General features: G+C 46.2%; 1 pseudogene; it reads left to right on the top strand.

Annotated features, from left to right (window-relative positions):
- Window positions 1–47024: 47024 nt before the first annotated feature.
- LOC120839990 lies at window positions 47025–67536 on the top strand (annotated as a pseudogene).
- The last annotated feature ends 4553 nt before the right edge of the window (window positions 67537–72089 follow it).

Raw genomic sequence — 72089 nt, 5'->3', positions numbered from 1 at the left:
CTCTGTGCGCCGCCTCTGATGCGCCTTATGGCGGCGCACGTGATGTGTGCGTGGCTGGCGTGACGTCGCCGCCAAGCGGGAAAAGTTCGGCACCCTTGCCTCGCAGTCGGGCAACTGGGCTGGGAAGCCGCCAGGGTGGCTTCCCTGGCGTGAGATAGGAGGCATTATCGCTTACAAGCTCTGCAGGAAAGCCAAACCTAGCGAATGCTTCGAGTAGACACTCCCAGATTTTTTGCGAATCTAGCTTCCGCAATGGAAATAACTCAACCCACTTCGTGAAGTGGCCGGTTACCACGAACAAGTACTGATTACCGCGGGTACTACGTGGGAAGGGGCCCATGACGTCACAGCAACAAATCTGCCAAGGGCTCTGACTCGCGATTGGTTGCATGAGACTGGGGGGCTGGCCACCACGTGGCTTTGCCTTCTGGCACACCGAGCAGCTACGAGCATATCGGAGCACATCTTGCCTCAGGCCTGGCCAGGTAGCAATTTGGGATAACTTTTCGTAAGTCTTGCTGCCACTGCTGTGTGCTGCCAAGGCAGAGTCATGCATGTATCGGATGAAAAGCTTACGTGGCTTGCGGGGTATCACGGCCTGGAACGCCGACAGGCAAGACGCCTGGCACCGTGGTGAAGTGGGCTGCAGTGGTCGGGTTAGGGATGCAGTCCCCCCATTTGGGAAACGGAGTCAGCTCCGGTTGTTGTCCCAACCGGTATCCACCACCAGAAAAGTCGAGCGTCATGCTTTCGCCTGTAATGAAATCTCGGCCCAAGATCGCAGGTACCACGAGTCGTGGCAGACAAAGAAATTGCTGACGCCGCTTCTTTCTATTAAACCGAATCTGCAGCCTCACGGCTCCTCCAGCTGTTATCGCTGTACCAGAAGCTAGCTGCAATGCTGCTGGGCTGCGGGTTTGCGACCGCATCGTGCCAGCTTTTGCCAGCACTTGCAGAAGCAGACTGATGAAGATGGTTCGCTTGGGTAGTGATCTCCGTTGGGCCCCAGCTTACGATAGGGCACGGCCAACGACCTCCCACCTGTCGTGGCGACCCCCGCCCGAAACCCTCACGGGCCTCGCTGTGACCTCCGAGGACCTCTCGGGGAGAGTTAGGCGAACATACGCTTATCCCGCACGGGAGATCACCATGCATGCCACGCCAACTCTCCAGGTTGACGTGGTGGGGAAGGGAGGTCTAGCTCGTTCGGACAGTCCACTTGCGTGGAGGTCTCGTTCGGACAGTCCACTTGCGTGGAGGCCTCGGGGCCCCGCCATGCGCATGCCGGTTCGAGCGCGTACTTGGCTGGTGGCGGCGGCACGTAGTTCCGCTCGACATGAAGAGCTTCCTAGATGAGGCGGGCGCCCCGGGCTAGCTCTTCAAGGGTCTCAAAGGTACGGTGGATCAGGTAGACGTGGTACCTGGGGTGACACTGTCTTCTGACCCGAGCTACTCTGTCCGACTCCGGTGACTTCGGGTCCGTCCTCTTGAAGAGCTCTTGCATGACCCGAACGTACCGGACCAGACTTTCATCCGGGTGCTGCGTCCTGCAAGCATTCCTGCAGCACAAAAAAAGAAACGCCCCCAAAAGCCCAACACAAGCCCGCAAAACGATTGCCGCAGTTACAAAGACACAGTCACAAACACGCCAATACAACAAACGTGGACGTGACGGATGCACGAAACAACGATAGGAAACACGGGGTATGGGAAAAAAAAACTTACCGAAAGAAGAAACCAAGCCCCGTGAAATTCCTGCGAGTGGGTAGCATATCACGGTTGGGCGCCATTGTGGTCGGTTTGCCTTGCTGCATACCCGACCCGGAGGAATAACATGGAGCCAACGGTTTCAACAACCAGAAACTACATTTAATGGGACATGGACGAGACAATTAACATTGCTACCGGCGCTGCCGAAGTCCAGGCAGCGACTCTGTGAGCGCCGCCTCTGATGCGCCTTATCATGGCGGCGCACGCAATGTGCGCGTGGCTGGCGTGACGTCGCCACGACGCGGGAAACGTTCGGCACCCTTGCCTCGCAGTCGGGCAACTGGGCTGGGAAGCCGCAAGGGTGCCCACAGTATCGAGACCGAAAAGTCACCGCAGAAGGTAATGCTGCGCTTGCGTGATACATCAACACTCGGGTAGCTTTCGCAGGCCACAACACTCTTAAAAACGCGCAAGAAAACTGAGAGAAAACCCGCGATCGGAAAGCTAAGTTCGACACCTAATCAACCGTCCTCGCGATTTCTTTTTGTTTGCTGTCTTGTACCGACAATGTTGAAAAAAAAAAGGTCGCCATTAGAACATTGAAGGCCCAGAATTTATGTCTTGTCACTTGGCAAGCTCCAGAAGCCTCGGTATCCGACCGGGGATCCGGACATTTCGGTGTAGGACGTTTCGGTATAGGGCGTTTCGGTGCGGTCTTTTCGGTGCACGGACTATTCGGTGCCCGAACGTTCCGGTGCACGGACTTTTCGGTGCACGGAATCTTCCGTGCATGGTCTTTTTGGTATAAGACGATTCAGTGTACGGACGTTTCGGTGCACGGACATTTCGCCGTAAATATGTGCCTTGAATTATTTTTTTCGTATTACAATTTAATTTTCATATATGTAACTGTTCCTCAATTTTTCAAACAGCTTTGCAAGCTCTTAAATGAGAGGAACTCTCAAATTTAAAGCAATGTTATCGGCTCACTCTTTTTTTCTTCTTCTGGCAACACGTATTTTTTTTATTACCAATAGAATTGCGTACTTGAAACAATGGCTGAGTTGAGCACAAGACAGTGAGCAGTGATAAAGTTTTTACGATAAAAAATCAGAGTTACTCGCCAAATGTTTCGTGCCAGTAATTCGATAAAATTATGTTGTAAATATGGTTCTCTAGAGTTAATTCTCTAAAACGCAACACCAGCCAAACTCACACAACTTCGGTCTCTACATAAACCATATATGAACCTAATTTAGCATGTCCTTGTCGGGGACCCGGTCAACTCACTGAAAGATTCGCCATTAGTGAGTAGAAAACGGCATTTTTCTTAGTCGCAAGCTTCGAAGCACCATTGCAATTGAGACTCACGAAAATCTGAATGACGAGACCAGAGGTCGGCATTTTAGGTCGCCCTCACTCACCCTCACCCTCACAGCCACACTCACCTAAGCCCCCCACTCACCCTCACCCTCACAGCTACACTCACCTTCAGCCCCTCACTCACCCTCACCCTCACAGTCACACTCACCTTCAGCCCTTCACTCACCCTCACTGAACCTCACGGCCCTCACGCACTCACCGCCCTCACCGCCCTCACGCCACTCACCACCCTCACGGCCCTCACCGCCCTCACGGCCCTCACGCCACTCACCGCCCTCACGCCACTCACCGCCCTCACGCCACTCACCGCCCTCACGCCACTCACCGCCCTCACGCCACTCACCGCCCTCACGCCACTCACGCACTCATGGCCCTCACGCCACTCAGGCCAGCTTCAGATGGGGCAATTTCGCCCAGAAACTTTACGTCGCAACACCAGCAACACGCGCCGTCCGCGATCACACGCAGCGACCAATTGCTGCAATTTGCCATCGTCATCATAGAATTTTATTTTACTTGCACTATTTAGACACAATTACACGTTATAAACGTGTTTTATGCATGTAAATCTCGTTAAGAATACTAATGAACTTTTCTGAAACAGTTTATTTCCAAAAAACGATCGATTTCAAACGAGAACCAAGTCTTTCGGTGTCATCATCACCGGCACGAGGTATCACGTGAAAATTTTACGTGCCTGATTAGATGCAGCCGCTTCAAACGTATTCGAATTGCTCCGAGTTGCTTGCTTATTTCGAGGCGAACCCGATCTCAGCAATCCGTGTCGATCTAGGGAAAGCTAAAGAACAACCTGCCATTAACACCAAAATTGCTGAGAAAGATGCTCGATCTGAAGGGGGCCTCACGCACTCACCGCCCTCACGGCCCTCACACCACCTCATGCACTCACAGCCCTCACGGCCCTCACGCCTCTCATGCCACTCACTGCCCTCACGGACTCATGGCCCTCACACCCCTCACGCACTCACCGCCCTCATACCACTCACGCACTCATGGCCCTCACGCCCCTCACCGCCCTCACGCCCTTCACGCACTCATGGCCCTCATACCCCTTACCGCCCTCACCGCCCTCATGGCCCTCACGGCCCTCACCGCCCTCACGGCCCTCACGGCCCTCACCGCCCTCACGGCCCTCACCGCCCTCACAGCCCTCACGGCCCTCACGGCCCTCACGGCCCTCACCACCCTCACAGCCCTCACGGCCCTCACTCACCCTCACACTCATGAATTTTCCTGGTTCAGAAACTCACTCACCCTCACCACACCTGTGAAGATGAGGGTGAGTGAGGGTGAGTGATGGCCCTCATGAGTGAGGTTTGCCGAGGTATGGACGAGACAACAACCACGAAAAATTAATAAGGGGTGAACTTCTCATTCATTTATTTGTGCTTCTGCCCCCAAAGTTTGCAATAAAAAATTGGAATTAATTGATTACTTCCGCATAATTTCTATGTATTTTGTGAAGTCACGTTTTTAGTGGTCCACAAGACTTTGGAGAAAGAAAACCGTATTTTGATTGTCTATGCACCGAAAAGTCCGTACACCGAAAATTCCGCGCACCGAAATGTCCGTGCACGGAAAAGTCCGTGCCGAAATGTCCTACACCGAAACAGACTACACCGAAAAGTCCTAGACCCCTACGACCGAATCGGTGGTGGTAAGTACTATAACACTGGGTCTTGTTCCGTAGGCAGTGACGTCACTGTTGTCGCGCTGCTTGAGTTTATATTTGATGAGATGTACAACGAAACGATTTAGTTATAGGCAACCCTAAAATCTCGTTCTAAATAGCAAATAAACGTGAATTGCGAACGACATAAACGTCCTTGCGCAGGGGCGGTAACGTATTACTTATCCCTACGTCACAGCGAGGAGCCGTCAGGTTGATCCACTCCATGCGGCAAAACTAATCTAAGAAAAAAGAAAATTAAACTGTCACATTGGGAACTAAATTGGTCAGACTGGTCGAACTAGCCTAATGAGGAATTAATGTGGTCAGGTTATTCCAGGCAATCAAACAGGCCCATATGAGGAAATGAACCAGTCTCACAGACTGGTGTTGGTCAGTCTCCAGAAAATTCACGATAAATTTGACAAGCAACTAACCTTTAAACGCCTTCCTCCCAATACTCCTAAAACATTTCTCGTATGGCATAGCATCAGGATGTTCCAAACACAATGGTATTGAATATCTCACAATTAGGATTATTTTAGACACACAAAATGAATGTATATTGCCTCCTATGATAACACGTTTTAGAAAAAGTCTTAGGAAAAAAGCACTTCACCCTTGTTCAACAGCCACGATTTTATTGGGTCATGGGTATAAAAACATTAATGCGCACCTTTTCGATCTGTGAGTGGTGTAAAGGACCATTTATTTGCTATTTTTGTAATTTCTTGTAAAGATATCGCCTGGAGTGACAAAATACAGATACGTTCTTGCGATGATAAAAAAATATTAAATTCGAGCTGTGATTTGTTTTCATATAAAAATAAATTTGTCCAAATCGTCAAGTCATGTAACGCTCAGTCCTAGAACGGTCATGCGTATAACGGTACGCTGAAAATGCTTCGGTGCGTGGAAAATGTTTAGTCAAACATTTTGCTTAATAAAATAATTTTTCTGTCCGTGTAGAAATACTAAAATGTTAAAAAAAGGCCCACTAAAATATTTTCAAGTTTTCATTGATGACAAGCTGCTTGCGATTGTTCACGAGGGTGATTCCACGCGAGATCGAACCTGCAGGTCCACTCAACATTTTTATTTTTTCTGTTTCGTTTTATATGTGATGTACACACAAATGAATCGTACGAAACTAAAATTTTTCTCGAACGATAAAAAAAATGTTCCAAGATTGCGCGACGGTCCTGCTCCCACCGCGGACTGCCACCTTTGCGATCCTGTGGAAGGCATGCAAATAGCGGTAGGCAGAAATGTTTCCTGTTTCATGTAGTACACCAAAGTTTAAGTCAACTGCGTGCAAATATTGTCACGAATGAAGGTGACGAAAAGCCGAACAGTGAACTGAAAATAAAGATTTAATGGGCGAACTTGTGCCAACCAAAAATTAGTAAAGAGCGTCGAGGTAGCAGAAAAGCAGGCGGCGATTTGGCGGCGAATCCGAGAGCGCGAGCGAGACTGACTCGACAAGTTCGCGGGTAGCTGCTTATCTACCGTGCGTCACTATCTCGAAAATTCGGCAAAGAAGGCTCGAGCGTGGCGCGCTCGGGGCGAGGATGAACTGGCACTTTCGAGAATAAGAAAGCAGAGGGAAAGTTACGTCTGGTGCGAGAATGAACGGGAATCTTCTAGAAGACCGTGACCAAGTGTTGCTTTCTCGGCTCTGCGGGCGGCATCATCCCCCCCCCCCCCCCTTTTTAAAAGTGCATCGCCCCGATGCAAAGCAAAAGGAAAACGGTAATGGCTAAAACATTTACAGTGAAATGAAATAAGCATGCAGTCCCTTACGAAGATGGCAGATCTGGACTTATATAAAAAAAAAAACAAATATGGATATATAAAAAATTGGGCAGATCTGGCCATATCATGCACATCAGTTTATATAATAAGCCTTATATAACCAGATCTGTCAAATTTTTATATATCCATATCTGGGTCTGCCAAATAGGAGTATATCTGCCTGCCATATCAGGGTGCTTTTTTTTATTCTTGCAGATTTGTTTTTAAAAAAAGTCATGAAAGCCACACTTATGCGGTTTCTGCGAGTGAGTTATACGCCCAGGGGGACATTACGTGGGCGCTAAGCTTTGCGATTACTCGGCTAATTAATTAAAATTCCCTAATGAACTTTTCAATTATTGAAAATAGACACACGGTTCCAATAAGCAGCTAGCGGGGCGTCGTACAAAATCCCTAAGTCAGTCATTTTCAGAAAGTCTTTCAGCGCGTGAGAAGCGCACTAAAGCCACCACTCGTGGAGCAGGTACAAGGCTAGCGGTTTCGGTAAGGCGCCCGCGCAATTTTTTTGTCTCTTATCTAGCCCCAGCCTTGTACCTGGTCTACAAGTGGTAACTTCATTGCACTACTGCGTTTCACACGCGCTCTGTCTTTCTAAACATTACTGGTATAGGGATTTTGGACGACACTCAGCAAGTTTCTAATTGAAACCATATGTCTATTTTCACTAATTAAAAGTTAATTAATGAATTTTATTTAATTAGCCGACTTATCGCAAAGATTAGCAGACTACATAACGTCCCCCTGGGCGTATCACTCTCGCACATACCGCATAAGTGTAGCGTTCACGGCTTCTTTTAAAAAAAATCTGCAAGAATAAAAAAAAAACAAAAAAAAAACGGTATTTACCGTGCTGGTAGTTGACTCTTTGACCTTTCACAGCGGGAGCAATGGTAAATTGTGCCGCGCTCGGCTGTAGCAATTACCCGGTATCCCAACAATCGTTTCGTCAGCATGAACCGCGAGAAAGAGTGTCCGTCAAGCTGGAGAAAGTACAAGCCGGCGGAGAGGGATACGCCTGCGGATGACCTAGCATCAGGGATGGGCAGTATTTCAAATACAAGTATTTAAAATACGTATTTCAAATACTTTGTGTATTTTGCATTTGTATTTAATTACAAATTAGGTAATGTATTTGACGTGTGTATTTAAATACTAAAATGTGGGTATTTGAAATACAATTGTAATTAAATACAATTTTGTGGGCAAAAATACATCCCTCAAATTTATTGTCACTGTCCTGAGCAGGAAGAAAACTACGTTCTTCACTGAATGCAGTGTCTCTCAATCAAGCACAAGCGTTCAGCAACTTTGTGATTACGGTGCTAGTCCAAAGCAAAAATAGTGACGAAATCGACGTTCACAGGCAGACTGCCTAAATAATTAAGTGCCTTTGACAATTGTGATGCTTTACAGCTTGATTTCCATCCATATTTTTGCCTGGAACATTCTAAATGCGCGGCAGGTCCAGATTTTCGTAACTGGTGCGAGTTGCAACAATAAAATATTCTCTAGCTAGTGCTGCGCGTCTTGGTCGTCTCGTTTCTTTGTTGGTCTATACCAAAATGTAACTGACAAAAAAAAGCTGATTGAAGCTCTGTACTTTTTTCACCTATTACGTCCAAGCTGATTACATTTTTTTGTGATTATATTTCAGTTACGTTACTAGAGCCTCGCACACTAACTCCCGAGTGTGGGATGCAAAATTAAAATTAGATACCCAGAAACCCGTTGCCGGTGCCCTGAAGTCGCTGACGCAAATTTTGAGGAATGTATTTGGAAAAGTATTGGGAGGAGACGAACTACATTTGGTTGTATTTGTATCTTGTATTTAAATGCTTTTTTGGAAATGTAATTAGATTTGTAATTAAATACCTTTTTAACGAAGTATTTTGTATTTGTATTTCGATACATATCTGCATGTATTTTCCCATCCCTGCCTAGCATTGTTTACCAGTATTTCGCAAAATCGTAACAATCTTTCTACAAGCGACCCGTAAAGCCGCTCGTCAAATTTTGGAACGCGTAATTAAGAGTCTGTGCTGCTGTTGTTTTTTGGCGACACGTCAAAACTTTCTCGGCGGCATGTCGAAAGTTTCTGCTTGTAGCGCGATCGCTCCAATGCCGAAACATTCTGCACAATGATTCTCGAGGCTGCCAGGAGATAGACACGGCCTAAATCTAGAGGTAATCTGGAAGAATACATTTAGGAAAAACGATCAATTGTCACGAAGTAGGTTGGAGCGCACTTACGTTGACGAGACGCGACTTGAAAGGTGTTGTACGAGGGAGATGTCGACACGGCCACGGCAAAACCATCACTCGAACACAGAAACGAGAAGGTGCCCATGAAGATTCAACACGATGTAGCACAAGCTGTCGTTTGTAGAACCGAACACTAAACGGATCATAAAAAATTCTTGGGCTTCTTTGAAGAAATCGCTTGCAGAAGCAGACATACGCATCTGCCACAGAGGGAGAATTCACACGCCAAACTAGGTCCGGCTGAACGCATTCCGAAATCGGCAACGGCTAATGCGTCATCCGTCAAACCACGTGACCACTCACCATTTACAACGCTTTAAGCTTAGGGAGAGAGAAAAGGATCGAAGGAGCGGCCAAAACGGGGTTTCACGAACAAAAGGCATCTCTTTGGGCCACAACCAGATGTGTCACTTGTAACAGTGCTGGTCGACAGTGCTGTGAACGCTATGCGTGGCCTTGGGCGCCAGGCAGGTGCGATGTCTTGCTTTGTCACCAGACTCTAGACTGTAGCCACGTGACCCTAACCGGAGACACGATTGGCCTAAAACACGCGTAGGGTCTACCTTGCTGTCAATACCGAGTGAACATACAGCTCTATGAAGTCTAGCTTTTGAACTCAAAACGATGCGAGTTTCAAGATACTATGTTTTACGCTGTATAAACCACATAATTTTAAATGAAAAAATTAACGCATCTATTTTTTGAGCATGATGTCGGCAAATAAATAGATAACTAAATATATATATATATATATATATGTATTTTTACCAATAAATTTAAAATCACGTGTACACTGTTTAAAATTTTTTTACGAACGAGTTATACATAAAAGACACCACGGACAGCACATCTTCCGACTTTCAACACACGATGAATCGCCGTCCCTCGCAAAAGAACGGATGCGATGCTGCGCGAACGGTTTTGAAAGAGCGCAACGGCTTCCGTTCGAAGGGATTACCTCCAAATTACCAGATCCTGGTAGCATGCAGCGTCCGCTGTAATTCATCATCTAAACGCTTGAGAGTGTGAAAATATTTGTTGGAAGGTATCTTCTTCTTGTGAACGCGGAGGTAATCGGTGCAAAAAACTCTGAGTGATGTGCTGCGTGCCTTGAGTGGACAACGGCGACGTCTGTCGCCTCTCCCGTTGCTTCGTCTGCGCCACCAAATCAACTGAAGCCCGAAGGTTTCGCAATGCTGTTGCGACCAAGCAGATCTCCCGCTGACGACCAACGCCAGTGGCCACGAACCAGGCAGAGTCAAAGTTCACGTGCAGTGAACCTCTGCCACTGTGCCTTTCCTGGGCGTACACGCACAGACACACAAACATCCAGATGACATCGATGACGCGCCGACACCAACTCTGCCGCCGCTCATTCGCAAAGAGTCTAGCTGAACTGTCGCAGTAATCCACGTTGACGCGCCTATAGTTGTGGATTCTCCAAATATTCTTCAAGGGTCGTCATATTTAATCGTTGTTTAAAGCGACCAGACGTTCCGATTTAGGTGGGACAGGTTCCGGTTTCCCGGCCGTGGTCCCATGAACTGTCCCAGCAACGTGCTTGTGGGACGGCGCTTTGTCCCGCTTCGGCTCCCCCAGACGGCGAATAAATAAAAGTTGGTGTTAAACGAATGTATCGCATCAGTGAGAGGGTGCTTTTTCTGATCAAGGAACAAGATATGCTCGACAGAGAGGATACTGAAGGTTAGTTTGCGTATGACATGTGAACAGAACTAGGGATATACTATACAAAAATAAATACATTATTACTAAAGAAATATTCCAACCAAATGTATTAGATGTGCATGCCAAACAGTATGCAAATCGCAAGGAAAAGAAATGCGCACGGTGAATCGAAAAAAATGAAAAGGTGTGATCCCACCCCGATACGCGTCTCGCATTGGGTCCCGAGGAATATGTTCCCTTTATCGTTGTTACGTTTTTAGACCCAAGGAAAGAGGCCCAAGGAGTAGGCTAAAGTCTACTCCAGTTTCGTTTATTCGTTTATTAGAACTATAGAGAGCAGTGTCGCGACGCCTCGGGTACAAGGGTACGGGGCGATTATGCTACGGCGGAGCCAAGGGGGGTGTCTAAGTTTGCCCTACGGCAAACGGGAGCTCAAGTATCTTATTAGCTCCTGACACCAACGGTGACCGCGGATAAACGTAAATGAACCTCCTCCTTGGCTTCGCCGTAACATAAGTGCCCCGTAGCCTTGTACCCGAAGCGTCGTTATTTTATTCCTTACAGTTTTAATAAATGAGCCATGCGAAGTCCAAGTGCGCTTAAACAACCACAAAAAAATCTGTAAATATGTCTTTTATTATAGCAAGCTACAACACATAAATATTTTATTTGTGGCGAAAAAATTACTTCTCCTATAAAAAGAAGAAAAAAAACTCAGCGGGGTGAAGCGAGAAACGCCGGAGTCAAGACGCCTCGCAACCGCCACTTTGACCACTCAGAACCTTTGTACCAAGCAAATGATGCAACATGTTTTTGTACATTCTTTTTTCCTGGCCTAAGGAGAGTTGTACGCCAGAGTGTTAATAAAATCGAGACCGAGTTTTTTTATTTTGTTTTTTCAATATGGGTATTTTCTTGAAAATGTGTGTTTTTCAAAATATATTTTTCTATGTTTCTATTTTTATTGGAAGCTCATAGTTTGCAGGTATAATTTAGATGCCCTGGCCTATATTATGTATAGTTCTCAAGGCCAGTAATGCCATACATATTGAGGTAGAAGGCTTGAAATTTGGTGTATTTGTTCCGCCTGGTCTAAAGCTCTGACTTTCTTATATATTTCTTTAATTCATAAAAAACATAATATTCGCATGCAGTTGTCTTAAACTTTGGTGTACTACATGAAACAGGAAACATGTTTTGCCTACCGCTTTTTGCCTGCCTTCCACAGGATCGCAAAGGTGGCACCTAATGCAGTCCGCAGTGAGAGCAGGACTGACGCGCAATTTTGAAAAAAAAATTTTTTCTCGAGGTGAAAACGTGTTTTCGAGAAAAAGGGTCAGTTTTGCACGATTCATTTGTGTGTATTTCACATATAAAAAACCAGAAAAAAATAAAATGTTGAGTGGACCTGCAGGTTCGATCTCTCGTGGAATCATCCACAAGATAAATCTCTCTTCTGTGCATCAAGTTGCAGCGTATCGGTGAACATTTCTTAAGCTGTGTCAGCACGCTTACTATTGGCAGATCGAAGTCGACGAACGGGACCGAGAGAAGACAGATTTCGTCACGCCAGATGGACTGTACAAGTTCAAGGTGACGCCCTTCGGACTATGCACAGCGCCAGCAACTCTCCAGCGTGTCATCTCTAGTGGAAAATACACCAGGTTGAGAACTGGTGTGACTTGATGTGACATCAAACTTTTTCACAGATGTGATTTGGGACACTTTCGCAACGGCAATCTGGTGTTCTGGTGTGACTCCAGAAATCTGGTGGGCTGATGTGACACCAGCAATCTGGTGTTCTGGTGTGACACAGCCATCTGGTGTTCCGGTGAGACATCAGGTTTGGTTGTGGTGTGATACCAGAGCACCTGTTGTGTTGCTTTACTCACAAAAAAGGCTACAATGATACCTTTGACATTAATGCTGATGTCATCATTACTTTATTCACAAAAAGCACAACAGCAACTCGTCTCTTCGGAAGCTTTACTCTTGTGGGGAGTTAGCCGTGATCAACTGGAGCTTGTCCAAAGCTTTTACCCTACATAGAAGCGGACATCCTGTCATTCCGCAATTTTTGGCCTTTCAGGTTGCGGTTCACTCGCGTTTTAGTTACACTGATCCATTCCGCGTACCCCTCCGCGGCAGTTATCTCCTCTTCTAAGGCATCGTATTTGGCAGATGGCTCAGTTTCCTTGTTTAGCTCTTTCAGCGAAACCTGCTTAAATAGAAGAATATCAAAACTGTGTTCGAGCTCACCGATGTCGGTTGGGCCTGTGGACAGCAGGACTCCAATCTGATTAACAATTTTTGTTATGTCAATTCGCAGGGTAGTCCTTTTTCGCTTCAGGCAGTCGATGTCCTCCTGGCTCGTGTAGGCATGATCTGGCCGTCAATTTCCCGGTTTCGGCACCAAAAAACTGAAATAATTAATATATTTTTTTGTTGTTTTGCTACCATGTATGTATCTTAAGCTTGTCGGAAGTATACTGGCGGAAAGGAAAAGAGAAACCCCGAACAGGCGAGCGCCCCAAGCTGCTCAAGGCCGCCCGGGAAATAGCTGTGGACAAGGTGGACACTTCTTGAGCACGAAGGAGCCCGCCACAGGGTCTCCAGCGACCACCAAGGCGAGAGAACCCGATGCACCACGTCGGGGGAAGGGCCGTCACACAATCCAATCAAAAACACGCTCGCTGACTAGAGGAAAAGTCAACAAAAATACAACACTCGTGTCACAGCAAAACTGCGTGGTATGCACACCAGGCTGCCTGGTGGGCACATGAGCCCGTGTGGTGTTACACCGGACTCTCTTGCTGTGCCCACCAGGCTGGTGTGCGGGTACACCATCATTGCTGGTGTGCACAACAGGCTTGTGTGCTCGATACACCAGCATTGCTGGTGGGCACGCCAGATCTTCTGGTTGCATACCAGAATTTTCTGATGTCACACCAGGATTGCCTGGAGTATTTTTGAAGAGGGATGGACCTCGTACTGCCAGAACTGAAGTAACAGATCTGTCTCGTCTACCTGGACGACGTCGCAGTGTTTTCCGGCGACTTTGACGAGCACTTGCAATGAGTCCGAGCTGTTCTCCAAGGCATACAAACCGCCGGACTCATCCTCAAGCCGTCAAACTGTCGGTTCGCATATGACGAACTGAGGCTCTCAGGTCACGCGGTCAGTAGCGAAGGCATTCGCCCAGAAACAGAGCAGATTCGCGCCGTCGCAGCATTTCCAGCGCCGCAAACAAGAAGGCCGTGCAGAGGTTCCTTGGACTACGTGCCTACTATCGGCGCGTCGTTTGGGATTTCGCAAGGATTCCAGCGCAGCTCACAAACCTCACGAGGGACGCTGAGAAGTACAAATGGGCCGAGGAGCAGCAACAGGCATTCGACGAGCTGAAGCGACTACTCCAGACTCCTCTTGTTCTTGGACATTTCGATCAGGATGCGGAAACCGAGATTCACACGGACGTAAGTAATCCAGGACTTGGCGCGGTACTGGTTTAAGTGCAAGGGGGTGCCGAGCGAGCCATCGCCTACGCAAGTCGGACACCGTCCAAGGCAGAGAACCAATACTCCACGACTGAGAAAGAATGCCGTGCGGTCGTCTGGGCAATCACGAAGTTTCGTCCGTACTTGCATGAGAGCCCCTTCCGTGTGGTCACGTACCATCACTCGCTCTGCTGGCTTGCGAACCTCAAGGATCTTTAAGGACGCCTTGCCCGATGGAGTCTTCGACTACAGGAGTTCAACATGACTGTGGTCTACAAGTCACGCCGCGAGCACATTGACGCCGACTACCTGTCCAGCGCCCGTCGAAACAACTTCCGGCAACAGCGAACGACAATGACAACGACGGCTTCCTAGGCGCAGTGAACACCGATGACACATGGCACGACGTAAACAAGATGATCCTGAGCTTCGCGAACTAACAGACCACCTGGAAGGGCACGGGAGTACCATGCCTCGTGTTTTCTCATGAGCCCTGCCGACCTTCGCCATTCGACAAGGTGTACTCTACAAAGAAAACTTTGGCGACAACAAGTCGTCATGGCTGCTGGTAATCCTGACGGACCTTCGAGAGAAGTTCCTTCAAGCCTGCCACGACGACCCGACGTCCGGACACCTTATTTACAACCGCACGCTGGCCCATATTCGTAAAAGGAATTACTGGCCCAAGCTCTGAAACCGTCCATCTATGCACACGATCATGCCACGAGTGCCAGCGACACAAGAGACCTCTGAAGAGGCATGTAGGCCTCCTGCAGCCAATTTCTCCTCCAACTGCATAATTATCCAGCCGTTTCCCGCCGTCCACGTCGGGAAACTGCTGGATAATCGTCGTTACAGATTATCTCATACGGTGCGTCGAAACGAAAGCCTTTCTTCAGAGACAGCTGTAGAAGTCGCAAAGTTTTTCATCGAGTCTATCGTCCTCCAGCACGGCGCTTCTGAAGTTCTGAACTCAGAACGTGGATAATCGTTCATGGCCCAGATGACGCAAGAAATATTTCGTCTCAGCCATACCCAGAGTGTCAAACCGATATTTTTATCGGTTCGATTCGGGTTCGGGTTCACGGCTTTCGGTTCAGTTCCGGTTCAGTTCCGGGGCGCAAAAATAACGGTTCAAACCGGTTCGAACCGGTTCGAACCGGTTTGAACCGCTAAATTGAGAATATATTTTCTGCGTTGTTCTGTCAATAGGCACTATTTAGGCCATGAAACTAATTGCTGTAAACAATCTGATTTTTGCGAGGACCTATTTTTGAGAATTTCGCGAATCGCCTACAATTCGCGAAAAATGGGTACCGCGAACAATTTCGGTAAAATGTAAACAGATTGAAATTTATAGTGAGATTCCACCGCGTCGAGAAAATTACAACCCACGAATTATTCCAAAACTTCAGCTTTGACCTAAATCGCGAAATATTGAGCCCACGAAAAATAAGTCGTTTACAGTGTATAGTTTTCTTTTTTTTTTATCGTTTGTTCAATCCAGTTTTATTTTCAGGTACAAAAATTATAAAATTCTGTTATTTATACCTACACAACAAGAAAGGAAAATCTCTATTAACATACCAAACGTCGTGTTTATACGACTCAACCTCCCTTCGTTTACCAGAGTCACATACATTGTACCTGAATCGAAATGTTTTCGCGAAGTGAAGTAGGTTGCCTAAAATACCCGTGACAGGTACAACTTTGTATTGCAGTATTAGATGTTGAATCGTGGTTTTGCCCTTGAACTAAGAAATTAATTACAGTGAATAAAATCATGAAATGGGCACCTCGTCGCCATATATACCATAAAATGTGTTTTACGGAATACATTTCACAATATATATATGACGACGAGACGACTGATCTTAAGGCAATATAATGTTAAAAATGTCACGAAAGTCACGGGACAAGTCCTTCCACTCTATATTTTATAAAAACACTAAGCGACAATTGCAATGCTTGGTTTTTCTAACTAGCATTGTTTGCTCTCAGCACCATGATGCGGGCGACGAATCGTGCGAAAAGGAGTGGTTGAAATTGTTCACTCTAACCTATGAGCACCTTAGTACTGAGATCGAATCTGACCTAAAACAGTGCTTACCAATGCGAACATTTTCTATATTGGATAAACTGGCATAGCCTGGTTCTGAGGTTTGCTCTTGACAAAATGCCGGTCAATTTAATTTGCAAATAAGCATCACCCTTTCTAATTGATGATTTTTGTCAAATAGAACAAAGTGGGATTTCATGTTCTACTCAATTCGGAAGCTACTTAATTGGACACTTTCTGAGAGTTTAAGTGTGCAATCGTCATTGTTCCATCATTCGTTCCAGTAAAAAAAGGCGATAATAAAAACACATAAAAAACGCAATAATAAACTTCTATATATTTGAGAAGTTATATATGCGTGAGGAACACATATACGCGTAGTTATTTAAATTAGCTTCAAAATAAAAAAACAACAACATTATTTAAAGCTTTTCCAAATCACCTATAACGTGTCTATAGAGGATAAAAGCGCCGAAAAAGATTTGCAGAACATCTTTCAGATAATTTAAAAGTGCATTTACATATATATCTTTGAGGTGAGGATCTTCTATTTATGCTGCCAAATCTTCAGACAGGAATTAAGTATATTTGTATTATCATCGATAAATTTGACTTTATGCAGTTCACATAACCGCCTGAGACCGACACGGAAGGACGATACTCGAAAATGCGCCAGCTGTTGAGACTTCGGCAACGTGCTTTTGTTAGCTGTTTTGCAGTGTAAAATACTGGGTTGCAGGGTATGCCAAAAAACACTGTGGTCACATGATATATCGCAAGGCAAATACACGAAATGTGCAGAAATAAGGAGATGACACGCAATTTTTTCTAAATAATCCCTTACACAACGCTTTACTGCAAAAAGAGATGCATAGAAATGCATAAAATGATATTCCTAATTAAACATAGATTCCTCGCAGGGCAAATGAAGATTTTTAGAATCCTAATATAAGTCACTTTTGGGCATCAGCTTGCCTCAGCTCGAAACGTCGCGAGATACTAATGTTATCTTAGGTTTTACGTGCACTTGTTTTGGGACCTTACTTCACGACTCTGTTCTTTATCAGTCATGTGCTGCAACATTTCATTAGGCTGCCGTATATCATCGCGAGACTGCTATAAATACTACACAACTTTACACCTTGGACGTCTACTGCTAGTGTTGCGAACGTCGCACTTCACCAGAAAGCTGAAGTATTTAACATGGTTTGCACGTGACGTAATCGCACTAGATACTGGTTGTCATTGCGAGTTGTTCTTGCTGAGAATATCAAATCCGATGGGGCAAAATGCACGCTACAAAATTTTCGCGCTCAGTGCAAGCTATGTATTTGAGAGGCACGCATTTTTCTTGTTGGTGCATCGTCGTTAGACACGGCGCGAGTATCTGGCGCGGCGAAAACGTTCTTTCTGGCAAGAGTGTTTTTACAAATAAAAGTTGTACCAACTACCCATCTGTCAGTATCGTTTCCAGGCCACGCTTTCTAGTCTGCGCCGAAAGTGCGCGGTAGAGGAATCTTTACGACACAGTATGCTTTAAAACTACCCCCCTCCCCACTCCCTTTTTTTTAGTTGCTCCTCAAGATACTTTTTATTCCTCAGGGATTGCCTGCTCCGTATTGAGTGGTGTTCACTCGACAATTATATTTGTGTCACTCGTTAACAGTAATCCTTCCTTGCTTTTACTTTGCACCAAACTGTGAAGGTTAAAGAAAATACAGGGCGGTCGAAACTTGGAGAACTTGAGAACGACACTCCTGTGAGACTTAGAGCGGCTGCCAACGTTTGGCTATCCCCGTGAGACCACTAGGATCTTTCTTTTCAGCTATCCCTCACGTACACACTAATAGTTCCATGTAACGTCGGACTAATACGTCACATTTAGACCCTTTAACACTTCTATTCTCGGTACAACTTTCTGAGCCAGTTCAGCAATAACGAAAACATGTTTGGGAGCCTCAATGGTGTGCATACATGTAAAATGGGCCGTGCAGCATTTTTTTACCTTCAGTTCAATAAATACCGCCAAATTATAATCCCTGACGTTGATAACTTGCAAAAGCATCCATCAGTTTGTTCCTCCGAGAAATGAGAGACAGTCAAAAGAAAGAAATGAAACAGCTTTCCCCTCCTCAACTCGCAATTAGAACTATCAGCCACGTGATCTGATCCTAATATATGCAGCGTCAGTGTTTATCATAGTCCTAAGCAGGGTTGGCAAAGCGAAGCATGGGCTAATCTTCAGATATAGTTTTAGTCGGGCTATAATGGGGCCCGAGCCCCACTAAAGCGACAAACAGAAACAAACGACAGCGGCCAGCCTTAAACCAGAGTATTTCGCGATTTGACAGGCTTTGTAGAATAAAGAAAGCTCTGCTTAAACACGAGTATCATGCACACGATGGTATCATTTGCAGGCTTGTATACACTCCTGCTAACTTCGCGAGCACCGAACAACTCAAAGTCGTATAAAGGTACCATCGCGAATATGCTGCATGTGCATGTCTGAGGCTTGTCGCTTTCGTTTGCTTCTGCTTCTAGCTCTAGTGGGACTCGGGCCCATCATAATCTTTGAGTTGAACACGAGCCGTTACCCGAATGTTTGGCGATACTGGTTGTCATGAACCAGAGCATTCGACTCGGGATCATGACAATCGGGTACATCATGGTGTCATGGGACTCTCAGTGCGAAGTTGTGATGTCATGTGACGTCACGGTATCAACAACGTTAATAGATCTAGCGACGTCCTCAATTTGAATCGACTTTACGCGGTGAGTCACGTGACGTCACGGGGTCACGTGATGTGACATTACTTGACAGCATGTCTTGACATTATGACGTCACGTGACGATGTGACACATGGCTATTCATAGTGCCGATAAGAAAGCGCCGCAAAAAACCAGGATTTATTATACATTGGAATTCTGTATATGACGATTTGATCAATACTTAGAGGAATTAAAGTGCCAATTTTTTATTCCCAAATAATAAATTTGTAATACTAACAAAAAAATTACCGTGAACCGTTTTGAACCGGTTACCGTTATATTTTTTTTCGGTTCCGTTCCGGTTCAGTTCCAAGATGGCGGCGAAGATTTCGGTTCGGTTCAGTTCCGGTTCGGCTAAAAATAACGGTTCTGTTCCGGTTTTCGGTTCGGTTCGGTTCCGGTTCGACACCCTGGCCATACCAGCCATCGTCTCAACAGAGCATACTACCCGCAGGCCAACGGGATGACGGCGAGACTCAACAAAACCATCGCCGGCATTATTTTTTGTACGTCGACGTGGAGCACAAGACATGGGACGGATTGTTGCCGTACGTCACATTTGCCTACAATACGGCCGTGCAAAATACCACATGGGTGACATCCTTTCAAGTGGTTTTTGGTCGCAAAGTAACGGCAATTCTGGACGCGATGTTACCTCGCTAACCGGCTGTCGACGGAGCGACGACGCCCAGATGGTTTCCCAAATGGGCAAAAGTACGTCAGCTTACGTCAGCTTCGGATTAAAGTCGAACCCACACCATGTCTCAGGGCTGGAAATGGACGTCACGACGACAAAGGTTTTAGCAGCCAGTCTCGGCTGCTAAAACCTTTGTCGTCGTGACGTCCATTTCCAGCCCTGAGACATGGTGTGGGTCTGGACACCTATTCGCCACCGTGTTCTTAGCGAGAAACTCCTGAAACGGTGTTTTGGACCCCACAGGGTAGTCCGTCGACTTGAAGACCTGAACAACGAGGTGATGCCCGACGGAACAAGAACATCATCACGCCGCCCACCACGACTCGAATTCGTCCACGTCGTGCGCCTGAGGTGGTAGTAAGCTCGATAGGACTGTGGACCTTATGAGTTCCAAAGGACTCTTTAGTTAACCGTTATTTTAATTTTCGTTGTTTTGTTGTGTGTTTCATCGGGGTGATACATTTTAAAGGGGAGGGCAATGCCGCCCGCGCAGCTGGCTGAGTTAGCAGCACACAATAAATAAAAAAAAAAAAGCTGAGTTAGCAGCGCGGGTTATTGTGCTTGCCTCCCACGCAAACCGCCCGGGTTCGATTCCTGGAAGCGACGCGTGTTTTACTTATTGTTGAAATTTAGTGTTCTGGTGAATTCAATAATCCAATAATAGGTCTGAATGTTCTACGTATCGAACCTTCTACGCCGATGGTTCCAGAAGCGCACGCGCGCGTGCCATGCCGCAAGCAGTCACGCTTCAGCGCTCTTTCATGCTGCTTCGCCGACATCCGACTCCTGCGACGCTGAGTTACTTCTATTTGGTTTTGGGCACAAGTTCGCTCCATTAAACACTTAGTTCGGTCAGTTCTTATTGGCCTTATCATTTGTCATTCGTGACAATATACTTGCCTTAAAATTAAAAAAAAAATTCTTGGAGAAAAAGAAAGGTGCGAAAGCCGCACTATATTTATAGCATCGTACACGGAGGAGGTGGTCATTGAGAAATATACCTATTTCAAATGATCAGCATAACAGATGCATCCGTAGCCATTGGTGTCAGTGATTGGCTTAGCCTGTCCTCGCGTGTGATTTTGAGCGTGCGCGTGCGGGTGTGCAAAATGTTCGGGTTAGTGTGTAAGAGTGACACAGTGGAAGCAATAATAATTTCTAAAAATTGGCAGTGGCATTTACCTTCAAACTAACGTTCTCACCATTGGACATTTGCTTACATTCCTGCGTGAGACACCGCGGTCTGCGTATGTCTCACGAACAAAAGTCAGGCGGGTTTGAATGCAAGCAAACTATATCTAAAACTCGCAAGGCGAATCAGACTGCAGACCCCTGAGTGGTTGGCGCCGACTGAGCCATCCCGTCATACACTCTGCAAGACGCGGTCTCACGTTGCCGTCCTATCATGTCCCCTAACACGCGGGTCAGTAAGACTACACGAATGTAAATGGTGCCAGTCAGAATAACCGCGTCCTCCCGGCCCGAAACGCAAGTTCCGATTCTCTCAACAGAAAACGCGCGTTCCAAGCCTTACGTAGTAAAGTACGCCTGTCCCCCAGGTCGCCCACCAAGGGAAGTGTTTACGCCGCGCTTTCCTACCAGCAAAGCCCCTTCAGTGCTAACGGCCCACCCGCGGAGACCTCGTCGATCCTTACAATGACCATTTGACCTCTGGCAATGACATAACGGTTAGTATTTCTTTTGTAAGCCTGCTCATTCTCTCTCGCTCTCTCCCTCTCTGTCGTATTTCTTTTTTCTTTTTCTTTTTAAAATTGGGTATTTCGCTATAAGCAGGCATAGTAGCTTGGAAAACAAATTGCGGGCAGTGCCCTCTCATCGGGTGGCTGCACCTCTGGTGCATGCTGTCCTTTTAATCTCCCATCGTCGATTTTATTTTTGCGGATGTTTCAAGTGCTAGCAGCTGTGCCCAGCTCGTGTGCGCTGTTATTATTCCACTCACGCTAGGGAAGCATTGCCGCGGTGATAGGTATCTACTAAGTTGAGTCAATTCTGCCAAAATAAAAAGTTTTTTTTTCGATTTAGCTCAAAGAACAACAAGCGAGTTTAAAAGTGAACAATGACATCAGCGTTTCGCCTTGATTTCACGGAAGTCATACATGTACAGAGTTACTACTAACAAGTTACTTCTTCCCACTTACTTTTTCGGTAACGCTTAGAGTATTTAGTTAACTTTAAGGCCAATTAATGAGTAACGGTGTTTCGTTAATTTTGAGGAGTAACGTGTACAATACCGTTTGAGCATCATCGTTTCAACTTCAATCTGAGTACGCGTTTATTGTGAAAATCAGATGGGCAAGTCGTAAAACAGTATAATATCATAGCAACGTTTATCACTGAACAAGTTAGTCGACCTCTACAGATGGAAATGTCCTTCACCCAACGAACATAATAAGGTTCGTTGGTTGAAACTTCTAGAATCAAGTGCAGACCGAATGTAAACCCAGAAGTTGCCAACACGGGAAGGCACAGAACCTCTTGTGAACTTCGAACTTTCGATGCGTAGAGAAGAACAGAAACAGGAGAATCCCAGATTCACCATCTCTGCCTGAAGCCCAACACTGCCGTTCCTTCGAGCGAATCAAAAGAAAATACCTAGTGTCGGTGGAAATTTATCTTGAAGGTGGCGGGGAAACAACTGAATTTAGAGAGGTAGCTTGCTTAAGTGCAACAACTACTGAAAACAATAAACCATGAAACAAAAGCAGTTTTGTATTTGGTCGTCAAAGTAACGAGAAACGTGACTCGCTTCTTTTGAGATAAAGTAACGCGTTCCTTTTGGGAATCGGTACTGAGTAATGCAATTAGTTCCTTTATGAGTGGGTAACGACTAGCGGTATTCAGTTACTTTTGGAGGTGACGTGTACATGTCGGTTTCGCGGTCTACGCGGTCGGTTACGGATGCCATCGCAGAACAGTGAACGCAAAGGTGAAGCACAATATTTATAGCATATTATTACATGCTCTAAAAACTAAAAGAAATAAGAAAAACACATTTGGGTGGCGAGAATCACGGACTGCATACTCCCGGCGTGCAACCAGCCAATGAGGGGGCTCTTCTAGCAATTCGTTTTTCAGCCATTATACCGGCTGCCGGCCCAGTATTCACGTTTATTTTGTTATAGCTTTTGATACCTACAATGGCTAACGATATAATCTGGAATGCGGAAGCGGCAACAAAGCAGTACAACCCACGCAGCCTCGTGAGGAGCGAGCTAAATAGCCAAGCGGCAGCGGCGGTTTTTAGATTCGTGGAAGCACCCCCCTTCACGACATATTCCTCCTTCTCCTCCGCAGCCGCACGGATGATAGCGACAATTACTTTTGATGGCGATGAGCGCGTGATCAAATTCGCGCTCGTCAACGCGGCCGCGACGCATAGACTAACGTGATTATGGCGAGCGCACATCTGACGCGCACGCCATGCGCGCGGCGAGGGAGGAAAGCGACATCGCGCGCGGGGGTTGCGTCCAAAAACCTGAAGACCGCCGCTGCCGCACCGCCACTTGGCCGACGTTGGTTTGCTGGCCGCTAGACAGCGTGGGCTGCACGGTTTGGTCGCCGCTCGCACATTCCCATGGTTTGGTCAGTTATTGAAACAACACTATCAGAAATGTCGAGAACAAACAGTATCGAAGCGTCGCACTGGGAACTGCATGTAAGAACTGACCTCATACTCTAAGGACTTAAAAGTTTTCTGCAAGGTGTTTTTGCATTTGTGGCTCTAACTTTAGTACGGTGACCAGTACAAAGCCTTTCTTTTCTGAGAGTGAGTTTTTTTTATTTTGTTTTTAAGTTATAGCAATGTGGGTTGCGGTTCTCCGAAAATCTGGGCGTTTCTGGGCTGAGTCGAGAGAGAAAGAGAGAGAGCAATTATTGAAAGGGAGGAAGCCGGTTCAAGCAGAGGGCGGCACGACATCTTCGAGGGTGTCGAAGAAGCATGATGACTGCAACCAGCGTCTTCAAATAATTGTCAGCCACTACGATGGTCGCAATCGTCTTAAAAGCTTGAGGGCGACACCTCGAAATATCGCTCTTAATGCGGAAGCATCAACAATCTCGGGGAGCGACCGGCGTTATTCGTTTTTGAAGCCTCGCCACACGGCCCCTCAGCTCCCCTGTCCGATGGAGCGAAGCCTGTATTCTGTGCAGCGAATTTGTGGATACCTTCCCGTTGGGCTGGCGCGCCTCAGGTTCAAGGAACTCCACCCGATGGCGCTGCGGCCCCGCGCCGGTGAAAGGAACGCGTTTAACACGGCGCCGCGTGCTCGCTCAAAGCCCCAAGGTCTGAGGGTGATAGGGGGGGGGGGGGGGGGGGGGGGGGAGAGGGGGGTTGTGCTTTTCTAGGTGGCGACGAACCTGGCAGGGCCGCAAACCTCGAAAAAGCACTCAGCGGCGTTCTATCCGACATTCATGCTTTCGCATTCACAACCCGTAAGAAGTACATAGGTGTCCTCACAAGCCTTACTTTTGCTTTTATTTCGCTCAATACACCTGTTGTTTTCTAAGCACAAGGTTGACTCGTTTGGATATTCGCTTTCTTCAGTTTAAAAAGTTCAAGTGAAATATAACGTACTAATCTTTCAGTGCTGGCCACAATACTTCGAAAAAGTATCTTCGATACCTATACCCGATACCCTGAAAAATTATATTTTCGATACTGATATAAAATACCGTACCGAAATTGATTTCTGATACAGATATTCGATACTGTATTGTCGATACTTAAAAACATCACTAGAATCGCCGATATTATTAAAGCTCATAATAAATTTAGCTACGTTAGGAAATTTATCCGTGGATTCTGGAATGTGTAGTGTGTTCGATATTTAGGACTGTTTTTGAAAGGCCTCAAACGCATCCAGCTACACGGATTTTATTAGGCTCCGCTTTCGACGCAGATGGTTTCCTTAGAACTTTATGATTGGACTGAAGCTATGGTGACCTTTAAAGGATCAATACCATAAGCAGCGTAGCATTTTCTTTTACTAACGTTCTTGATTCCCCCGAGCCGGTCTCTGAGCATTTGACTATACAAAGGAATAAACTTTGAACCTTTTCTAGTGTTTTTCGTTTGTTACTGCATTCTTTGCCGGGTTGCCTCTGCCTTTTCCCTGTGCTAAAAAGTTCAAGCACTCTGCTCTTAAGAAAACTGGACAGTTATTTCCCCAGCACTGCATTTAACAGATGTTAGAATTTTAACATTATCCATCAAAAGCTGGAAGAAAAACTACAAAACTAAAAGGGCTGAAATATTTTATTGTGCAGAACATATCTTGCTAATCTATTTTACTGATATGTTACCTTCACTTGAAGAACTTAAGTAAACGCATCTGCTCAAAACGCCGCTCGCAAAGAGCAATGCAATGCGGCCGTGCTGTAACCGAAGCGAACAAATAAAACGCCTCTCTACAGGTGCTCACGAGCACGTTGTCGTGTTGTATTTGATGAAAGCGGGTTGTATCCACGGAAAATGAATAAAACAAAATCAACGGATCTCTTTTTTATTTTTTTTTTAGTGTGGGAGTGTTGGGAAAGTAGACCATACACTAAAAATGTATTCTCGAAACCGATACACCATTGGTTTCATTTCTGGAATGCGACATTTATTACCAATATAATTAAAGGGGAGCAGCGCCAAAAATAAACGAGGGGCGAGTAGAAGAGGTAACAACAGGCACTCGTCCCTTGTTTATTTTCGCGCTGTTCCCCTTTCACGATGTCAAACCAACTCGCCCAACTTTATGCGTTCTTAATATGATGCACAAAATGTATTGAAAGATAGTATCGAACATAGGTGAATCTTCGATACTGCCCTTGCCTGTAATTTTCATTGCATGCTAAACAAAGTAATTATCAGTTGCCCGAATTCGAATTATACAGTTTGACCAGTGACGAACTTTCCTAGTGTCACATTCCAGTTCAACGGACATTCCGTTTTGACGAACGGGCCTACTAGCTGTTGGACTATGATAAATCCGAACAAGACAAATGAGCCTACACCCATCCTTCAAAAGCTGTATGACATAAAAAGCACGTGACAATTGGTGGTCGTTTTGCTGAGATGGCACTTGTCTTGGAGCAGCGACATGAATAGCGTTGTTCCTTTACGTTCAAATGCAGGATGTGCAGCAGGGAGGACACCAATAGACGATATGAGAAACTCTGTGTAACTATCATCATCATAATCATCATAATAGGGAAAGACGCACCTCAATGTTCGGGGGCTGTTGTCATCTTGTGTCGTGCTCTTTGCTGTGTGGTCCCGCCCTCTTCTATTAAACTCATTATAGTTGTTAGTTCTTGCGATGGCATCGGACTGGACTCAGGACCTTTCCGAGGTGCTAGAGCTTCGGAGATGGGATTCTGGATTCGTACTACGAGTCGAAGATGACCTCCAGCAGTCACAAGCATCGGACCGGTAGCGATGGCTCCCTAATCTTTGTATTTTCGATACCGTTCCGGACACGCGCGGAAATTCTATCGAAGAGGTAGCGCGAAGCGCCAACCCTTACGCTGCTATTGCCAAAACGATATTTTATGCATGCACTCCCGCCTTCGATATTCTTGCTTTCAGCGCGAGCGCACTGACGTTCTTGGTGCAGTGGCCGCGCGTGCACGAGAAACAGAAATGTACGGGTGCAGTCGTTCTGCTGTGAGAAGCAACTTGCACGAGTAGCGTCCAACAAAGCGCGAAACAGCTCTAAACGGTTGTAACAAATCGCGATGGCCGGATGGTCGTTCACTATGGGCGACGTGCGTGATCAAAAGCGTCGCTGTGGTCGGTCTTGCACGATTGGCCGAATAGTGACTACGACGTTCAACAAAGGTTTTCTCGTCAACAGAAATAAGAGTAACGTAAGAACTTCAGTTTTGACAGTGCTGGTAGTGTTTGTTTGAGAGAGCAATGATCTCAAGCTTCCACCATGCTAATTAGAAAAAACCGTCAGACTTTGTTGTTCGTAAGGTAATGACGTCACGAGAGGAAACCATTGGAGGGCGCCACTAAAACATCTCGCCGCTAATAGCAAAATAACGCGCGTATCAAGCTCACCTTGTTTCCAAAGGAATCTTTGTAGCCAGTTTGCGTGCATTGCAGAACACAGCAGTTCCGAGGCATACTTCTGGACCCTGCACCTTCCGCTTCAGCAACGTATACGCAGCCAATGCGGCTAGGACTCGTGGACCCAAGGTTGGGCACTCGGGTGAGTACGAACAGTACGGCAGAGCACCCCAAAACATGGCGGACATATGAAGTTCGCGCACGGCAAACCAAAGGGCGCTATTCATTTTCTCATATGGCCTATTGGGTCGGAGCCAAGCCTTAAAAAGGGCTCGCGTGTAATGGACGTCATCACTGCTGTTGTTTTTGGTATCATGTCACTTGGAGTTAGATTTTCAAACCTCTCGGAATTGTTGACGGCCTTGGACATATCGTGTGTGATGATTGCTAGTACCGCCACGGCGAAGGAGAAGAAGCGCGCTCTGGGAGTGCGCGCGACAAAAATGCTAACAGATAAAAAAATGGTAGCCTAAGATCGAACGCTGTCGCTTCTTGGCCATTACGTTACAATTGGTGGCAGCAGTCTTGTTGCCTGCCAGGACGTTATCACACGTCACAGAAAACAAAGATAACGACCCGACTCCTGCGACCTTTCAACGGTTGATGCAAATAATCATGGGAAAATTTGGCTTCTGTCTTTGCTATCTCGACGATCTTATCATCTTCAGCAAAACGGAAGCCGAACATCTCATGCATCTTCGACAAGTTCTCAAGGCGTTTAGAGATGCAGGTCTCAAGTTGAAACTTTCAAAGTGCCGCTTCTTCAGCAACAGCGTTTTGTACTTGGGCCAGAAAATTTCGGCCACAGGAATCGGAACCGACGAGACGGAAACAGAAAAGGTCTCGAAGTGGCCACAGCCTCTAAGCGTCGAGGATCTCCGCTCGTTCTTAGGACTTGCCTCGTACTACCGGAAATTTGTTGCAAACTTTGCCGGCATCGCGGCCCCGCTTCACAAATTGTTGGAGAAGCAAGTTCAATTCGTCTGGACACAACAGTGCCAAGACTCCTTTGAAGAGCTCAAACAGCGCCTCACAAACACTCCAGTTCTGGCGTTTCCAAATTTCGACCTACCGTTTATCCTCGACACGGACGCAAGTGAAAACGGTATCGGCGCGGTACTATCCCAAGTACAGGATGGGAAGGAGAGGGTAATCGCCTACGGCAGTCGTACCCTCACGAAGCCTGAACGCCGCTACAGTGTGACCAGGAAAGAAATGCTGGCCCTGGTTTATTTCGTCCGTTACTTTAGGCACTACCTGCTGGGACGGCGATTCACATGCAGGACGGATCACAGCGCGCTTCAATGGCTACACAGCTTCAAAGAACCGGAAGGCCAAGTAGCCCGCTGGATTGACCAACTCAGCGAGTGTGACTTTATCGTTTCGCATCGGCCGGGAAAACAACATGGAAATGCAGATTCGCTCTCCAGACGGCCTTCCCCGGCGAATGAAGGCCAACATGTCGCGCTCATGACAGTTGCACAGTCTTCATTCACCATGACAGACCTTCGAGAAGAACAACGACGTGACCCGCAGCTTTCGCCCATCATCGACGCCCTGCTTGCAGGCACGCCGGCAGGAGATATTCGTCGATGCAGCGCGGGAGTGCTCTTCCGCAACCGGCAGAAGCTAAGGCTAGTCGACGGCTGCCTCATGTGGAAAAAAACACCGGAGTCAACCCCCGTTCCCGTGATCCCCGAGACATGGATACCGCTGGCCCTAGACTCCGTTCATGATGCACCGGGGGGCGGACATCTTGGGCGCGCCAAGACACTAAAGAAGGCCGCAGAAAGGTTTTTCTGGATTCGAATGGCACCCAGTGTAGCCGACTGGTGCTCGAGATGTGTTAAGTGCTCCGCTCGTAAGGCACCAAATTCCAGACCACGAGCACCACTGATTCAGGAAGCGGCCACCTTCCCTTTTGAGCAAGTGGCTATTGACATCACTGGTCCGTTTCCAACGACGGAAAGAGGCCACAAGTACATCTTGGTGGTGAGCGACTATTTTACTCGATGGGTTGAAGCGTTCCCTCTGAAGACTCAAGAAAGCAAGGAGGTCGCCAATAGCCTCGTCCATAACTTCTTCAGTCGCTACGGGATACCGTCAGCACTACACTCTGACCAAGGCAGAACTTTCGAGAGCAACGTCTTTCAAGAAATGTGCTCAATTTTGGGCATCCGAAAAACAAGGACCTCCCCTTACCACCCCCAGTCGGACGGATTGGTTGAGCGATTCAATCGCACGCTGATGAACAGCTTGAGTGCGTACGTCAATGACACACAGACTGACTAGGACATCAAGCTCCCTCTCGTCATGATGTCCTATCGCTCGAGCGTGCATGAATCGACTGGTTACAGTCCTTATTATCTGCTTTTCGGTAGACACATGAATATACCAGCTGACATGCTGCTCGACGTGCACGTCCATACCAACATGGCGTCGACGTCCAGTTATGAGCAACACGCATCGCGCCTACTGACAACATTACAAAGGGCTCGCGACCACGCAATTGTAAACGACATGAAAGCAAAGGATGCGCAGAAGCGCCACTACGACAGCACGGCCAGGGAAGAAGACTACGAACCTGGTGACAGAGTTCTTCTACATTCTCCCGCTGTGCCGCGAGGACAGTCCTCGAAGTTATATTTGCCATGGTTGGGTCTTTATGTAGTCCTCAAGAAGCTTCCTAACAACGTGTACAGAATCCAGGAAGAAACTGGAAAAAGAAAGCGGCGGGTTATGCACCACAACCGTTTAAAGCGGGTAGCCGATGGGAAGGAGCCAGTCTTGTTGCCTGCCAGGACGTTATCACACGTCACAGAAAACAAAGATAACGACCCGACTCCTACACGCCCAGCAGTCCCAGACTACCCAGACATAATAGACACTGAAGGCGATGATCTGTACGTCGATGCGGTCGAAAGTCTACCGCCGGTACAAGCAGCTGAGGATCCGAACCTGGTCGACGCTCATGAGAACCCACCGCTGTTAGACATCCTCGACAACGAGCTTCACGTTGAAGACCAAGTAGAAGAAAACGGGGACCAAGGCACTGACGGAGGCCAGCACAATACGCCACCAGCGAACGGTGCCGAACTCCTGGACGACGATCAACATCCAGTTGTTCTTTTGCCCCCTGATGACGTCACTTCAACGGACTTGCCTGTAGACGTGCCACAGCAGGCAAAGCCAGCAGAGCGATACCTCCTTTGGCCACGAGAAACATTGAGTCGACCCGCGCGGTATCGCGATTGAGTGCTTCTAGCATGAGAAGCCTAGTGCCGGGTCGGCAACTTCCTCGTGAAGGGGGATGGTGTGATGATCGCTAGTACCGCCACGGCGAAGGAGAAGAAGCGCGCTCTGGGAGTGCGCGCGACAAAAATGCGAACAGATAAAAAAATGGTAGCCTAAGATCGAACGCTGTCGCTTCTTGGCCATCACGTTACACGGGCATGGCCAATGGCACTTTCACAAGCAAGGACAGTCCACAAATTGATGTAATTAAACAAGCTGCATGAAAGTCGAGGAAGGAACAGGCATGAAGACGAGTAAAACTGCGAGGGAATGTGGAGAACTCGATGGGGAAGGTGGCTTGTTAGTCACAGTGATCGCTGATGGTACCTGGTTCAAAAAGTGCTACAAGGACCACTACGACGCTTCTTCAGGGGCAATTTCAATTTTAACTGTGTCGGCACATTTCATCGAACGCCGTTTCATGGAACGGACGCCATTCACCATTTCATTGGACACCGTATAAGTGAACAATATAAGGAATGTGGTTCTTGCAAATAGTTTTTTTTTCTTCACTTCAGTGTATTACTCTTAAAAATGACTTTGTATATTTCCTCAAAGCTCTCACTTAGAATTGAATTACACTTTGGTTCATTTAACATCAAGGGCACAGTACTATAATTATATTTACAAACTTTTTTTTTCTCAACAAAAAAATAATTAGTCGTGTAAAATTTAAATTTCTCGGCTGCTTCATGCGTTATTTTATATATAATATTGCGTGAAGTGATAAGGATACGTCCCTTCAAGGGGGTATCTTGCTTCGAGAACAATGGCGTCCATGAAGCAATGACTTGCCTTCATATCCCACGAAAAAAGAGAAAAAAAGAAAAGCTCTCGCCCATCTCTGCTGATATTTAGCAATCCACAAAGCCGTGAACTGCAACCCTTCGATCCTTATTTTTCAGGTAGTTAGCCATTCCTCATTGCTCAAACGATAATCAAATACAAAAATAAAACAAAAATAGAAAAGTTGAACCGGGAAATGGTTACTTTCCTGGAAGTATGTTTCATGCCTGAACAAAAAGATCCCTGAAGAGAAAAGAAAGTACACGGTGGAGAACCGCAGATTATTGTACCAGAAAGCATAGTCACTTGACCGAGGACACTGAAAATGAAAGGAAGCGAAAACTGCATGTTGAGCTCCAGGTAACTAAAATAGTTTGCAAATATCTTCAGACAAAAAGGCGCCGCCTTCATGTGCGTTTTTTAGAAGAAACTACACAAGATAAGGCAAACCTATATCCTCTTCGTAATTCACAACTTAGGACGCCGTATCCGTAAGCCGCAAATTCCGTGCTCCTTGTTCCCTATAATGGCGCACCCGGTAAGAATTCGCAGTCTCGACATGGAGATGCGGGAGACCACGCGCGACAAGCCAAACCTCTTTCTTGACTGGTATGCATACGTTGTTGACACGCGTGTTAACAGCCAGCATTATTCGAAATGAAAACAGTACGGCGAATGTCGGAGTCGTGTTGTTAAGGTGGGTGATCCATAAAACGGCGAGCACGAGTGCGTAGCATCTAAGCCGCATGAGAGTCAAATTCCGCACTTTACGAGAACTGATGTGCTCGAAGTAGTGAGCATCATCATAAAAAAGCCCTCCGCACCGAACGTGCCTTAATTTGAATTCTGCAGGCACGTCAATTGCAATGTGGCGACGAGGCTACTTCTGCAAACTTTTAACCCTAAGATATTAAGAAATACATAAAACAAGGTGTACAGAGTGCTGGTACAGTGCTAATCACACTTGTCTATAACGCGCGAGCGTGCAGCTTTCTCCGGGGAGCGCTAGATTGGTGGCATTCGCGAAAGCTAAGCTAGCCACGTGGCGCAACATGGAACGGCCCACTCGAGGGGTGTCCTGCCCGATCTATCAGCTTGATAAGCGATAAAAGTAAAGTGCTTTATAATATATTATTGTTTTTTTATGACGACATCGTTTATACGCCGTCATGCCTTAGTTTGTATATTTTTCGAGCAATGATGTTTGTAAAAAGCGTGCGAGCAGCCTTCCGCGTTCGCCGCCAGCTGATAGAGTGGGCAGGACACCCCTCGAGCGGGCTGTTCCATGTTGTGCCACGTGACTACATTAGTTTCCGCGAATGCCACCAGTCTAGCGCTCCCCGGAGGAAGCCGCACGCTCGCGCGTTATAGACAAGTGTGATTAGCACTGTACATTCAAGTGTTCTCTGTTCTAGGCATATCGTATATAAACATACCCGAAATACAGATTTTATTTAACCCTTTTTTATCTTGTGTTTCCCTCAGCAAGTTAGTGGGGTTATGAACCCTGAGACATGCCAATCACTTCCAGCTGCAGACGAGGAATCGTTCGCAAAAGCGACAAAATATAAGCATCTAGGGGTATTACTGTATCTGAATCCTACATGAAACCTTCAAGTCAATGAAATACACTGAAAAACCAGGCAACGGCTTCGGACTTTAAGAGACGCTTCTCTGCAAGTAAAACTAACTGCCGTAGAAGCCTAGTTCAACCAGTCATATGCCAGCCCCCCCAGTTTAAAAACCCTACACACATAAAAACACAAAAAACTGCAAAGGGTACATAACAAGGCCCTTTGCTTTATATTTAATAATTACGGAACAACCACATCGGTTACCAAATTGCGAAAAAGTTCTGGATTTTATACTACCGAAGCGCACCTGAAAATTGATCGCCTTAGAAAGTTATTTTCAATTGTTAACGATTCCCAGAAAATGGACAAACAAAAATGTATACAATTGTCAATTCCGAGCATTATTAGACATAAACATAACCAGCATATTGATCCTTATCTCTGCTCTTAAAATGTTCTTTTTTTTTGTTTTAATTTTTGTTCTTTGTGAAATTTATTGACGACTGGAAGCGTTTGCCAGAAAGAATTCGGAATGGTTCAGGCGCATCTCTGTTCGAGAAAAACATGTTCTTGTATTTTGTGTTCTAATGAAGTATTGCAAGGCGAGAGCGATGGGCTGAAGATCATTCTTAAAATAATTGACATAATCTAGAGTTCTTAATATAGCGCGACAGTTCGGCTGCATAAACCGTAACTAAGTCATCAATAAAAGGTCTGTGCATATGTAAATATTTAAATAAAAAAGTGAAAGCCGTTTACAACTCCCTGTAACACCGAATTAGAGCGCAGTTCTTGAGGAGGAGGGAAGGGTACTGGGGAGGTGAAGTGACCTGGGGGGGGGTCACGTGACCTTGGGGGTCACGTGACGATGCCGATGATATCATCAGTGACGTCACTGATGACATCATCAGTGACGATGACGATGCGGACTCCGATGACGTCATCAACGACGATGATGATGACGATGCGGATGCCGGTGACGTCATCAGTGACGTCACTGACGACGTCATCAGCGATGATGACGATGCGGATGCCGGTGAGGTAATCAGTGACGTCACTGATGACGATGACGATGCGGATGCCGGTGAGGTAATCAGTGACGTCACTGATGACGTTATCAGTGATGATGACGATGACGATGCGGATGCCGGTGACGTCATCAGTGACGATGACGTCATCGGGGAGGTCACGTGACCTCGACGGGGGGTCACGTGACCCTGGGGGTGGTCACGTGACCTCGGGGGGGGGGGGGGGGCGTGTCACGTGACTTCAGGGGGCGTGTCACGTGACTTCAGGGGGGGTCACGTGACCTTGGGGGTCACGTGACCCTGGGACGGTCACGTGACCTCTGGGGGTCACACCTTGGGAGTCACGTGACCTTGCGGTGACCTTGGGGGTCGCGTGACCTTGGGATGACCTTGAGGGTCGCGTGACCTTGGGGTGACCTTGGTTACGCCGATGGCGACGCCGACGGCGACGGCGACGCCGCTCAAGCCGGGAACGAGCCCCTAAGAGCTGCGCTCTAAAAACTTGCAAAATAAGTAAAACTATAGAGCCATCACAAAGTACGTAGAAAACATCAGGATAATAATTTGGGAGGAACTACCGGCTTATTTTTTTTAGGTTTACCGGAAGGTGTCTCATACTCTATTCTGTCCTGGTCGGACCCAGGGGTGGACACATTGTCAGCATCTGTCGACATCTCCACCTCCTGAGATGTATCCATGACTTTTAAAACTGCTCTGGTCCGGTCAGGTGGGCCGGGCAGAGAGGTAAAAACCCCAAATATGACCGGCGGGAAGGGAAGCAGACGAACTGGACAAAGGGTTGCCCGAGCTTCTCTGGTCCCCTCCTTTCACAGGAGCTGCATGGGTGCCATGCTGCTTTTTTGGTAGGGGGGCCCTCTTCAGCGAGCAAGAGCGAGAAACTCGCTTCTTCTCACCTAAGAGGGGACTTAGGAGAGGGGGAGGGCCCGGCTGCTGCTGGCCTGTCTTTGGAGGGAGGAGCAGCACGCGTACCAACAACAAGGCCTGGAAGAAGCTGCTGCGGAAAACATCGGCAAAACTTCCCTTTGGCATAAGAAGGGTCGCTTTTTCGCTTCCGGGTATAATTTTTCGTTAGTTTGATGGTAATGATGTCCTTTTCTTGCTTTGAAGACGCACATGCAGGATAATAAGCCCGGTATGCTCCACAGCAATAAGCGCAGTGGGCCACAGCCGCCTCAACAATACCAGAATCGTGACCCTGACTACCAAACTTTGCACACGTCTCCTCCCTTCGGCAGCTGCTTGTTCTGGGAGCAAAGCGCTGGCAACTGAAACACTGCTTGCTGCGGGGAACGTAAAGACCAACGTGGCAGTTTACGTATCCAGACCTGATTGTCTCTGGGAGAGAGTGCCTCTCAAAAGTCAAGATAACATGCTTCGGAGGGATTTGTTCGCCATTCCTCCGAAGCATGATCCACTTGACAGCGACTACACCAGATTTTCTGAGCCCCTCGAGGATTTCTTTCTCACTTGTGTGCAAAAAGTCGTCCTCGGATGGACTCCACGAATAGTATTCGCTGTGAGATAAGGGCTGACCTACACCTTCACGTCAAGGATGGTAGTCAGCTTAAGGAGCGCGACGCTTTTTCTTTTTTTGTTTACTGCCACTAAAAGGTTTCCAGAGTGCTATTTTTTGCCGTGTAGGAGAACCCTACAAGGTTTCCTAGCACCTTCGCTTCATGAAGCCAATGACTGACGAAATACTTCGATAATGTTTCTACTTGGTATTCTTTCTCGATGTTTTTTTTGTTCAAGGCAGCGCCTTTTAAGGGCGTGCCCTGAGCGGGCATTGGAGGGGTGGGGCGCCATAAGAGAGCAAAGAGTGTTTGGAATCTGCGGCGCCCCGCCCATCACCGAGCCCAACAATCGGTTAGGTAACGCACCATAACACAAACGGCTTTGCTGGAGACGTTACTCTAAAAGTGTTTACGTGAAACTCTACCCAACTGTGGGACGAGAAAAAGGTCCATCGCCACCCAGGGTTAGCCCTTGCCGCCAAAAAGGGTGAAATAGGAAAAAGGGGGAGAAGGAAAGAAAATACAGAGAGGAAAGGGGAATAGCGGCGACTGACTGAATGATTATGGTCGGGCCTTGTCTACTGAAGCAGGGTGAATTGGTGTGTTTCCTAGCCTGGAGGGGGGTGGGGGGGCCGAAGTGTCCAAACCGACCCCGGGCTCGACTCAACCACCAGGATGCCCTTTTACCCGAACGCGGGAAAGCCACGCAGAGCCAGACGTGTGTGAGCGAACCCACATGGCACGGGTCTGTGGTGACGCCTCTCCCCAAATACCTACAACTCGCGATTCGCATGTCAAGGACGCCACCCAGCTTCTCAGGGAGATATTAAATATACATATACCGAAAGAATCATATCTTGTAACCGTGGACGCGTCTTTATTGTACACAAACGTCCCACACGATGACAGAATAGCTTTGTTAATAAACATGTACGAATCCCAAAGGAAACCGGATAGCCCAGAAAGTCATGTCATTGAGACACAACGCGGGTTGTTTTAGAACTAAAGGACTTTGAATTTAACAGTGACTATTTTAAACAGGTTAGCGGTAAAGCATGGGGCACCAAGATGGCACCCAGCTATGCCCAAAGTTTATCAGGGAGTTGGAGCCAAACTTTTTGTGCCATTACCCATTAATGGCCCATTACCACTAATGTACAAAAGGTTCATAAATGATATATTCTTCATCTGGACACACTGCGAGGCGGACCTGCAAGATTTCATAGTTAATTACAACGCTGTCCTCCCAAAGATCCATGTCACTCACACTTACACTCAAACCGGCATTAACTTTTTGGACGTGACCCTTACCATAAGGGCGCGGGCGGCCGGTTGACTGTTCTCGAGGCGCCGCCGGCGCTGCGCTGGGGCTTGGAGCGCGCCGGGCTGGGGTTGAACACATTCGAGTAGGATGTGTTCGGCCCTAGCTTGGCGGGTCCCGGGCTTCGGCGTGGCGCTGGGGCCGTCGGCCTGCTGTTCGCGTTTGTTTCCGTTTCCTACTGTGCATAGTTTTATTGTTATTAGTGTTTATTGTTTATCTACCCCGCTTTCCCCCTCTCCCCTTCGTTTTTAGTTCTGGTGTAGCAGGCCATCTGGCATGTGCCTCCGGCCTATCTGCCGCACCCCCGTCTCTCCTGAGCCGAAATAAATGGAATGAAATGAAATTAACAACAATGCTTTATCGCAAGCCAACAAATCAATAACATTCCCGGTTTATAGATTCACATGTCAGGGATACTAACCGCTTCCTTAGGAATACATAATATATACCTATACTTAACGGATCATGTCTTGTAAACTTGGGCGTGTCTTTGTTGTACGCGAACAATCTACACACCGAAAAGTCGTGTGGGACCAGACTCTTTGGTAAATGACAATAAAATTTCTCCAACTAACGATGAAGCTTTTGAAACATTGTGTAACATTTTCTGTCTTGTTTAATATTACTATCATCACATCGCCGGCTGATATTTGAACCCAGTCCGTGCCACCTATGCATAAAAATACTTTATCGGACATTACTAGACGTGCTAAGACGTCATCGTCACCAGGAGCTCACCGCATAAACAGCAAAATATTGAAAGTGACTAAACTTTTGTCAACTGTTTTTTAACAATATTATTTCAGCAATCCTTATATACCGGTGATGTTCCCGATGAGTGTTAAGAAGGTAAAGTTCACAAATGTGGCGATGCGCACTCCACTCTAAATTACCGGCCCATATCATTAACGTCTGCACGCCGCAAGCTCATAAAACATGCCATTCATTCTCAAGTTATGCGATGCCTAAAACCGCATAAGTTCTTTTTTCCCAATCAATATGACTTTAAAAAAAACGCTCTTCTTGAAAAACGCAGCTCCCTGCTTTCGGTCACAATATTCATTTTTATCTAGAAACTGTTCAAGTTGACGCATTTTTCTCAATTTTTCTAGTGCCTTTGATTCCGTTTCCCATAAATTTCTGCAAGCAAAGCTGTCCAAACTGTCTCTTGACTTTCCCATTCATTAAAGCTTTTCTGACCTCTCGATTTCAGCATGTGTAAACAAACATCTGCCGTTTCCGAAGCGCTCCTGTAACGTCTTGCACACCGAGAGGATCTGTTCTTGGACCCTTACATTTTCTCGTGTGTATTAATGACCTCCTTCCTTCACTGTCTTCTAATGTTCGCCTATTTGCTGATGACTGCGTAGTCTACAGAGCCATAGCCAACACAAATGACTTGCATAAGATACAGGCTGATCTAGACCAAATTTACGATTAATGTTCAAACTGGCAGATGTTACTAAACACGTAAAAATCCAAATGTCTCTCTTGCAATCAATCTCGTCATACTTTTCGCTCTTCCTACTTTGTTTGTAACCTTAATATTGAATCTGTATCGACTTATAAATATCTGAGCGTTCAATTCATCCACGACCTTTCTCGGGAAACCCCTATTGATACTCTCATCTCTGACTCAAACTGTACTCTTGGTCTCTTGCGCTGCAGTCTTCGTCTTGCGTCCTCATCAGTAAAGCGAATTGCATATGTCACATTAGTACGTCGGAAGCCAGAACATTGACAGTCTAAGACACCCCCCCCCCCCCCCCCCCCATCTTGAATACCTTCTATCCGACCCAGAAACAGTTCAAAATCGTGCGCTCGTTTTATAAGGTCTCCATATTTTAGGTTTGTTTGTGTTTCTGAACCTAAACCAAATTTATCACCAACCCCTTTGTGTTCACGCAGAAATTTCGCTAAATTATGTATGTTCCACAGGTTTTACTTAGTCTACACAATTCATTCATATTGGCACCTCGTCGCATGTCACCCCGGATTGATCACCCTGCAAAAGTTGGCCTCCCTTTTACACGAAATAGAAATGTCCTTAAATATTTTTTCCCGGCGGCATCTGTGAACTGAAGCGACCTGCCCGAAGCCATCGTCTCTGTTCCAGACATCATATTCGTTCCGACAAGTTTTAACCTCGCTATTCTAGTAACTCACTCCATTATATCATAACCGGACTAAGGGTGCATAAGGTATTTAAATGCATAATTAAATAAATTAACTTAATGACAAGTTATACAATCTTCTGCGGAACAAAGACGAGGACAAAAGCAGAGAAGAGGACACAACAAGGCGCAACTTTCAACTCAATTTTATTGAAAACGTGTTCCGGTATATATAGTCTCAACCATCGTCACAATGACAACAAAACGACACAAGTAAAGGAAAAACACCATCACAGAGCGTAACTGGGAAACAACACTATCTCGTTCTCAGGAAAAACAATTCCCTCTCCGATACTGCAATCGACGGCATAACAACACACGTGTCTACTAAATAATCAATGTGCTCGGCTTCTATGATTTCGCGTGTTACCGCTGACTTGCATTTCCCAATTTTTACCAAGTCTGGCAGAAACCTGTCGTAGAAGTCTAGCGTTCCTAGAAAACTGCGGAGTTCATGTGCATTTGTAGGACGCGGAGCGCTTTTGACCGCTTTCACCCTGTCGGGGCAAGGCCGGAGCCCGTGTTTGTCAATCATATACCCAAGGTACTTCACTTTGCCCACAAAAACTTGCTCTTTTCCAGGTTCAAGCTAACACAATGCTTGACCAGTCGTTATAACACGCGTTTCACATTGTAAAATCATTCATCATGGTTCCTGCCTCCAATCAACAGATCGTCTATGTAAGATGCAACCTTCGGCAACCCAAGCAAAATCGTATCCATGGTAGCCTGAAAAATAGCGCGAGTGCTCGACACGCCGCACGGCGACCGCGAAAATTCGAAAATACCGAGGTGAGTGTTTACTGACGATGCTTTCCTCGCGTTGTTATCAAGTTTCAGTTGCAAATACGTAGCGCACAGGTCGCGGTGACGAGTTATCGCCCAATTTCATTGCTATGTACCGCAGAAAAATACTGAAACACATAATATCAGCTAACATTGTTTTCGTTTTTAGAACCAAATAACTTGCTTCATCCCAGGCAACATGGCTTCCGCAGAGTCCTCTCTACTTCTACACAGTTGGTTGAAACTACGCACTATCTTTCAGAAGTTTTAAACCGGCGTGGTCAAGTGGACGTAGTCCTCCTGGATTTTTCGAAAGCCTTCGACAAAGTCTCGCACCAGAAGCTATTAATAAAACTAAAATTAATTTTAAGAAACAACACGATCACGAACTGGATTAGTGACTATGTATTGTCCCGTTGCCAAGCCGTTGTAATTAATGGTACATTCTCTGATTGCGTTTCTGTTGACTCTGGTGTACCGCGGGGATCTGTTCTCGGGCCCCTAATGTTTCTCGGTTTTATTTCTGATGTATTAAACAACATTCCAGTCCAGATTAATCTCTTTGCAGACGACTTTGTCGCATATAAAGAAGTTAGTAATCCTGAAGATTATCTCCTGATTGAAAATTCCCTGGGAAACATTAATCAGTGGTGCAAAACGTGGCAGATGACTCTCAACACAACAAAGTCCGTATGTATGGCCATCACGCGAATAAAGAAAAACATTTCACAATATCCCTCCAAGATAGATGGCCTGCCTTTGCAAAAAATTGAATATTTTAAATACTTGAGAGTCATTATATCATCCGATCTGCGGTGGAACAGCCACATCAGTTACATTGTGAACCGCTCGTACCAAAAGCTAGGCTATCTAAGACGCTCCCTGGGCCATTCTGGCATATCAGAAAAATTGATTGCCTACGAAACTTACGTACGGCTTATTCTTGAATGCGCTGCCGTGGTATGGGATCCAGACACAGAGGCAAACATAACGAAGCTGGAAAAAATATAAAGAAAGACAATTAGATTTATTTACAACACCTACAACTGGTCAGTATCACCAAGCCAGCTCTTAGCCGATACTAACCTTGAATGCGTGGAACCAAGACGCCGGAGGGACAGACTAAAACGTTTGTTCGTTATTGTGAACGACAGCCTAAAAATGAACAAAAGCAATTATATTTTTTTCTTCAAACCACGGGCCACAAGGACATCACACCGGCTGTCAATCAAAGAATGTCCTGCTAAAAACAATGCATTTCTTCATTCGTTTTTTCCACGCACTATCCGCGAGTGGAATTCCTTGCCAGCTGACGTAAACGAGAGCGTTTCGCTATCACGATTTCTATCACAAATTGAATAGGCAATCTTGTTTTGAACCTTGCTGTGTGCTTTCTTTGCCGGTTTCTTCTTTTTTTTTCTCTCTCTTGCGAGTCATTGCTGGCCAACGTGGTCGATGGGGTTCGTTGTCACGGTTTTTTCGCGAACCTAGTAGATATGATTCTGTCCAAACCTTGTTGTACGTTTGCCTTGCTGCTCCTTGATATGTGTGATCCCGATCGTGTTCTAATTTTGAAATAACTGTTTTTTCACGTTTATCTTTTGCACGCTTGTACTTCTTTTGGTGTGAATTGGTGCTTGTATTTAGTGCTGCAGTGCTGTGGGGCACTGCCAACGCTCTTGATTTTATGCAACCGAGCATTGTATATTTGAATTTATGTTGTACCACTCCTGCCAAAGCCTTGAAAAAGGCGAGCAGTATGAATAAATAAATAAATAAATAAACACGCGGCATTCCGTGAACGTTGCGATCAACTCGTCCACCATTGGCAAGGGGTAGTGTTCCGTGCCAAGTTCGGATTTACTGAAACACCGTGATCGCCACTGATACGAATCTTTCCGCCGGGCTTCGGAACAATGACTAGCGGAGTTGCCCAGTCACTAGTCTTCACAGGAGACAATATATCATTGTAAATCATTCTCCTCAACTCGCAATCAACAGCGTTCCTAAACGCAAAAGGAACGGCAAGATGCTTCCAGAACACTGGCTGAGCATTATCCTCGAAAACAAGGCTTGCTGTGAATCCTGTTATGGCTCCGGATTCTTTCTTAAACACCGACGGAAACATCACTCTCAATGTTTCAAGAGATTTCTCTTCTGCTGTAACTGCAAAGACTGACTTCCAGTCCAGCTTTACTTGCTTGACTGAAAGCACACAGTCCAGTTTCTACCAAGCAGCGTTAGAAGAACCACATTGCCGTTTCTCACCATCACTAAAGGCATCACATGTTTCCCATGACCGCTAGCTACCTCGACGTCGGATAGACCGACAACGCTTTTTCCCCGGATGTACGTACGCAAGCTGAGGTCACACCGTTTTAGCACACCTCGAGGTAGGATCTTAAGATATGCCTCCTCTGGCATAAGGGTAACTGCAGAGCCCGTATCAACCTCCAACTCTACCTCGTGAGCTGCTATTTCCAACCTAGTCGTAACCGGTGGCACCCCCGCGACTACGTTACAACGTACAGTCCCCCGCAATATGAAAGGCCCACTGGGAGCGCGTGGCCGAGGCGGTGGCTGGCGGGGGCGTTGCGAGCGCTCCGGGCAGTTCCATTCTGCTTCGAGGGGAGGACGCTCACTCGAGGCTCAGTTAAAGCGCAACGCGCTTATCAGTTTGTGCTGCATCCCGAGTGAGCGCCCTCCCCTCGAAGCAGAATTGAATTGCCCGGATCGCTCGCAGCGCCCCAGCCAGCAACAGCCTCGGCCACAAGCTCCCAGTGGGTCTTTCACATTGCGGGGGACTGTACATCGCACACGTCTCCAGGACGCACATTACGCCGGCTTTTTGGCTTACCCCTGGTCTGTTTTCCTCTGCAAAATCTTTTGACAGGTCCATCTTTTTTCGCTCTTGAAGCACTTTGCTTTAAGGAATGGACATTTACAAGGTTCATGCGCAGAAGAACCACATTGAGAGCAGACGGCTCCTGGCTGTAGTTGCTGTTCCTGGTATTGTGTCTTGTCTGTCCCACAACCGATGCTCATCGGTGGTGTCTGGACCGCTCTGTCTCTGAAGCTCTTTACTCTGCTCTGTAGCCAGTTCCCTTGCCAGTGCCACCTTGTAGGCGTCCCCGAATTCGAAACTGCCATCCATCTCGAGAAGCGGTCGCTGAATCTCGGCATCGAGGCAACCCACGACGAACCGGTCTCGTAGAGCAGTGTCGATGAATTCACCAAAGTCACAAGTCATGGCCAGCTTTTTGACGACAATCTCAAAGTTTGCTAGGCTTTCGCCGTCCTTCTGGTACCTCCGGTGGAATTTCGTCCACTCCGCTATGGTAGACTTGGCCGGCCAGAAGTGGTCCTTGAGTAGACATGTCAATTCTGACAATCTCTTGAAAATCGGAAGTGCGAGCACCAGCAATTTTTAAGAGTGTGATATGCACCAGTCCCGAGGAAGTTCAAAAACGTTGCCGCCGTATCCTCTGGTTTCACAGCATTCACATGCGCAAAAATGTGGAAGCGTTCCAGGTAGTCGTAGAACGTTTCCTCGTCCAAGCAGAACTCGTGGAACTTCGGCATGCGGTCTGCTCATCCCATCCTCGGTGCCAGTTGTAACTTCGCCTCGGTGGGCGGTCGGCCGGGATCCAGATAACAGACAGCCGTCTTCAATCGCCCCCGCGTTCCAACTGCCACGGGGCGTTTATTTGTGAGACAAAGAAGAAAAGGACAAAACACGCAACGCCCTTCTAGGTAATTCATTCAGTCACTACACACATAAAAAATATTCTACATGTGTAAGTGATAATTCCATTCATAAAGCCAGAATGTTGAACCGGACCGACCTCCTTGAGGACCGTCCGCCGCAGAGTGACACACATTAGACAAATCTATGTCTCACATAAAGCATTAACTATCACAACGTTAATATTATTTTAGGACGCCACTAAAACATGCTCGAGCAAAGTGATCTTCTAAAACGTGCATTTTCAACTTCTCCGGGGTGATCTATAGACGATCACGCAACAGTAGAGACAGAGTTGTAAATGTTTCGTTAAACACATCACTGCGAGGCAACGAATGCAGGCCCTGGAATACACCACAGTCTTTAACCTGATAAAAACTACAGCAAACATACCGAGTCAGAAGCATGCATTCGCAGAACTCATGAAACTTAAAGGGGAACAAGGGAAATGCCGGGAATTCAGACAGTATAGCTTTTTGGGGTAGCCAGAAAAATAACGGAGTACCCCTTTAAATGTCGTGCAAATAGAAATTAATTCTTGACTCCGTGTTCTCCCGTTTTTGAGGCGTTACACTATATGAAGTTTGGTGCCAACGTGCAAGAGTAATCTTTAATGGAGCGCTAATTAGTTAGAAATAATGTTGTAATACCAAGCTTTTAGTTTTCCTGTCTTCTGGGTGTTATGCAAGGAATCAGTTGTTACACCACTTCATGATAGACGCTAACATTAACGAATAATATTTGTGGTAGAGCGCTAATCCTTCATTGGCGCATGTCAGGCGTTCACAATTGAATGCTCCAGTGAGTTAGGCGCCAGAAAAGTAAGTAAGGCGGACTGAGAATCTTGTGTTAATTCATTGGAAAACTACAAAACCAAAAAACAAAGAAGACAACGATCATCACATAGATATTCACGCCAGCGCTCGAGCGGTTAATGCGTTGTTAAAACAGCGAGGTTGCGATGGACGGCTTGCGTCATGAACGTGAGTTTCAATATAATGGTCTTTGCGCCACTGCGTTCTTCAAAAACGTTCTAAAAGCAAATCCAACTTTATTCCACATCTAAACGTTTTAAATTCGCGAACTCGAAACCAATGCATAGCCATAATAACAGACGAATACAAGTCCAAACTGGTGCTCATCTGTCCGATCCAATCGGTATATGACGTGGTGACGTGAGTGACGTGACCGTCCGCTTGTTCCGGTTTATGTTAACGCATCCTTCTTTCCGTACTCACGTGCTGTCACTGTGCAGCGACTTCTCCGGAGATGTATGCTTACATTCATTACGCGGACCAGCACACGCTTCTGCTTCCAGTGTCGTTGATCTAACGCTTCACGCCAGAAAACACAGAGGATTTCCATCTATAGAGAACAATGCTCGCTTTCTGCAGGCCCTTCACGGCGGCGGCCGCGGAAGCTACGACGCGGAAGTTGTAATGCAGGGAGGTGAGTAATTTATTTTGTGTTCTTGCTACAACTACGACGAAGAAAACTCGGTTTGTATGCAAAGAAAAGTTATTCGTGGCGTGCGCTCAGGTGAAATGCATCATTTTCTTATCTTTTAGTACAGGTAACATCACGTTTTCTCAACATTACGCTGCGCCGCTACCACTGCGTTCCATTGGGGCGGACTTCCTGCTTACCTCAATTTTTTAATGCTATTCTCACCACATCCTGCGCCTCAACCGGAAGTTGCTATTCGCCCGACGAGAAACTTTGAGCTTCTCGCATGTGTTACAGGGACGGAGAGGGAATTGAGGGGGGGGGGGGGGGGGGGGCAGAGGGGCTTCGGTAAACACCCCTGAGTGAATCACGCGCTAGCTTTTAGCAGTAACTATACCGTATATCAAGCAAGGTATCCTAAAACGAAACGCCCAAGATATAGCGTAACTTTGTGGTAACGTTGCTGTTTCACACACGGCGAACCCACAGGCGTTTCGCGATATGACAACATACTTGTACGACTATCGCCGTAAAAATCAAACACGTTGCCCACGGTACGTCGCAGGACGATAGTAAACCAACTTTCACCAATCAATTAGATGATGAAGTCTCCGCCAGATGCGCGATCCTCGCGCCCTGCGACTAGCAACTTTCGGTCGAGCTGCACGACCTACCAACCTCACTCTTCTACAATAGATAGTTAATAACTCTTTTCCAATCGGCCAGAAAGTTCTGAACTAGTTCTGTCCGAGTTCAGAGAAATGCAGGAGTCGTACAGCGGCAGCGCAGAGCCAGTGGTGCCGCCGAGAAAGGACTGGCGCTGTGAACGGCTTTCGGGGCAGAAGCGCGGGGCGTCGTCTGCATTCGAGGGCTCTTGTTTTTCCAGAACAAGCATCACGTGACCGCTTATGAGGATGGACTTTTATATCCTTCACAATTCATGCTCAGTCCGCTATTTTGAACAAGAGTTTAGGGTTGCAGTACTTAGCCCCTTTGTTGTACGCGTACATCTGATCAAAATTGAACTCAAGGCGCGCGACAACAGTGACTTCACAACCTGCGGAACAGGACCCGCAGATATACACGTTTACAAGTCCGGCTTCAGGGCGCTGCCATCTTGTTCGCTAGGGTGCGCTTGGACGCGTCCTAATCCGATTTGGACGCGTCCTAATCCCACTGGGCTAGATGGCGGCGCCCTGAGACCGGACTTGCGAAATCGGTTGCGGTGTCGGCCAGTGATTTTCCTACACGCCCCCTAGGGGGGTGTACACCCTTCAATGTTTTTTCTTACGGCATTCCCTTAATTCCCAATGAGTCCTCTATTTTCAATGCCCCCTCCCCCGTTACCCCCCACCCCCTAATATGTAAACCAACCCCCCTAATTTCAATTCCTGGGGAAACCCCTGGTCGCGGCTTTTTTTTTTTTTTCACGTTGTCGGCACAAAACATAGCAAACAGAAAGCAATCGCTAGTACCGTTGCGTAGGCGTCGAAATTGGCATTCCGAACGCCGGTTTTCTCGCAGTTTGCTGGCGCGTTTTTGAGACTGTTGTTGTCTGTCGAAGCTAATCGAGTGTTGGAATGTAAAGGACGCGCATCATTATCATTGCATTCCCTTCTGCGGTACTTTTTCGGTCTCCATACTCACGTGAGTTCGTCAAAGGAAGTGTTCGTCCGGCGTCTCGTCACTAGCGTAGCTACCGATGCATGTTCCAGCTGAATCCCTGTTGACGTGTGAACCGTCACCTCGGAATAAAAGAGACGAACTCGAAAACTTGAGCCTACGTACATCGCGATGCGACGGTAATCCATACCGTGCTCATTTGAGCTGTACGTCAAGGAAAGCAGCAAATAGAATCGACGAGTGTGAGACTCTATGGCCACAGCGTCCGCCGCCACCGCACGAGGCTAATGGCCCTAATTTTTATTCACACGTTTCCTTCAAGTCTCTTTGATATTCGTCTGAACTGTATATACTCTGCACTACACAGTTAGCCCGACCACGTCATCGGTGCTTTCTTCCATTTCACCGACATCTACAAACCGAATTATAATTTCCCGCTAAAATAATGGCCTTGCACAAAAAGGTGCAAAACAAAAAAAAAAAAAAAAAAAGAGAAAAAAAATCGGCAATACTTTTTTTCTATCCTTTCTGTAGATAGATAGCATTTCGTTCACTTACGTCTTGAATAAGTTCTACCAAATCAACTTCAATTAATAAAACAAACGTCTATTTTAATTATTCATTTTTAGGGAAATATCGAAAGCCACAACATCGGTCAATTCACAATAATGTTAAGTGCGTGCTTTGTTTATAGGCTTGTCTAAAATGCGTGGCAACGTCAAAGCAGCTGAGCGGCGTTTTCGACTTCCTACCACCTGCCCTTTCGCTGGGTCAGCCGCGAGATGGTTGCACAAGGGGCAACAATAGAGCATCCCACCGTTCCTGTGAGACGCAAGTCTTCACAAAATTAACATCGGACGTATAACCTTTTTGAATGGCTTAGTTGCTTGATAGCGTGCATGTTTACGAGGTTTTTCTTCCTTTGTGTCGCCGGTCGCTAAATAAATAGCGCCTGGCTGAAGTGAGAAATTTAATGTATAGAAAACACTTAAGGAGGAGGCCTTCGCCTTCGTGTTGTATTTCTGTCCATCTCAAAGTCTAGAAAGGTGAAGCACCGGACGGTAGAATGAGATCAACGACGTTTTATTTAATGGCCGTTTCTCTGCTTGTCACGTGAGTGCTTCCACATAATTATTAATATCATAACGCTTTATTTCAATAAATTCAGTCAATCGTTAGCGTAAAAATTAAAAAAAAACTATTATAATGAGTGTGATCGCACACAATCCACTTTGATTTGTGCACTTCAGCTGTCTTCCTTTTAATGCACCTTAAGGAAGCATGCCGTAAAACAAGTATATGCCGAGGCTCCATTAAAGTATGCTACGTTAAAAAAATTTTATTGCAATGTGCCGTTGAAAGTATAGCCATTGATGCTTCATTGTTCTATGGCTTAAGAAAAGAAAATATGTACGAAAGTTATTGTTTCAGTATTTTTGTCCAAAAACGTGCATTACCCCTCATACAATGCCCGAAGGGGCGCTTTGAGGTACATTAAATAATAATAAAAAAATTAAGTACGCTAAAAAAAAAAAACGGTTTAAGAAATGCTGAAATATGTCAAGGAGGAGCTAATAATTATACCTAGTATCGATTCGCAAACTTCACGGCCTATGGGGGCGCACTGGCGCCTTTCAAATTGGTTGTCATCTTGACGATCGTCGTACAACACCAGTATGAGGCTGGGTCTGCTACGCGTAATCCTGGTGTTCTTATGTACGATCGGTATTAGAGCTTTACTTTATCTTCTCGCGTCAGGCAGGTATAGGCAAGCACCTTTATTAGCACGCCTATCATCCAGCAGTAGAGAGCGCCATTCTCACGCCGTGGTACCACCATCGCTGAAAGTTGCGAATACCCATATATTTGTCTCCATCACCAAACGAAATAAAATCTGAAAAAATCCCGCATCCGCAATTTTAGACTATTAAAGAAGCAAGCTAGAAAAGAACGTTCTTATTTTGTTGTCGTTTTTTAACGTAGGCCACAAAAAACACATTGCATTTCGGGATGTCCCTCTAAACCGAGGTTTCCGGAGAAGAAGGGCAGGCTTGGCATAGCAACATGCAAATTGACGTTTATACTTAGCGAACTTTGTACGGTATTGTTCGTTTTTTTTTGTATTTTTAGGCTAAACTGAGACTGATTCATAATTTTCTTTTCCGCAGTGCCAACTTAGTCGGGACATGCATACGTGGAAATGATGGCTACAAAAAAGCGGCTGACCAATACTGTGACAGAGGAGTAAGAGTCTCGATATTTTCGATTGTTTTCGGCAAATCCTCACGGCATTTGAAACGATTAGTCGTGTCTCCTGAATATAAACCCGGTTAATATCGGTATATATACCGCTATTTACACGAATAGATTGAATCCGTCCCCACCCACTTTTACCTGGTTAACATTCAACCACTCAATCCAGACTATGCGCAGGTAATCTGAAGAAAACTAGGTAAAACAATGCTTTCTTTCTCGTTTCCGGCTTGATATGCTTTCTGAAAACTCTCCATAAAGGCAAAAAAAAAAAAAAAAACTTTAGTGAAATGTTTGAGGGAAAGAATGCATCCAGAGGTTCACTCCTGGTCCTTGTTGAATGCCTTTCCAGAGACAGATAGGACCTTGGCATTGAACAGTCACTCTGTTTTTCAAGATTTTCCATTCAAATAAGTCACTTGCACATCACCTCCTATGTATCCTGCGGATCGCAGAAATCGGCCCGATCATCACAATCCCGCACGTTAACAACAAACATCTCGCAGGACATATGGTCACAGCAGATTTCTGGGCCGAGGTCATTTCGTGATAGAAGCAGGCGGCACAGGGAAGTTGCAAAGTCGACTGTGCTCCAGTTGAAATTGAAAGTGTAACTTTTGACTTTGAAGTGCTTTTTATACGAACCATAGATGCTCCGAGGGTGGCACAAGCTGTCAAAGGTACCCTATAAAAATATTGGGACGTTTATGAATCCCTTGCATTCGGTAAGAGTTTATTCGGAAAGGCTAAAATCAAATGAATACTTAAATAGGCAATGAGTTGCGCGTCGGAAGCTTTCGGAACTTTTAATTTGTACATTGTTATTATTGCCACAAGTAAAAAAAAAACGGCACCTTCGCCAGAAATACTGCAATCCTCATGCCTAATCGCAAAGTAAAAATGAGCAGTCCTGCGATAATCCAGAGTAGTCAGAGCCAAAGCTGCAACACGTGACGGGGAAGCCGTTGGGCATCGGCGTCGCGTTCACGCACCCTGGGATGCGTGAACAAAAGCGTTCGGAACAAAATGGGCATCTCTTTTGTTCCGAACGTTTTAGTTTTAATTAACTTCGTTCCGAACGCTTTTGTTTTTTTTCGTTTCGGAGCGCGTGACGTTGCGTCTCCCGGCACGAGCTCTTGTCCTTGACAGTGCTGCGACGCCATCTTGTGCTAGGCTAGCCTTTCTTATCGTGGGAGGAGAAGAAAACAACTTTATTAAAGAAAAAAAAAAGAGACTTGTTCTATACTTCGTTTCAGCTTCGGTCCGAGCGCGGCCGATCTTATGTGCCGAAGGGCCAATCAAAGAGCGCGAAAAGCGCAGCCTCATGGCGTGCTTTCTGCTCTTGATAGGACTAGCCGGCGGAGAAGCGCGCACCGAGAGACGGCGAATACCGGCTGGTCCTATCAACTGCAGAGAGCACGCCAAGATGTTGTGCCTCTTTCGCTGTTTGATTGGCCCTTCGGCTCATAACATCGGCCACGCTCGGACCGAAGCTGAAAAGAAGTATAGGTGGGGCCCCTAGTCTAGAGCTCCAGTGCTTTCCACCGCCATTTTCGCCCGCTCAATCAGCGCTCGCTGGCTTTGCACAGACGAGCTGAGCAGCGCAGCTTCCCAGGTCTCGCTGGTAGTGTTGGGTTTGGGAGGGATAGAGAGATTAGACAGGCATGACCACGTTACATGGTGAAATGTCGAATACTCCCCACAATGCGGGCACTTATCAGAGTATCTATCGTGATAGAATTTGTGTAGGTTAGCTAACTGTCTATGTATTTGTTTGTATTTGACGCCAAGCCGCAGCCTCCTCACGAGAAAAGTTTTGCTCCGGAGGGGGAAAGATATATCATTTCCCTCTGATGGGCAAAGATCTTTGAGAACTGAATTGTTAGCAGTTCTGGATGGTCCATTTGTAGTGAAGGTGCGCGGATTGGGGGGGGGGGGGGGGGGGGGGGGATACTTGCTCGGGCAATTGTTCGTCAATTCCTTTCGACGGACTCGTGTCCCGGTGTCCACACCAACTTGACGTTGGAAATACCATATCCACTTTTAAGTAGGAGTTGGTTTGCTTGCGGCGATATCCTGCCTGCTTTGTAGCGTCTGATAGCTGCTTGAGAGTCAGTAAGGATTACAAGACGGGTGTGCTTCGTTGGGCTCGTGATAGTAAATGTCATTGCCATCTCCTCATCCACTACTGGAAGGGTGGTTTGAACTGATGTTCTGACGATCGTGTTCATTTTGTGGTCGATGACACTTCCAACCGCTGCAGTCCGGTCCGTATACGTTGCCGCGCCGGAGTACCTGACGTTCTTCTGGTCATCGTAGGTCTATTGAAGAGCCTCGCCTCGTCCCTTCCGGCGCCAACGTGCAAGGACGGATTTCTGTTGCGCGGGACTGGTGCTGTCTGGATCTTGTCTCGGAGTGCCTGTGACATTTGAGCGGTCTCTTGATAGGTGCTTGGAATAAGTATTACTAGGGAGCTGCGCACTCGACGTCCTGTTTGAAGAACTTTGGACACTGATCACAAATACGCCGACGTTGGCGCTGGCCGCCAAAACTATCCTATTAAAACGTTGGGACGCTTGTAGATCGCATGAATTAGATAATAATTTATTCTCGAGAACATTTAGCTCACGAATACTTAAAGGGACAACGATTTTTGCGCTGAAATTGTTGACAACTTGTCATTTTTATATTATTTGTAATGGAACTAGTGAAAGAAAACGCGCCACCTTCCGCCAAACTACTGAAATCCCCATGCCTAATCGCAGAGTAACAATGAGCCTTCCTGAGTTAATCCTTAGTGCAGTCAGAAGGATTGCTGACACACGACACGGCGAAGTCGTTGGGCAGATAGTTCTCACGATATAGTAGTAGTTCTCACGTTGTAGTAGTTCTAGTTCTCATCTTGTAGGAGTGGCGTTCACGCACGCTGGAATGCGTGAACAAAAATGTTCAGAAAAAAAAACTATCTTTTGTTTTAAATGTTTTGGTATTGTTTCGTATTGTTTTGAGCGATTTTGTTCGTATTTTGTTCCGGAACGCGTGAGAAAGCGTCTCCCGGCTCGAGCCCTTACTGTTGACAGTGCTGCCACGGCATCTTGTGGTAGGCTAGCTGTTCTTCCAGAGAGCGCTTGCAGTGGGGATCGGGAACTACAAAGACTCTGAGTAAACATGTTTTCAAGCACGCCGTCTCGACTAGCGTCCCTTGAGTCCAAGCACGCGCGTCATGCGCGTAAAGGTGAATTGGAAAGTTCGCAATGCCCGTGCTTCCTTACACGAGCTGGAACATTTCCCTGGTCAGACTGAATGAGAGAAGCCCTGCCAGTGTCGGACTTTGAGTGGATGACGAAAGACGAGATTGCCTGCCTGAATATTCGTGACGTTGCAGATGACGCTCCGACGGGCTATATTCTGGAGGTAGACCTCAGATATCCTCATCACTTGCACGAGACTCATTCTGACTTTTCCTTGGCCCCGGTGAAGCAAGGTGTTCCCTACGATTGGTTATTCGACTATCAAAAAAGTCTGATTGACAAGTTTGAAATGCCCAAAGAGGAATCCAATAAGAAGTTGTTACTCACACTTCACGACAAAACGAAATACATAATGACAAATACACAGCGCAAAAGGACAAAAAGTGAAGAGACACACCGGATAGAACAGAGCGCTGTTCTGTCCGGTGTGTCTCTTCGCTTTTTGTCCTTTTGCGCTGTGTATTTGTCATTATGTGTAACCAAAACCAACTAGCCCAACTTTCTACTTTAAAACGAAATACGTTTTCCACTACCGGATTTTGAAAGTATACATCCAGTTAGAACTAGAGGTCACCAAAATTCACCGAGTCCTCAAATTCTCGCAGCGAGCGCTCTTGAAGGAGTTTATTGATTTTAACCACCAGCTGAGACAGCAAGCAACTAACTCCTTCCAGAAGAATCTTTTCAAACTGTTCATGAACATCATATATGGCCAAACGATCGAGAATGCACGTAAACATGGACACATTAAACTCTGCGTTAAAGAGGACGACATACTGAAAATGCTTCAGTAGCCGAACCTGACGCAGTTTTGAGCACTTAGCTTGCAGGTCGTAATTTTCCAGTTCGCTCCGAAAGTGATCAAACTCAAGCAACCACTCTACGCAGGGTTCTCGATTCTTGAGATATCAAAAATAGTAATGTACGACTTCTTTTATAATCAACTTCGTCGTGCGATCCCCTCAGTGAGGGCTTTTTACTGCGACACGGATTCCTTCTTCCTACACCTTCACGGAACAGACGTAGACGACAAACTGCTCCAACTCCGAGACGCATGCTTGGATACATCTAGATATCCAGAGAGTCACAAGATCTTTTCAACCGAAAACAAAATGAGGCTCGGTGTGTTAAAAAAATGAATATCCCACTACTCACTTAGTGGCTTTTTGTTGCTTAAAACCAAAGCTATACAGCTTCCAAACAAGCAGCAACACATGTTGCGTAAGAGCCAAGGGAGTAAAGAAATCTGAGTCTCGCAAGTTCACCTACGAGCGGTACAAGCACGCTCTAGAGACGAAAACTTTGCACAGAGTGACGCAGCATTTGATTGCTCGAAAACGTAATGAGAACAAAAGCATCGCGGTCGAAAAGATTGCTCTGAATCCGTTCGACAACAAGCGATACATTTGCAGCGACGGGATTACGACGTTCCCTTTTGGTCACAAGAGCATTTTCGAAAGCGAGCGATCTGCCTCCTCCCCCCATCACACGCCTTGTAAATATTTTGGACTGTAGCGCAATTGTTCGCGTTTCCCACCGGTGTGCCTTAAAACTTCTTGTGTCCATTTTTGTATAATCTGCTAGTGTACGGAAGCCGGATCCTATCTCCCTTCTCATCTCACACCCTGACCTTGTAAATATTTTTTGGATTGCAACGCGCGCGTTGCTCTGCTATTCCACAATTTTTTTTTTTTTGTTTCGGATATGTTTTGATACTGCTTGTGTTGTACATTTTTGTGTAAAGTGTTTCCAGTGCTTTTTTTCTCGCGTAGAGTGAATTTCAATACCGTCTTTGTATTTATAAGTGTGTGTGTTTTTAGAGCGAATAATCATAATAAAAAAATGGAACATCATATCTGTCTCGTTTTTTTTTTTTTTTTTTTAGCGCGTATGGATGCGATCACGCTTCGGTCCATTTCCCACAATGGTCCGTTCAGCAGCTGCAGATGACGATAAAATTAGCGAGAGATGACGTGAGCGCGATAGATTTGACTCCATCTACCAAGCTGGCGCTAAAATTAGCGAAAAAATATCGCGTGATAATGGTAAAAGTTCACACCAGCAAAAGGATTCAGGTGTGCGTCATCTACAAACAGATTCGGCAACTCACACGCAATGCGCGCACGCGAAAATACGGATGGGCACACCTTAGGAAGACGCGCAATTCAACTTTTCAGCAACGGATGGCACAAGGTCAGACCCACACCGCAAGATGTCGCTCATGCCCTAACAACAAAGACGCTTAGCAACAAAAGACACGCGACATCTATGAACCGAGGTGTCAACTGCGCAGCGATTCAAATATCAGGTGACGTTGGTCACATGACCCACCGGGAAAACACGCGACAATGCATTTCTCGTCACTAATCCCACGGCGGCGGACGACATATCTGTGGCGTCATTGTGACAGTGTATTTTTCCCTGGCAGATGACTCAACAATCCTGGACTCTTCCGTCATCACACTTCCCCGATAACATCCTCCGGCGTATGACTCAGCTATCCCGTTACATAATCCAAGCGTCGCGACATCTCCAACACGGGATCTGAATTGCGCGCTCAACGTACGAAATACTAGGACGAGTTACGATGTCGAAGAAGCAATGTGACGCCGTTCCGAACGGACGCGCTTTATGTTCTCCAAGGAAAATACACCGGCCACTGGCCGGGGAAATGCTGAGGCTTCGGCCAGTTCTTTGGAAACCATGACAACTGAACACCGGACCGTCTTACTTCGTCTACCCACAGGTAATTTGAGCCTAAACTCTGTTTTCCTGCATGGAGATCTTGCCGGGAGACCCTACCGCGCACCTGACTTCCGTGATGCCTTACGAGGAGTGGTTGAGGCTCAAGATATCATCGGAATCGGCCAATTCCAAATGAGCCACGTATGGATGGTAACTTGTACTAACGCTTTGGCGAAAGCTAAGCTCGTCAACAAGGCCGAGCTCTGTGTGAAGGGACACAGATGCATAGTCATCGACCCAGACACCAGAGACGTTAAACTCAAGTTGTCGTGGCTGCCGGTCCACATGGAGAACAAGCAAATCGAAGAGGCGCTAGCGCCCTACGGTACGGTTCGTTCAATCGTTCGCGAGAAGTGGAGTTGCCCAGGGATGGAGCAAATGGAGACTTTAAACAAGGAAGTAACGTTAACACTCCGTGAAGGGATGAACAGCACCCAAATCCCGCACCAACTCACGGTTTTCGGCTGCCGAAGCCTCGTGATCGTTCCTGGTCGCCCTCCAATGTGCCTCCGATGCAACCGAATCGGGCACATGCGTCCAGAGTGCAGAACTCCTCGGTGCGGCGAATGCCGCCGCTATGGACACTCTACAGACGAATGTGTATCGACATACGCCGACAAGCTCCTACAGGTGAGAACCCCTCTTGATGACGTTGTTCAAGATCACCTAATGGACATCAGTGAGATGGTTGACGGTACAGGAGAAGTCATCGATTCCATAGCACCAAGGACAGAACGGGAAACTGCTTCCCAAGAAGCACAAACGACCAATCCCGTCTCGCATAATGTCTCATCTGAGCCAATCAAAAGAAGACTCTACGATAACCACTACAGCAACCGTGCGAAACTGGTCGGAAGACGAGTACCCCATCTTCGAGGTAACAGAGGAGCCGTCCTGCAGCCAACAGCCACTGCCTCGCCGGGAGCGTTCCACCACATCCAATGGAGCATCCGTCAAGAGACCCGCTCCTAGGTCTGAGTCGTCCCAGCCCTCTGGAATGGGTGCCAAGAAGGAGAGCAAGAACGACGAGGGAGGAGAGGAAAAGCGCAAGCCAGCAGCGCTCTGAGAGGAGCCTTACAGCGTGGCTCCACAGCCGGACAACGAGATGAAAGACAATGATGTTTTACCTACATAACGACTAGTAGCCCATGGCACGCCCCCCACTCAGCTTCGCTACCCTCAACGTCAGAGGACTGTGTTCACGTGCGCGACAGTCCCAAGTATATAGGCTCCTCTTAAAAGAACAGATAGACTTTGTTGCCATTCAGGAAACAAAGATATCGTCTGATGAGGACACCGCTCGAGCACTGGACCCTTTCCTCTTGACATACGAGGTATGTGTCAGTCATGCTGATGGCTTGTCGGGAGGGTGCTTTTTGTTTCTGAAAAAAAACCTGGGTTATTCTTCACTGTCACATGTCGTTGGCGACAAAGGAAGGTTTATATGCTGTGATTTTCTGTTACGGGGCATTTTTTTTTCGTTTACTGTGTATTTACGCTTATAACGGCGAGCGAGAGAGACGTTTTTTCTTTGAAAATCTTGCCCCATTTCTTGATACAGACAAGCAGATTGTCTTGTTCGGAGACTTTAACTGTGTGTGTAACGTTAGCGACAGATCAGTGCCTTCTACAAGGCGTGATAGCAGTGCCGAAATTTTGAACAGTCTCACATCTGATTACTACATTTTTGACGTTGGGGCTTCGCAAAACGTTTCTAATCGATTTACCCATCTTCATGCAACATGCAATGCGAGACTGGATCGCATTTATGTATCAAGTCCCCACCCCTTTTGGCACAATTGAGTGCCTACGACGTAAAGCCAGTTTCCTTTTCGGATCACTGCCTTGTAAGGGCGTGCATCGGTAGAGACGTACAACGTAAATCATCACCAAATTGGGCTTTATGGAAATTTAATACGAGACTATTAGAAGACAAAGAGTTTAGCAAGCGAGTTCGAGAACATTTTAATAAGGCGAGTACGAACCACCTATTCGGCATTTTTGCCCAGTGGGACTCATTTAAACAAGAAATTAAGAATGAAGCAATTGAATGCTCGTGCAAAACATCATTCCATGCAAAGAAAGACAAAAATCTTCTTTTACGCAACCTACAGACCCTCCACGAGCTAGAGTGTGAGACGCCTGGTCTGTTTCATGAAGAAATACTACGAGTGAAATGTCAGATACAAAGTCACGAACAAAAACGGTTCCAATGAAGCACAAGTACGGTCTCGTTGTAGACGATTTCCATCCTCAAAGACACCCACTCGACGAGCACTTGACGATGAGACTCGAAATAGACAGTCAAAAAGAATACAACTTCTGAATTGTAACGGGGCATTATCTGACGAACTTGACATCATGAATGCTTTTGAAACACACTACCAGAGCCTCTTCCGGCAAACGCAATCGATAAATAGAGAAAAAGCTAAATATCTAGTCTCTTTGATGCCCCAGGTTAGCCAGCTTAAGAGCGATCTCCTTGGTAGACCAATCACAATGGAAGAAGTACAATGCGCGATAGATGAATTACCAAATTCAAAAACACCAGGGCCCGATGGACTCCCAGCAGAGTTTCATAAAGAATACAAGGACCTCCTAAGCCCGTTTTTACTTAAAGTATTTCTGGAAGCGTGTGAGCAGGAAACACTGCCACCTTCTTTTTATAAGAGCCATACAGTTTTAATCCCAAAAAGTAAAGAGGCAGATAAACTCCTAAATGTTGAAGGGTACCGCCCTATTACACTCTGCAATGTGGACTACAAAATCTTTGCAAAAATTCTGACAAAACGACTTCAATACATCACATTCAGCTTTGTTGGCAATCACCAGACTTGTGGAATTAAGGGCAGAACGATACAGACAAACATACACGTAGCTCGTACAATAATAGAGAGCTGTTGTGCTCATGCAGATCAAGTGGCTATGGTTCAAGTGGATTTAGCAAAAGCTTTTGATCGCGTCTCCCATATTTTTCTATTCGACATACTCCGCCACGTAAACTTAGGACCAACACTTTTTAAAGGAATAAAGATATGCTACCGCAATTGTACCACTAGGCTTATAGTTAATGGCTCTTTGTCAGGTCCAATTCGCCTAGAGTCATCTGTCAAACAGGGATGCCCCTTGTCCCCCCTTTTGTTTGCACTATACTTAGAGCCCCTATGTCTAAGCGTACTAAATAGCCCTACTGTAGAAGGATACCGTTTCTAAGCCACAGAGGTAAAAGTGTTGGCATATGTGGATGACATTGCGTTCTTCTGTAAGGACAAACGAAGCGTAGACAATGTGTTCGCTTTAGCTCAAAACTTCTGTTCCACGACTGGGGCGCTCATCAACAAGGCAAAGTGTACAGGCTTCTGGTGCGGGCAATGGGCCACAACACCTTCAAAGTACGCTGGCATTTCATGGAGCTGCATTGCCCCTCAGTACTTAGGAGCTACCCTTAATTGCGTTAGGAATAATGGACATTATTGGACAGAAAGGGTTGAAAAGATGAAAACTCAGCGGCAATAATGAAAGTAAATCAGTGGTCTATTTATGGACGGGCGAAAGCCTGTAATATCTTCTTAGCAGCAAAACTTTGGTACGCACTTCAGGTGATTTGCTGTACTAGAGGCCACATTCAGAAGTTTCACAGAGTGTTTGCAACTTTTGTATGGGGTTCCACTTGGGAACCCATGAGACGAGATAACCTGTTTCGTTCCGTTGAGCAAGGCGGTCTCGGGCTTTTACGCGTCTTTTTAAAACAAATTATATCACGCTTCTTGTTCTTCAGAACTGTGTCTCATGACTTCCTTCGAACTTACATGCAGGCAGAGCTTTCAAGTGCGTTGCCGTATTTGGTAGTTACAACAGTGCCTGCGAGCACATCTCGTCCATTGGGATACCTCGGAGTGGTTGTGAGCTCAATAGAGCTCCTTAAAGCACGTTTTTCCTTGGAATACTTATTTAAAGTGTCGCGGAAAGCTTTATATGTTGATCTCATCGATGCATTATTTCCTATACCCCTTTACCTAAGTATGTTCAGTAATGGCCCGGGACAAGACGTCCTGAAACGTGTGTGTAAGCTACATGTCTCACCGACAGCGAAGTCATTCTTTGATAAGCTCCACACTTCAACGTTGCCGGTAAAGCCTTGGCTTCGCGAAAAAGGTATATTTGTTCCTTGGTCAGTGAACTGCCGTTTGTGCAACCAGCCTGAAACAATAGAACATTGCTTTATTTTTTGCACCGACGCCTATTTGTTTTGGGATGTCCTACAAAGGACATTGAAGAAAGATTTGAATATCTGTGCATATGCTATACGTTTTTTGCCTTTAAACCAAAGTTATACTTTTCCTTATGACCTGTTCACATTGATGGGTCTGCATAGCCTTTGGAAAACAAGGATGATGATAGAAATGCTGGTCCTTACGGTCTACAAAGTCCAATTTCATAGAAAATGTGTCACATGTACGTAATGTGTACGACCACCTCAAGAAACGTCCAGAATGGTATAACCTTCTTGACAAATGTGTTCATCTTCCCGACTTTTAGCGATGTGACCCCATTCGAAATATGTTACCACAGCCCTCTTTCTTCGTAATTTCATGTGACCATTATCAGTCAGTTTGAATGTAAATAAGGGATAGCTCTGTTAGAATGTGTCTTGATTGTTTTTATTGTCCTTTTTCCATGTAATAAATACAAAAAAATGTGCTCGTAGCTAAGTCGGTAGAGTGTCGGGCTCCTGTGCATAAGGTGCTGAGGTCGATTCCCAGCCGCCGCAGAACTCTTTTTAGCGAATAAAATGCATTTACCGCGTAGCGATTCAAATGTCACATGTCCTTCGTCGTCATGTGACCTACCCGCGATATGACGTCATCATCATGTGACGTCACCCTCTGGCGAATGACTCAACTGAATTCGCGCCCTCTGGGAACACTCATAAGAATTGCAGGTCCCGAAATTGGAGGCCGAGGTAATGGGCCATGGGAAAGGGGCTATGGGAAATGTTACGTCACGGTCATGTGGGAAGATGATACAGGATGGAACCGAAACGCATGGCGAGTACGTGTGCGACCTCTGGCGTCATCATCATGTGACGAACCCTCTGCCGAAGGATTGACAGGTCCCGAAATTTGGGTTCCAGGACCGGGCCTTGGTAGGTACCACCCGACCACTGACGTCAACATCATGTCACTCTACCGAATGATTGACGGGTTATGAAAATTGGGGTCCGAGGACCGGTCCGTGGGAGGGGCCATGGGCGTGGGAACGTGACGTCATGGTCACGTGGGAGGATGATACACGATGGAACCAAGGCGCGTGCCGCGTACGTGGTCTGAATTTGTTTACATCCGTGTACGTGACCAGAATTTGTTTACTTCCCGTTTTATCGTGTATCATAATAAACTACTTCGCGTCTTAGCGACATTTCCTCCGCCCACCGACAAGAAGGCCGTGCAAGATTCATGAGACTTTGCGCGTACTACCGGCGGTTCGTTCGGGATTGCGCCAAGCTTTTTGCGCCGCTCAAGTATCTCGTGAAAGACGCCGTGAACGTCGAGTGGGCAGAAGAACACCAACAATATTGGACGAACTAAAGCGACGAGTCCAATCGACACTGATTTTTGGCTCTTAGCCCCTTCGACCAATCAGTCGAAACAGTAATTCACACGGACTCCAGCAATACAGGAATCAACGCGGTACTGGTACAACGAAAAGAAGGTACAGAGCGCGTGATCGCCTGCGCAAGTCGGACGCTGTCGAACACAGAACAAAATTACTCGATGACCGAAAAGAAATGTCTTGCTATCGCCTGGGCCATCACGAAATTCCGCCTGTACTTATACCGGAGCATTTTTGCAGTGGTCACTGACCACTACTCGCTTTGCTGGTTAGCAAGTCTGAAGGACCCATCGCGACGCCTCGCTTGATGAAGACTACGGCTGTGAGAGTACGACGTGACCGTGATCTAGAAGTCAGGCCGAAAACACAGCGAAGCCGACCGCTTGTCCAGAGCCCTCGTCGAGTCAGCTACCGGCTGAGCAAAGAGAGAGAGAGAGGTGACGCGAGTGAAGTAGGGGAGGTTGTTCTTGCGGACCGGCTGAGCCAAAGATGGCGAGGACGACGACCATCACTTTCTGGGTGTAGTGAGGGTTAATGGAGGGACGAGAGGGTACGATATCTCTAGACTTCTCATGTGCCCTTGTAACGTTCACCGCTCGGCAGGGTATTTCTTACAAAGACTACTTTGAGGACAGCGACTCGACGTGGCTTCAGGTGATCCCTACAAGTCTTCGAGAAGAGATATTTCAAGCCTGCCTCGACAACCCGACATCCGGCCACCTGGGCTGCAGCAGACCACTTGCACAGATTCCAGAAAAACACTACTTGCCCAAGCTCCTGAAGACTGTCCACATCTGCGCCCGATCGGACCGTGAATGCGAACGACGCAAGAAACCACCGACGAAGCCGGCAGGTCTTCTGTAGGCGATCACTCCCCCAACTGCGCTGTTCCAGCAGATCGCAATGGACATGCTTGGACCGTTCCCACCATCGACACAAGGAGACCGGTTGATCATCGACGCGACCAATTACTTCGCAAGGTACGCCTAAACAAAGCACTCCCGTCGGGAACCGCGGAGGAAATAGCCAAGCTCTTCGTCGAGGCCATCGACCTCAGCCACGGTGCTCGAACAACTTATTACACACCGAGGGTCGTCGTTTTTGGCGCAGTTAACTCAGGAGATCCTCCGGCTCAGCCACACCAGCCGTCGTCGAACGACGGCGTAACATCCGCAGACGAGCGGGCTAACACAACGGCTAAACAAGACCATCGCCGACATGATCGCCATGTACATCGAAGTGGAGCACAAGGCGTGGGACGAGGTCTTACACTGCGTCACGTTTGCCTACAACACGAAAGTTCAATAAAACACTGAAGTTCCATTTTTCCAGTTGGTAAATGGTCGGAAAGTAAAGACCATGGTGGACGCGATATGCTACCCCACGAGCCCGCTGACGATTGGAGCCTTCGGCGCCAAGGTGGTTGCTCAACGGGCCGAAGATTTCCGCCAGGTCGCCCGACTCCGGATTCAAAATTAGCAGCGCGTTGAAGCTGGCCGCTGCAACCTTCATCGTCGGGACATTCACTCCCAGCCCGTGGACAGAGTGTAGGTGTGGACACCCATTTGCTGCCGCGGCCTCAAAGAAAAAACTGTTGAAACAGTACTTTGGACCATACAAGGTACTTCGTCGCCTCTGGAAACTCAACTACGAAATGGTGCCCAACTGAATGCAGACATCATCACGATACCCACTACGATCCGAGGTCGTTAAAGTCGTTAGACTTTAACGACCTCGGATCCTCAGCGCTACGCTCGGTAGCGCTGAGGATTTTTTTTTTTTTGAGCGGATGTTTTTAGTTTACCATTATTTTGTTTTGTTTTAAATATGGGGCGACGGTCTTTTAAAGCTGAGAGTAATGGCGCGCGTATGATTGAGAAGATACGCTTCTCCGTTCATCTAAAAGATTCGCGTAGGCTCTTGCCCCAATCGTAAACAATAGGGGGGCCAGAATAACCTTGCCTAGACAGTTTTGCCCCAGCTCTTTCCCGAATATTCTAGGCGGAATATTCGAGACGGCCAGGATAGTAGATAAATAGGCGTGCTCCGTATTTCCGATTCAATCACTGGCTCTCTCGTAATCGCCAGCTGTTATGCCGACGGACCTTCGCCTGCCACTGCCGCTATCGACGCTCGCTACAGCTTTTTGACGTTTGGCCCAGGTTGGCCCCCCGACAATTGTCAGTGGTCATCTGCACCGCGAGGGGGCCAAGGGCCACTGGCCACGCGAGCGGCGCTCCGCAGCTGAAAAAGGGCCCTCGCAGCGTATGCGCGAGGCTTTTGAAATCACGGCGTGGGCAACAACGGTCATTAATCGTTTGCGTGCTGTTGAACCGCTGTGTTGTGTCATCCCCCAAGACGGGGAGCAGCAAGGGAAATCCCACTATTTTTAGTTTTTCTGTATTCGCCTACCTTATCATTTGCCATTCGTGACAATATCAATATATGCTTTACCCACAATAAATGCAATTTTACGTGAATCTATCAGACTAGCTAGAATGTATGGACTGTGTTAATTTTATAGCTTGTTAATTAGGAATGCTGTAATTGGCATACACACCAATAATACACATTATTTCAAACGCACAGTACGTCAGCCTAATCAATCCTTGGCTCAGACGCACTTTCTTTCACATCACGATGCCACCTCATCAGATATCCTAACTCACCTTTTAGCTAACAACTGTTTTATTGAAGTTTACCCGTAATGTATTCTGTACTTGCGTTCTCAAGGGAAAAATGTTTCAAATTGCATCAAATAATTCGGAGGCCTCCCATTGCACCAGGCCCATTCCTGGGTACATGTTATCTTATGCAGAGTGGGTGCCAAGGTTGAGTTGAAAAAAACGGTTAAAGTGCAGGCGAGCTGGTGTAAGTTGTACATGAGGATTGAAAACCTGAGACTGGTTTGAAAAACGGAAACTCGTGAAGTAGAAACAAAAAGTGACAGACAACGTCTCGAACTCAGCTAAACAATTTATTGCCTCTATGCCTTATATGCACCTCCCCCGAACTTCGAACGTCACCACCACCACAACGGTTGATCACTGAACTACAAAGAATGCACCAAAATCACAATACAGCAAGCCGCAAACAATACATAAAAAATAGAGAAGCGTGATACAAACAGAAACACAAGGTCGTCTACACCACGTCCAGAAGGACTTCGACGCGGACAGTGCAACACCAGCACTTGGCAATACACAAAGACCGCTTCTAACTTACCGCCCTTTCCCCTGAACTGAACCATGACACACACAGTCGCCGACAATGCCCCCCCTTACTACCCCGAACCTTACAAGGCAATCAACTCTGCGAAGCAGCTCCCTCCCCTCTTAAGTTCCCCCCACACTAGGTTTTTATAGTCGAAGAAACGTCTTCGACTCACTTCCATTGTTGTGTGACGCTTAGCTAATGCAATTTCCCGACGTTTTTATACGAACGATTCCTCGCACAACACGTCTGCGAAGCAACCCCCCTTTCCCCTGACCTGAAGCACGATTCACACACAGTCGCCAACAATGCACCCTATTACGATCCCGAACCTAACAAGGCAAACTACTCTGCGAAGCCAGCCCCCTCTCCTCTGAAGTTCACCCCACACTAGGTCTTTACAGTCGAAGAAACGTTTTTGACTCAACTCCGATTTGCAGTGACGTTTGACTAATGCAATTTCCCGATCTTTTTATGCGAACAGTTTCTCGCACCACGTCTCATCTCCTGACGCTCTTTGTGTGCGATTTCTGTCTCTGACCAGTTCGCTGTACATGCATTGTACTCCTGGAAATGCCCCGCTAGTTCAGAGCTCGAAGGGTTAATCCGCACATTCCATTTATGTTCTGTCAACCTATCATTAATGCCCCTTCCAGTCTGACCACATATTTAAAGCCGCATTCCAAAGGAATTTCATACACTACTCCACTGACACATGAGAAAGATCTGTCTCGATGCATTTTTTTTTTTACATTCTTTTTGTCCTGCCTCAAAAGGAGTCAGTCTAGACAATTGAAATCATGTGAAAACAGTGTTGTGAACAGAGTGTTAACCCCGAATCTCTCCGCACATGCCTTCAAGTTATGGGATATTGCATTAGCCAATCATCACTGCAAATTGGAAGTGAGTCCAAAAAGCTTCTTCGACTGTAAAGACCCAGTGTGGGTTGAACGTAAAAGGGGAGGGGGCTGCTTCGCAGAGTAGTTTGCCTTGTTAGGTTCGGGATCGTAATAGGGTGCATTGTTGGCGACTGTGTGTGAATCGTGGTTCAGTTCAGGGGAAAGGGGGGTAACTTAGAGACGGTCCTTGTGTGTTTCCATGTGCTGCTGCTACATTGTCCGCGTCGGAGTCCTTCCGGATGCGGTGGTAACGACTTGTGTTTCTGTTTGTATCACGCGTTTTTTTAATGTATGGTTTGCGGTTCTCTATATTGTGATTCTGGTGTATTGTTTGTAGTTCAGTGATCAACCGTTGTAGTGGTGACGACGTTCGACGTTCGGGGGAGGTGTATATGAGGGGTGTAGCATGCTTGCCCCGCGTGCAGAATCACCATCGCAAAAGCCCCGCCATAAGTCCCACGTTTCAAAAACCCTGTGTTCAATGAGCCTTTTCCGCAAATGTTGGGCGCCATCTATCGGCAAGCAGGAGAAACGTTGTTGGTGGCCTGCCTTGCTTCCGCTTCTGCCCGCTCTAAGCTATGTTGGCTGTCTGAACGCGGGCGGTAAACGCGCTCAGCGCTTGTTTTTCCTTTACCCAACGCGATCAACGAGTACGCTTTATTTTTTCAATTGATGTGTTGACTACGGACGACCTTGTACGTTTGTAGATTTTTTCCGAATGTCTGACGGCACAGTTGAAGCTTTCTTCAACAAATGAGAAGGTACAAACGGTTAAATTAAACTAGGATTCATGTTATTTGCGGTACCGGCAGTAAATTCAGAAAGTATTCGAGAACAAACTACGGTTAAGGCAAACTCTTTTTTTTTCTTTTAAATTGCGAGCTATTTGTCTAACCTGCTCGAAAAGTTTAATTGATAAAGATGTATTCTCACAAATGTGAAGGCTCATCCTAAAATCGCCCAAAAACTCGGCGCCTCCACGTACCAAACCCAAATGTTCATCAAGGGTGTATTTAACTGGTAGATTTCACCTTGTGACATTTCAAGGGGCAGCTTCATTCCTGTGAAAGAAGGGGCAAACACGTTTGCCCGTGTCAACGGCGGACGCGTTCGAAAACCACTAATTCGATTGCGAGCGCAGTTGAATCTGGCAGTTTGATGGTCTCATTTTTTACTGGAAGGAAGTAACAATCTGAAATTTCACAACGTTAAATTCAATACTAAAATACATTTTTAATAAATATCTAAGATGTATAAGTGCAGCCGCCGATTTCTGAGCGAGCCTTGGAAGTGATGTTACCCTATTTTAGGCTGTAGCTGTGAGTGACTGTAGGTTCTGAAGAAAAAAACACGAAATCGGCCACACCTGTCTATTTTGAGTCTTGCGCCCGTAGAGTTTTTTACTTGATACGTACATGAAAGAACAGGTCAAGTCGATTGCTTCCTCTTTCGTATTTAACCACAATACCAGCAGATGCGTTTGCGGTAGTGAAACAACTGCTTACATTTGTCTTTCCGGGTATGCACATAGGAACAAACTGTGCAGCGTAGACACTTTACCTGAGTGCTTTATAAATATTTGGAAATTGTGGGCAATTCAAGTATTTACAGCAACCAAAAAGTAGACAGGCAGTTCGCGTAGCAACGCGAGACCGTCACTATAGCAAGCAAACACTTCCTCCAGTAAAACGCACCGTCTCAGAAACGTGAACTCCGATGCGCTCGCTCTGAGGGGCAGATAAGCGAGATGACATCATATCTAATCAATCTGCCGACTCGTATTTCCACATCAATAACAAATGAAGGAACAAAATCGTGAACCCTCCTCGGAGTGGCAACTGGAAACACGGAAGTGCTTTAAAGGCAGCCATGAGGAGCCGTCCAATTGCCCGAAATCACAGCTGCCGCTTCGTCGAGTGCAGGCTAGTAGAAAGAAACCTTAACCGCGACAACGCTTGCTCTCGTTGCTGCAGCCGTCAACGGAACAGCGTTGGGGCACGTCGGATAACGTCGAAACGCGCGATTATCGCTGCCTCCCGCAGTCCCGAGCCGGACGCGCCACGCCACCAAAAATGGCGCACTCCTGTCTGCTGCTGCTGCGCATGCGCCGTGGAAACTCCGGAAAAGGCCCATTACCCCGTCCCGTATTCCCCCGTGCCAAAAGCCCCATCCTCACTGCCCCCGTCTGGTCCTCTTCGCGCTTCAACCAGCATTGTTCTTTGTCTTTGCCTGATTCGCTGAAAGTCTGCAAAGGCTCTTTTAAGTGAAAGAAATTTGAACTGTAGAAAAACCTAGAATGACGTACTACAAGTGCTAATCGTATAAATCTGCATAACCAACCACGCACCCTGCTGTCATAGAGGTATACTCGGACGTAGAATTATAGGCTTCATCTACCTAGACAGAGCAAATATTTTTAGAACGACGTAAGAATGGAAGTGCTGTTTGGTGCTGTATATGTAATAAGTACAGCGCCATGACCTGCGGGTTAACAGTTCTGATAGAACCGTCGCCACAAGATGAAATATGTAGAGCGTGCGCCCGAAGAAGGGGAAGCTTTATTCATTTATTCCTTACTTGAGTCCCGAGTACGGCATGATTGTTACACAGGTTGCGTGCGCACTTACGGTCGCTTCGTTTAAAGCAGAATGGTCCGCCCTCGCGCTGAGGACCCGGCCACCTGACACGGGGTGTTCGCGTCATGGGCTTTTGGAACTGGGAAATTTTGAAAGCGGGGAAAAAAGGCCGGGGCGTTCGCCGCGGGGCATTTGATACGGGGTTTTTGACATCGAGTGCTTTCGTGCACCACCCGTAGAGGCAATAAAGTTTTTAGCTGAGTTTGAGACGTTGTCTCTCGCTTTCTCTTCCAACTTCACGAGTTTCTGTTTTTCAAGCCACAGTCTCAGGTTTTCAATCATCATGTACAAGGTTGAGTTAGCAGTAGTAGTAAATGAACAAATCTGTATAAATCAGTATAAGAACACAACTTTTTGTTTATGTTCAAATATTAAGGTGCTTACAAGATCACTTCGGTGCCAAAAAGTATTCTCCAAGTATTTTTTTTTTTTTAATTTTGAACGCACCTGTTCTAAAGCTCGTTTTTATATTTCTGGATTTATAGACGTGTCACAAAAATAGCAGCTAGAAAGATAAATTTAAATATAGTTGATTTGCCTTAAACTTGTTATTTAATACTAAGACTAATTACCATTATACTTTTATTTTTCAGTGCTCCACAAACGCCCAATGCAGTTGGCCTTGTCCATGGTGCAAGTACCATCAGTACCGGGGAAAAAATATATGCAGAAAATAATACCCTTTATCTTAATGTGTCTGAAAAGGTCTGATTCGTGGCCGGGCTCTACAAATCATCCTTCTATCAGTTTTACTCCAGAAGACTTTTAACATGCAATGTATAATATTAAAAAAAAAAACAGATAGGAATATTGAATCACGTATATTCCGCAGATTATCAGTGTCAGCCAAAATAAAGTCATTGTGTGGACTCCATTCTTATATGACTCATACGACAAAGGCAGTAAACTTGCCACCAAAGGTCCGGTTTGTGGCGTGTCAGGCCCTGTACAGTAAAATCATGTTTTAGTAATAACAGCATTGTGGTGTGCATTAATTCAAAAAGACAATGCCACACAAAAAAAATACTACGCATTCTTCCTGATGAACATAAAAAAACAATGCGAAAGATACCTCCTGTGCGTTATTGAAAACTTGATGTCAACTAGCACTAAAGCATTAGTCTTATAATCCTAATTAATTTCCACTTATATGAAGCAAATTTAAAAGTGTACATAATCATAAAAATGTAATAAAACAAGTTCAATGTTTCGAGTATAATTATTGTCCCACAGGCGGATTTGTATATTTTTTATTAATTTTCAGCCGCCATGATAAACTTTTTTAGTACTAAGTTACACAAATGTGTGCTTAGATTTAAACGAAGATGTATACACCGACGCTCGGCGCGCTCTTTGCAAACATGGCACGAGACTTGCGCACGCGCAGGAGGGGTATAGCAAGAGCGGCTGCTCTCGCCGCGTTTTCCCCCTTTGCAACTCGGACTGCGTGTTCGCTGACCAAAACTGCTGCGGCGTTTCTAGCATTTTTTTTTTCTTTCTGCGTCGTATTTTCTTATTTTCTCATGTCCGACTATTGGCGCTTGATGCCAGAACCTGAGCAGCAGCGATACAGCGGGATCCTGTCAGTTAACAGAGTTGCCTTTTAGGATCCCTACGCCATGAGCAAGGAACACTGGCGCTCCGACGCCAAGTCAGCGAAGTTTCTGCCGCCAATCTCGATGGGACACCTTGCTGTCTACCTGGTATTTTCGCCGAGCTAATTTACTGCCGACACGATGCAAGCGTAGAAGTCTCTCGAGGCCTAAAACTACATTGTGAAAATATTTCAGCACCTCTTACGGGCAAAAGGTTCCGGCTCAATATTCCCAACATGGTTTTCCGACATTTTACGAAATTATATGCCCTGTTTTTACAGACGGTACGTCTGTAAAAACAGGGCATATAATTTCGTAAAATGTCGGAACGTCCGTAGTTCACTTTACGGACAGTTGTACGTTTTCACATTTTACGGATAAACGTTGGGGGTTCAATATTGCCGACATGGTTTCTCGCTATCAAGAAACTGGCCCGTCCGTAAAACAAGGCACATCATTTCGTGGAATGACGGAACGTCTGTAGCCCACATTACAGACAGCTAGCTATCCATAGGAAATGCGAAAGCTGTCCGTACTAAATAACAAAGCTCTATACCTTTCTGCCTTATGCAAGGCCAAAGCTACGAGCCCTCGGTACCACCTGCACCTCCGGTACATCAGGCGACTCAACTGGCAAAGCTTTATATCTGCCAGGGCTACCACCGGATGTATCGGAGGTGCAGATTTGGTGCGGATGTCTCGCAGCTATGGCCTTCAAAACGACAAAAAGGTTTAGTGCTTTCTTATTTAGTGCGAACAGCTTCCATGTTCATGCAAGCCGAAGTCACATGAAGATTTTGGGGTACAGATTGGTATGGAGAGTTCATAGCTCTGTCATTTAATATATAAATTTGTATACTATTTTTATCCTCGGACAAACAAAAAAAAGGCACAGAACCTGTACTACTCATTGCCAGGATTTTGTTTGTTTGAGATCAGCTGTTCCTATAGATGAGAGCTCAACAAACGAACCACTTAAGAAGTTTCGCCACAATAGCTTTCCTGCAAGAGGGCATGCCTTGCTTTAACTTGCGCTGGCATGCCTTGCTTTAACTTCCGCTAACCGTCAATGCCCCTCCATGCTTGTGCTTCTAGTTGTCCTTCAATTGAAGACCTCTTCGGTATCTTCATTGTGAATGTAAGGGAAGCTTGAAATAAAGAGCAGAAGAGGATTTCAAATAAATACACAGTCACAACGATTTGTATATAACATACAAGGTTAAAGTAGCTATCGAGCAACGTGCTTACCATCTAGCCCAGCTCCCCACGTTTCTACTGTACATGACATATAAAGCAAACCTCTCAATAATTGAACCAAATTAAAAACAAATTGCAATGATTTGAATGCCCAACACAACAAGTGCTTGAGAAATAAAAATAGAAAAGTAAAATTGCATGACCATTCAGTGATATTAAGCACATTCCAGTGAGCCACATATCCTTTAGAGCATACAGTAGGCTCGCGACAGTTCGAACTCGGACATTTAATACTTCCGGTTGAGTCAAACAAATTTTAAAATTTGTGTTTTCCCGTTGCGTTTTGAATGTGTGCATAAGCCGCTTAATTGGAACGACCTTTTCGTGTAATTCATACTTTTTGTTCTTGCTGCCCCGTTATGAGCGCACTTTTTTTCCGAACACCGGTGCACTGCGAAGAAGCAGCACCTGTGGAGCTTGCTTTGGCTGTGTTGCTTTCCCGCGGTACACCGGTGCTCGGTAAAAGGCGCGCTCAGCGGTGCTAAAGCAGAGCTGAGCCGTATATGTAGGGCTTGGTCAATGAAAGGAGTGGACAGAGCCAGGGTGTGCACCAGACGCAGATACAAGGCTTGACAAGCTCTCTTGGCCAAATAGTAGCTGAAAATAATCCTCTAGCCAGGGTAGCGAGAAACGGTTTTAATAAGTGCGTAAGAGTTGAATGTAGTAACTCTTCATGGTTGAAAATATGGCGCACGCACTCTTTCGATTATGGTCATGCAGTAAACAAATGTGACGCTTGATTTCTGCTTTGGTCAAACGGAGTCTGACCGCTTCGATGGCAATTCCCTGCCCTCAGTGCCTGCTGTACGGATTACGTCAATCGTTTAGCTTTTCGCGCATGCTTTTTTATGTACTCTATATCTTCCACTGTGATTTCGCGTGACCGTGATCAAAATATCACATGCACCCCAGTCACTGAGAGCAACTCCGACGCACTTATTAACAATATTTCTCGCTAGCACCGCTAGGGTATTATGCGCGGCTTCTGGTTGGCCATATTCGAATATGTGAAAACGCTCTGGAACACGGCCAGCCCACCTTCGGCACGGGGTGCCTCCTCATTTGCCTCCTATGAATCCCAATGAATGGTTAAACTCTCTCTATATACGTCTCCGAAGCAGAGCACTCAGGGGCGAGAGAAATGCGGCAGTTTCCACAGAAACTTGCGCGAACGCTGTGATGTGGCAGTATGGCTTTTCGTCACAGCGTTAACGCAAGTTGCTTTAGAAACTGCATCTCAGCGCCCGTTTTCATTACTCAAGTGTCCTTAATAGTCTATAACAGACAACTCTTCTACTGGTTGAACAAACTTAATTTTGTTTTGAGTGGCCATGTGCAATCTTAAAAGTCCCTGACAAAAACAAAACATTTTTGGGGGCTCAATGAACGTGTGTCATAAATGTCTCCAATGTTTCGTGAGAATGTTTTCCAAAAACATTAAAATGGGTGTTTAATAACAGATTTTACTCTTTAAAAACAGGGTTGTGTTTCTACGTGCTTTGCTGCAGATTATTTCGAAATAAAATACCACTGTTTGTTCGTCTTCTATGACAGACACTCGAGCACGCTCTTCGTACAGAAAATGTCACAATCATATGTGCTGAATACCGTGTACAGTATGTGACACTTTTACCCGCGGTCTCAAAAGTTTTGCCATGCTTAACATTCACCATCACGTTTGCGCCCTTACATTCATTTCCTAAATATGTGCATTTTTGTGTTCTTATTATGGACAACTTTTATTATGAACTCTTTTTTATGGGATATATTACCGAAATATCATTGTAATAGACATTAGGACGTTTACACTCTACTTGAACTTCAGTAACAAGGACTGTTTCTCTTTAACATCCGATGAAATTTGGGATGAAAGCAATATTGATGTAAAAAACTTTACATAAGCGAAATCTAAATACATGCTGTAGCTACCCCTCCACGTAATCATTACGCGTACTCAAACAGATGTCATTAATACCTCAAACGTAAGGACGCCTCCCTCGAAGAATGTTGGGACCCGGGTTCTCAATAGTTCCATCAGGTGGTCATGAAGGCTATCGGTCGCTAAAGGGCCCGAAATCGGATGAAGTCGCAGGCAGGACCATCAGACCTCTATATTGATGGAGATCAGAGAATAACACCTGTGGCGACCGATGATCGCGCGGAGCACGTGATAGATTGATTGGGAATCCAGGTTGTGACCTTCTTTGAGGAGGCGTTGCAAAACCTTGTGCCAGGCCATGAAAATCGCTTAAGCGTGTGCGGTGATGTTGTGGCCTATTGTCTGTATGAGCTATCTAAGATGTATGCATAGTAAAACATTTTTTATCCGGCGCGCTTTTCGTGCCAGTTCATCGGATGTTAAAAAAGACAGCCTTCGTAATGAATTTCATTAGAAATTTTGACCAACACAGAAAGAATGTACTTATACCTTTCGCAATTGCCGAGGCGTACTGTGTACGAGTGTCTCTCAGTTCTCTGTGCAGCCGCAGTGCGTTCGGCCAAGCGACCTTAAACCCACTTTAAATAGCTTACCAAAAATTGTTAACACTTTATCGAATAGATTGCCATGCTCTTGACGTCCATATTTATTTCTTGAGCTTTGACATAATCAAATATTCACGAGAACGTAACAAACCATTTGTGAATGTCGAAATTTCAATGATTATCAA

The sequence above is a fragment of the Ixodes scapularis genome, unplaced genomic scaffold, assembly GCF_016920785.2.
Source record: "Ixodes scapularis isolate PalLabHiFi unplaced genomic scaffold, ASM1692078v2 PGA_scaffold4__175_contigs__length_147842914, whole genome shotgun sequence".
Classification (NCBI taxonomy): Eukaryota; Metazoa; Arthropoda; class Arachnida; order Ixodida; family Ixodidae; genus Ixodes; species Ixodes scapularis.
This window is presented reverse-complemented; position numbering and strand designations above follow the sequence as displayed.